The following is a 64,144-nucleotide window of genomic DNA, read 5'->3' on the forward strand; positions in this document are numbered from 1 at the left end:
TAAGCCGCTGCCTTCCGCTCAGGTCGTGATCCCGGGGTCCTGGGATCAAGCCCTGCATCAGGTTCTCTGCTTTGGCGGGGAGCCTGCTTCCCCATCTCTCTCTCTGCCTGCCTCTCTGCCTACTTAGTGCTCTCTGTCTGTCAAATAAATTTAAAAAAAAAAAGTCAAAAAAAAGGAAAATGAAAAAGATATCAGAACATCTAAGAACTGATGAACAGTACCAATGTAGGCATGATTGGAAAGGTGAAAAAGAGGATGCAGCAGAATATTCAAATAGTAATAGAAAACTTCCAAAATGATTTAGAGACAAATCACAGATTAAGGAATGTCAAAGATCATCAACAACCATGTGTCATAGGGAAAAGATAATTAAACAACAAGATACTCCATACATTTTAGAATCAGTAAAAATTAAAAAAATTAAACCCTAAGAATAGCAATTTTGTCAAGGATTTCGAGAAACAGGAAGTAATTTCCATCACTGGAAGGAATGAAAATGGTGCATCCACTCTGGAAGACTCCTTGACATTTTCTTAAAAAGCTAAACAGAGGTTATCTTTGATCCAGCAATCACATTCTTTGTATTTGTTCACCTCTTTTGAAAACTGATGTCCACACATCCATGTGAAAGTTTACAGCAGCACTATTTATAATTGCTCAAAACTGGAAAAACTCGAGATGTCCTTCAAAATGTGTGAGGACAAACAGTGAGCTATACCTACTATTTAGTATTAAGGGATAACAGGTCATCAGCTATTAATATGAGTGAAAGTTAACTGCATATTGCTAACTGAAAGTTGTCAGCCTGAAGAGATTACATATTGAATTATTAAATTTACATGAACTTCAGAAAAAGTAAAAACTATAGGACAGAAAGCAAAAAAGTTATGACCTTGGATTCTAAGGGAGAGGAAAGTTTAATAGGTGAAACAGGATTTGGGGAGGATAAACCAATTCTGTGTGAGAGAGTACTGATGAATACATTAGATCATGAACTTGTCAAAACCATTACAACTTCATAGTACAAAGAGTGAAACTTAATGTAAAAAAAAAGTTTTAAAATCCATTAGAAGGTTAGGGGTTCCAAAGACATAAGGCAAACTGGAAGAAAAGAATCTAATTCTATCAAAATGTAGGACATAACCTCACTAAAAGGGAAAAGCACAAGGTAGCTGTGTAAAGAACTTTGGAAATTAATAAAGAGTCTAAGACTATAAAGAAGAGAAACGGTGTAAAAACTCTGCATAATTTGGTAAAGCTGTATCTTATACGTGTACTGATTAACAATTAGGAAACCTGTATACTTATATACTAGAATTGAACTCTTATGTAAGTGGATAAAAAATGGTGGCACTCAGGTTCTCACTGTTGAAATGGGAGATAAACAAAGGGGGAAAGGGCCAGAATGAAATGGGTGCATTAGAGTTGGAGGCGTGAGGGTGAACTTGTGCTTTGCTTAGAAAAGACACCAATGGATAATTAATTATGGAGTGATATCATCATAATGGTGAGGTAAGTGGTTTTTGCTCTTTCGCCTATAGCACACTGATTGAGACAACCACCTATGGATAAGGAAGACTTTCCTGGAAATCCACGGATTCATTGGGGAAGTTTCAGCACATTGGTCAAATGAAAAAAATACAAGATGGAGGCATGGAAACTGGTAATGGTTCATTTTACCCACATCATCCATCCCCTAAACCAGCACAGCTCCGTATTAAGAGAAACTTTTCAGTCCATGATTTCTTCCAGGGAGAAAAGTAAGTGTGTAAATAGTACACAGCTTCTCCATCAGGGCAAAACATTGCCTAAGAGTCTCATTTCTCTTTTGTCCTATCCAGAATACTGAGTACTGAACTTCATGACTTGGAAGCAGTGAATGATTAAGAAAAGGACAGCTATGGCATGGTGGATGTACTAGATGGAAACAGATTTTACTAAACATGTCACAGACACCATTAGGAAGCCCCCAGTGAGTCACAGGGGACACCTAGAATGCAGATCCCAAAGGCTCACTGGCATTCCCAGCAGCAGCAAGAGTTTCACAGAGGGCTAGTGAGTGTGTTCACAAAGCTAAACCAAATCTATGGACCTAGAAGAGTACCACAATCTTGAGCATTGCCACCATTCTAGGGCAAGCAAAACAAAGACTGTCAACAACAGGTATGGCTTTGTGGTATTAAGAAATATCTTTATTAGAGGAATGAGGGAAGACACATGAGCTTTAAGAATTCTGTCACATGAGGTAGCAAAAAGTATTCAGCAGGTGTATCTTTAAGAAATGTCTGGGAAAGCCTCAGAATCTCTAGCAGGGCTGGCAAGGTATTTCTCTCAGCTAGTTAGTGAATAATACAGGGAGTGACTGCTTCCTTAACTGTGAAATCAGCAATGTAAGACTTCAAGGAACATGCAAAAAATCGACAAAAATATGACAACACCAGAAGAACACAATGATTTTTCAGGAATCAACCACAAAGAAATGAGGATCAATTATTTACCTGATAAAGAATTCAAAATAGCTGTTTTAAGGAATCTCAATGAGCTACAAGAATTTTTCTTAGTTTTTGTAACTAATTTACATAACTACCAATAATTAAAAACTACATATTGATTTATGGTAGAAAAATGTGTAAAATCATCATCAGTATAAATTTTTATACTTTCTCAGCTTCACAAATGAGGTTTTGCTTTTCTTAGAGATGTAAATGTAGATCATTCATGTGCAGTGTGATCATGCTTTTTTGTTTTTTGGTTTTTTCTTTTGGTCTTTGATTACTGAATATTAGGCAAGCATTCCTTCTGTTTTAAGAAAATTTTCATTTGAAGTTAAATGTTTGGCAAATCTTTGTAGGGACACTGGGTGGCTCAGTGTGTTAAGCCTCTGCCTTCATCTCAGGTCATGGTCTCAGGGTCCTGGGATCAAGCCCCGCATTGGGCGGGGGGGGGGGTGTCTGCTCAGCAGGGAGCCTGCTCCCCCTGCCCCCACTTGCCTTTCTGCCTACTTGTGATCTCTGTCAAATAAATAAGTAAAATATTTTTTAAAATTGCAAATCTTTGTAAAACTCCTCTACAATTGAGTCAAGGAGCATTAGCAAAGAACACAGGATCATTAAATTCATTGTCTTCTAAACTTAGTGAAGAGTCATAGAATTTGCACATATATACTACAAGATATTAACAACTGTATCCATGATATTTTTAGCACATTCAGCTTCAAAAAAATTTGTACAGATATTTTCCACATGTATTGTACAGTGGAATAAAGGAACAAAGAAGAGTCTCTTGTTTGAAAATATTGAAAAATTTGAATTTTTGACCCCCCAAAATAATAAGGATAACACAGTGAAATCAAGAAAAAAATACACCAACAAAATGCAAAGTTGAACAGAAATAATTTTAGAAGAACCAAATAAATTCTGGAGCTAAAGAATACAGAGAATGAAATGAAATATGCAATCAAAAGCATCAAAAACATACAGGTCAAGCAGAAAAAAGATTCTGTGAAGTAGCAGATAAGACCTTTGTAATTCTTCAAAGGAGAACAAAGAAAAAAGAGTGAAGAAAGCCAACATGAACCATGGAATATCATGAAAAGTAAGTTAGAATCTCAGAAGGAAAAGAGAGGAAGAACGGAATAGAAACCTTAAAAGATTTAATGGCTGAGGACTTCTCAAACATGGGGAGGGATCTGGACATCCAAACTTATTGAAATAATATGTTATCCCCAAATTTCAAACTAAAATGATTGTCTCCAGAAAACATTATTGTATGTTTTGTCTGAAATCAAAGACAAAGAGAATTATTTTAAGCAGCAAGAGCAGTAAGAGGAAATTCTCTCACAAAAGGGAATTCCCATAAAGCTACCACTGGATTTCTTGGAAGAAAGTTTGCAGATTAAGAGTGGGAGGATATAGTCAACTGGGGCTGAGGGCAGGAGGAAGGGGGAACAGGACCCTGCCACCCAAAACACTTTACCCTGCAAAGTTGTCCTTCAGAAGTGGAGGTAAGGTAAAGACATTCCCAAACAAAAGCTGAGGGAGATAATCACCATGTCACCTGCCTTACAAAAAAGGCTCAAAGGAATTTGCCAAGCTAAAATGAAAGGACATTAATTAGAAATATGAAAATATATGAAAGTATAAAAACACACTGGTAAAGTTAAATAATACAATCAATTCAGAATACTCTAATAATGCAATGTGTTAACTTGTGGGGTGTCAGTTAACCCTAGTGTAAGAGTTAAAGGAAAAAGTATTACAAACGTCTAAACTACAATGATTTTAATGGTTATGCAATAAAAACATATAAGATGCAAAGTTGCACATTAAAAACATAAAGGAAGAATAAATTATTAGAGTTTTAAAATGTAATTGAAGTTGTTAGCCTAACAGAGGCCATTAGAAGTGTGATTTGTGTTTGCCACAAACCACAAAACTTTGAGTAGATTAAAAAAAAAAAAAATGATTAAGAGAAGTGACTCAAAGCATACCACTATGGAAAACCCTAAATTCACACAGGAGGACAAGAAGAGAAGAAAAGAACAAAAGAATCACACATTACCTACAAGTCCTTTATCATTAACTCTTTAAATATAAAAGGATTAGATTCTCCAATCAGAAGCCGAGCAAACTATATGCTGCCTAAAAGAAACTCATTTCAGCTTTAGGAGACATACAGGCTCAAAATGAAGTTATGGAGAAAGATATTTCATGCACATGGAAAACTAAAGAGAGAAGGAATAGCTGTACTTATTTAAGGGGGAAAAAAGACTTTAAGTCAAAACCTGTAACAAGGAAAAAAAACTAATGAGATAAGGAAGGCCATATTATAGATAAATGGATAATTCATCAAGGATATATGCCAATCATAAATATACATGAAAGCAGCATCAGAGTACCTTATATATTAAGAAAAAAATAGACAATAATAAAAACATGACAGAGGACTTGATTACCCACATTCAACAATGGACAGATTATCCTAAAAAATTAATAAGGTAATTTATCAGCACTTTGATTTAGAATAAATGGCCCTACAGATATATAGAGGACATTTGTACCAACAGAAGCAGAATACAGAATCTCAAGTGAACAGGGAACATTATTCAAATTAATGGATACAAATTATGTTTTCTGACCACAATGACATGATACAAGAAATCAATAGCTGGAGGAAAGCTGAAAAATTCACAAGTGTGTAGAAATTAAACACACTCCCGAACAACCGGTGAGTCAAAGAAAAAAATGAAAAGACTAGCTAAAAACTATCTTGAGACAAAAGAAAATAGAAACATAGCAAACCATAACTTATTGGAGGTAGAAAAAGCAATTCTATGAGGGAAGTTTATAAAGATCTCAAATAAACAACCTAACTATACCTCTCAAGGACCTAGAAAAAGAACAAGGTAAGCCCAAAGTTAGTAAAAGGAAAATAACAAGATCAGAGCCGAAACAAATAAAAACCAGAACAACAACATAGAGCTGGTTTTATGAAAGATGAAATTGACAAACATTTAGGTAGACTTAAGGAAAAATCAAACTCAGAATTAAAAGTGGTGATATTACAATTGATAGACTACAAATACAAATACAGTTAATAGACTACAAAGACTACAAATACAAACAATTCTAAGAGATTACCATAAGCAATTATAGGCTGACAATATAGAACCTATTAAAGTCAATCATTAAGAAGTCAAAAATCTGAATAGACCAGTAAGGATGAAGAAGACTAAAGCAGTAATTAAAAACCTCTCAACAAATAAAAGCCCAGGACCAGATGGATTCCTTGGCGATTTCTTGTAACAGTCTCAGAATTACCACAACCATAAAATGAGTTTGAAAATGTTCCCTACCCTTTGATTTTTGGGGGCCAGCAATACCCTGATACCAAAGCCAAATAAGCTAAAAGAAACTATAGACCAATATCCCTGCTAAATATAAATGCAAAAATATTAACAAAACGCTATCAAATAAAGTTTAAAAGCATATTAAAAGCATTATACTCCACAATAGAGTGGGATTAATCCCTGGGATAAAAAAATGATTCAGCATATGCAAATCAATAAATGTAATAAACCATTTGACAAAAATTCAACATCCTTTCATAATAAAAATGCTAAACAAATTGGATATAGAAGGAACATATCATAATAAACACTGTAACAGACAAGTCTACAGCTAACATATACTCAACATAAAAATACAAAGCCACTCTTCTAAAATCATAAATGAGACAAAGAGACCCATTCTTATCACTCCTATTCCAACATAGTACTGAATGTCCTAGCAAGAACATTCAGGCAAGAAAAAGAAATTGGAAAGGGAGAAGTAAAATTGCTTATTTGCAGATGACATGATCTTATATATGGAAAATTCTAAACACACCACTGAAAATTGTTAGAATTAATTAATATATTCTTAGTGAAGTCCAAGAATACAAAACATAAAGAAATCAGTTGCATTTCTATACACTTACAACAAAATATCTGAAAAAGAAAACACTCCCATTCACAATGGCATCCAAAACAGAAAAAAAAATTACATAGTGATATATTTCACTAAAGGGATGAAAGATCTGTGCACTCAGAAAAGAAAAAAAAATTGATAAAAGACACAATGTGTCTTTTGACAAAGACACAAATGAATGGAAATACAGCCTGTGTTCTGGGATGGAAAGAACTAATGCTAAACTATCCAAACTCCTCAAAGCCATTTATAGATCTCATAGAATTCCTAACTGATTTCTAATGGCATTGTTTTTCACAGAAATATCTTTTAAAGTTCCAAAATTTGTATGGAACCATAAATGACCTTGAATAACCAAAGAAATTCTAAGAAAAAACAAAGCTGGAGGCATCACACTTCCTATTTTCAAACTCTATTACAAATACAGTTATCTAAATAAACACACAGACCAAGGGAACAGAATTCTCTCAGTAAATAAAAAATAAACCCTTGTATATACAGTCAGCTCATATTTGAAAAGGGACCCAAGAATACTCACTGGGGCAAGAATAGTATCTTCCATAATGATGCTTGAAAAATTAAATAATCATATGTAAAAGAATGAAATTGGACCCCTACTTATACCACTTACAAAAATAAACTCAAAATGGAGTCAAGATTTAAGACCTGAAGCTGTTAAACTGCTAGAAGAAAGCAAAAGAAAAACTTGAGCTCGATCTTGGTAATGGTTTTTTTTTTTTAAGAGATGATACCAAAAGCAGAAGCAACAAAAACAAAAACAAGTGGATTATGTCAAACTAAAAAGTTTCTGCACAGAAAAAAAACAAAACAAACAAACAAAAAAAAAACAAAAAACCAATGGATGGAATGGGAGAAGACATTTTCAATCATCTACTGGATAAAAGGCTAAAGTCATCCAAAATATATAGAACTCTTTCAAATGAATAGCCAAAAAAAAAAAAAAAAAAAAAAAAAAGGTCCATTTTTAAAATGAGAAGACCTGAACAGACATTTTCCAGAGAATTCATAGATGGCCAACAGGTACATGAAAATTTGCCCAACATCACTAATCATCAGGAAAAAGTGAATCAAAACCACCATAAAAAGTTATATCACACCTGTTATGAGGAGCAAGATGGCAGAGGAGTAGGAGACCTAAATATCATTAGGTCCCAGGAGTTGAAACTTTCTGAACACCTACAAACTCAACAGGCTATCAAAGAAAAGAATAGCAGCAATTCTACAAACAGAAAAGTGACCACTTTCAGGAAGGTTGGAGGTGCAGAGAAGTGAATCTGAGGCATGCAGAAAAGTGAATCCAAGGCGCTATTTGGGAAGATAGACCACAGGGATAGGGAGCCTCTGTCAGCCAGCTCCTGGCAAGTGAGAGAGCATTGGAACACCAAATCAGAACTATCAGAAGTCTGCTCCAATGAGGGATGTCACTTGAGTGGCTAAGCAGGGGATGGAACACTCACTGAGACAGTGTAGTCTCAGGACCCTTGGCGTCAAACAAAGACCAGGGTCTGAGTGTGGCAGAGCTCCCAAGTATTAGAGCTGGGGGTGGAGGAGTGGGCTCTCAACTCAGGGTTGCCATAAACCATGATCCGCAGCCCAGTTGGGCCACTGCTCTTCAAGCAGGGACCCCACAAGCAGCAGATCTAGGGAGAATACATTTCTTCCCCCAGAAGAGTGGCACAGGAGCCTGCCACAGCAATTTGCTGTGGGTTTTGAGACTCCAAATGGGGTTGTGTGCCAGAGAAAGGAACTTTTAGTCACAGGATGGTTAAGCATGGAGTGCCACTGGAGACCAAGGAGACAAGAGTGATAGACTACTTTTCTCTGAGGGCACACTGAAGAGTGGGGCCCCAAGTTCTCAGCTCCTCTGGGTGGGAGATTGGTAAGCCACCATCTTCATTCTCATCCTCCAAAGCTATACAGAAAGCTTTCAGGGAACAAAAGTTACTGAGTGTAAACCAGAGCAGATTACTTAGCCTGGCCCCTGACAAGGGAGGTGCAACTCAGCCTTGGGCAAAGACATTTGAGAATCACTGCAACAAACCTCTCCCCCAGAAGATCATCAAGAACATCCAGCCAAGACCATGTTTACCAGTCACTGAGAACTGCAAATCTCCAGTGCTAGGGGAATACAGCATATAGAATTCCATTTTTTCCCCTTTTTCCATGATTCTTTAGTCTTTTGGAGTTTTTTTTTTTTCTAATTTTCTTTTTTTAATTTTTTCTTCCTTCCTTTTTCAACCAATGTCTTATCAATTCCTTCATTTTTAACATTGTTCTATCCCTTCATTGTATTTAACCTTATTGTTGGTATGTATGTGTGTGTGTGTGTGTGTGTGTGTTTATGTTTTTCTTTCTTTAAAATGTTGCGATTCAGTTTCTTCTAACAGACCAAAATATACCCTAAATCTAGTGTATGGCAGTTCTAGTCTCCTGCTTAATCACATATTTTTACAAACTTTTCCCCTCTTTTGTCAACAAACTTATCAACTCATTCTTTAAGATCTTTAATTTTCATCTTTACAGTCATATCCCATCCTTTCATAGAATGACTATAAAGATAAGTTTCCTCCTTAAAATTTTGGGAGGCAATTTCTTCTAACAGACCATACACCCAAAATCTAGGGTGTGGCTCTGTTATATTCACCAGCCTGACCCTATTCTTTATTTTCCTTTTTTTTTTCTTCCTTTCTTTTTCCCCCAGTTTCAGGTCTCTTCTGACTTGTTTAGTGTGTATTTTTCTGTGGTAGTTGTTACCCTTTTAGCATTTTGTTCTCTCATTCATCTATTCTTCTCTGGAAAAAACTCACCTAAAAAAAAAAAAAAAACAAACAAAAAAAAAAAAAAAAAAAAAAACAAGAGGCAGTACCAACTGCCAGGGACCTAATCAATACAGACATTAATAAGATGTCAGAATGAAAGTTCATGACAATAGAGTATATGATGATTATAAAGGTACTAGCTGGGCTTGAAGAAAGCATAGAAGATACAAGAGAATCCCTTTCTGGAGAAATAAAAGAACTAAAATTTAACTAAGTTGAAGTCAAAAAGGCTATTTATAAGGTGCAATAAAAAATGGAGGCACTACCTGCTAGGATAAAAGAGGCAGAAGAGAGAATTAGTGATATAGAAGAGAACGTGATGGAGCTTAAAGAAGCTGAGAAAAAAGATAAACAACTACTGGATCACAAGGGGAGAATTTGAGAGAAAAGTGATACCATAAGATGAAATAATATTAGAATAATTAGGATCCCAGAAGAAGAAGAAAAAGAGGGGCAGAAGGTATACTGGAGCAAATAATAGCAGAAAACACCCCCAAATTGGGGAAGGAAACTGGCATCAAAATCCAAGAAGTGTGGAGAACTCCCTTCAAAATCAATAAAAATGGTCAACGTCCCATCATCTAGCAGTAAAACTACAAATCTCAGAAACAAAGAAAATCCTGAAAGTAGCTCTGGACAAGATATGTGTAACCTAGAGAAATAAAAATACTAGGTTGGCAGCAGACCTATCCACAGTGACCTGGCAGGCCAGAAAGGACTCACATGATATATTCAGAACACTAAATGAGAAAAATATGGAGCCAAGAATACTATATCCAGCTAGGCTGTCATTGAAAATAGAGATAAAAAGCTTCCAAGACAAACACCAAACCAGCCCTACAGGAAATACTGAAAGGGGTCCTCTAAGCAAAGAGAGAGCCTAAAATTAACATAGACCAGAAAGGAACAGATGCAATATACAGTTACAGTCACCTTACAGGCAATACAATGGCACTAAATTCATATCTTTCAATAGTTACCCTGAATGTAAATGGAGTAAATGATGCAATCAAAAGACGCAGGGTATCAGAATGGATAAAAAGTCAAGATGCATCAATAAGTTGCTTGCAAGAGATTCATTTTAGACTCAAAGACACCTTTGGGTCTATTATTTTGACAGAGTGAGGACAAGTAGGCAGAGAGGCAGGCAGACAGAGAGGGGAAGCAGGCTCTGCTGAGCAGAGAGCTGGATGTAGGACTTGATCCCAGGACCCTGAGATCATGACCTGAGCCAAAGGCAGAGGCTTAACCCACTGAGCCACCCAGGTGCCCCCACGAGTATCATTCTTAATGGGGAAAAACTGAGAGCTTTACCCTTAAGCTCAGGAACACAGCAAGGATATCCACTATCACCACTGCTATTCAACACAGTACTAGAAGTCCTAGCCTCAGCACTCAGATAATAAAAAAGAAATAAAAGGCATCTGAATCAGCAAAGAAGAACTCAAACTCTCACTATTTGCAGATGATATGATTCTTTACATGGAAAACTCAGAAGACCCCACTCCAAAACTGCTAGAACTCATACGTAAATTCAGTAAGATGTCAGGATATAAAGTCAATGCACAGAAAATGGTTGAATTTCTATATACCCAACAAGACAGGAGAAAGAGAAATTAGAGTCGATTCCATTTACAATTGCACTCAAAACCATAAGGTACCTAGGAATAAATCTAAACAAAGAGGCAAAGAATCTATACTCAGAAAACTATAGAATACTCATGAAAGTAATTGAGGAAGACACAAAGAAATAGAACATTCTATGCTCAGGGATTGGAATAAATATTGTGAAGATGCCTATACTATCTAGAGCAATCTACATGTTTAATTCAAGACTGTATGGTGTTCATGCTGTAGTTCATTAGGTGTATCAAGTGTGCTTAGCAGGGGAAACTAGGTATGGAGTACATAAAAATAATTATTTTGCAACCTTTCTGTTCCTTTGAAACTTTTTGAAACATTTATTGTTATGCAATGAAAAAACAAGTACTATGAATAAAAGTCTAAACTAATATTATCAAACTCCTCTTTGGATTTTTACTTTCAAAAATATACTCTGTGTAGTGTGAACATTATTTTCTGTCATAAAAGCATCTGTATCTAAGTATATATGCTTATCATTCAATAAATGTATATGTTTATCATTCATTCTTATAGGTCTAGTGATAATGAGTAACACATAATCACATACTGATAATCATTTTATGGAAATTGTAATGATAAAAGTATGCACGGTATACTATGGATATCTACATGAGAGTCAATAAAACTACAAAGTTAACCTATGAATTATATTTGTACTGATAAATCAGAATTGACCACATGTAGATAGAGGAGGTTATGCATTTTATTATTATTTTTTTAAGATTTTTTCATTAGAGAGAGAGCACAATCAGAGGCAGAGGCAGAAGGAGAGAGAGAAGCAGACTCCCTGCTGATCTGGAAGCAGAAAGCCAGAGCCAGACACTTAACCTCACTCATGCCTTCAACTCAGCCCCCCTGGACAGCTCATCAGGGGTCTTCAGATCAGTCCTGCCATGCCCCTAGTCTCTCATGATAACCCTTGGATGGGTTCTGAGAGGACCTTGCCCAAGGGCCTTGCTTCAAATCCCCAGAGATTGCGAACACCAGAGCAATACCAGATGATACTGCCTGTCAGACAGAAAGACCCCAGGCCATTTGGATCTTCAGAAAGATTTCAGAGTAGGAGAAATGTGCATGCCCACCTCAGGCCATGCCCATATTTAGTGACCTCTGGATACAAACCCAGAGACAACACTCACCCTGACCCATGCTCTCAACTCAGCCCTGAGAACACTCCCCAAAGCACCTTTAGATATGTTCTTCCATGCCTCTAGGTCCTAACCCTAACCCTTGGTTGGGTTTTGAGGGGTCTATCCCTAGTGGCTGTGCTCCAAAGGGTAGGAGTTCAGGACACTTGGGCAATAGCAGAGGACTCAGCTGGCCTCAGTGAAGGAAATTTTGCCCCTTGGAACTCTGGAAAAGATTCAGGGCTGGAGAAATCTGCATGCCCATCTAAGGCCACCCACACATTTAGTGGCCCCTGGACACAAAGCTGGAGTCTGCAACATCCCCCAGTAGAGATTGAAACACCCTGGGCAGTCCATGCCTGACATGCTCCTAGGCCCTAACCTTAACCCTAGGCTGGGTTTTCAGGGTTCTGTCCCCAGAGTCCTGGTATGTATGCCCTACCTGTTGGGGATATCTGAAGAATACCAGAGGACTCCACCTGCCATACAGAAGGAACACGTGTCAATTGGAAATCTGATAAGGATTCAGAGTAGGAGAAATCTGCATGTCCACCTGAGGCCACGCCCACATTTAGTGGCCACTGACACACGCCCTCATCTCAGTCCCACTGGAAGCTAGCTGATGCACCTTCACTTTGGTTTTTCCATGCCCTAGGCACCAAATATTTATACTAGGTTGTGTTCTGAGAGGTCTGTCCCCAAGGGTCTGCCTCTAATGCCCCAGGGAGTGTGGACAGCTGAGCAATACCTGAGGACTAAGCCTGCAACACAGAATAACACTGCCATTGGACCACCAGAAAGGTTTCAGGGCAGAAGAAATCTGAAAGCAAAGTTGGGACCATCCCAGCAATCCCCCACTGTCATCAGTCCCCTAAACACAAACTCTGAGCCTGAGCCCCACCTTAGCCCTAAACTAACCCTAATCCTTATCCATAACCTTACCCATAACCTTATCTCCTAATCTCTAATGTCTAACCCTCACTCTAAGCAGAAGAAGAAACCTGGAGAATGATAAAAGACATTTCAGACAGATGGGCAGGTGGACACAGTTGAAGTGAGCCTGTAGTCTTTTTTATAACATGGAACCTGTAATGATCTCCTTATTTCAGGCTACATGGTAGTTCTGCAGCACACTGTCCCTGTTTGGGGTCAAACACATGGAAGCATCCTGTCTGAAGTGGCAAATGTGGTAAAGAAATGACAGCAAGGGAATCTGAATATGGAGACAAAATGCATTTGTGTTGCTGTAACAAGTTGACTGCACATTGAAATCATTGCAGAGGAAATGACTCTTCCAAACATCCATGTTAACACATCACAGAAGCAGAGAGGACATCAGACTTCAGGATGGAGGCCAAGCCCTGACAGATCCAGTTCACCCACCATGGAGAGGTAATTTGCCCTTCGAGGAGACCACATGTTAACAAGAGACTTGTGGGAGGATTAAATCAGGGGCCCCCATGTCTTAGGTCCAGTAGAAGCAATGGGATTTGGAATTCCAATTCTCTGCAACACTCCACCACAACCTGGTTAGAACTGTGAAAAAGAATGAAGGGAAGCCTCAGTAAAGTGGACTGGGGATGCCAGAAGGAGAGGTTGGAGGGGCACACCGGGTGCTCGGTGTCCATGTGGCACAGAACATGACCCTGATGCAGACCCACACTCTGACCTCAACTAGCTCTCAAGCCTGGCCCTGACTCCAATCCAAGACCCTAACCCTAGCCGTCAATCCAAACAATGTTCACAAGAAACAAAAGGTAGAAACTGCAAATATTCACCCATGGTGAATGCATAAACAAAGTGTGGTGAAGCGTTTGAATTTGAGTTCAGGTTCAGGTTTCAGTAAGAATTCTAGATCAGGGTATAGGTTTAGGGTCAGGGTGAGAATTTACAGTGAGGGTCAAGTAAACAGAGTAAGAGTTAGAGTTTAGGACTTTAGGTTTATGATTTAGGGTTTAAGACTCAGGGCTTATGGAATAAAGTTCAAGGTCCAATTCACGGTTCAAGGGTTTGAATTAATGTTGGGATTTGGGTTCAGCATTCATGACTCAGAGTTCTGGTTTAGGGTTTGGGTTCCTGGTTCAAGGCTTGGATCCAGGGCTCAGATTCTGAGTCTGGGCTTCCAGTTGAATTTTAGGTTTAGGATTCAGGGTTCCCATTTGGACTTTAAGGTCAGGTTAGGTTTCAGTGTTAAAGTTAGGGGTTAAGGTTAAGTTTATGAATGACATTTTCTTCAGTTGTCAACATGGACACAAAATTTCTATCCGAAGTTTCAAAATCTGAAATGTATTTCATCTGGATGTCAGGAGCTGGTGTGGAATTTAGGATTCCAGTAACTCCCTACTGACAGCATTCTAGTCCTAGAGTCTCCCAGTTACCCAGAAGCAGTTTTTGTCTTGGCCCAAACATACCCTTGGCAGAGAAGGGTAAGCTGGTGCCAAAGTTGGGATGATTTCACAGTGGTAGAAATTCGAAACTAAATATTGGAGAAATATTCATGGAAAATGGAACAGGAGACAAATAATTGGTCAACTCCTTATTCTTCCACAGCAACAAAGACCAAGTTTCCAAATGAATCTGATAATGTTCCCTAGGAAAGCCTATGGTACTCATTACCAGTACTGAAAGAGGTCCCCCTCCCCTGCTTTAAACTAAGAATCACAGCAGGATACTTCCTACTTGGTGTCAAAAATAAATTTTATTATTTGGATGTCCCAGTGTACAATTTGTGGAATCCCTGACAACATTTTCCTTCTCAAATTCTCATCAACACACTAGTAAAATGCTGGGAACATTGTAATGCACTGCTCATTGGAATACCAAGTACAAGGAGGACTTAGAAGCTATACAAAGGTATCAAATATGAAACTCAGAGAAAGCACCATTGATGGACACTTAATGAGGATTTCTAGCCATAAGATCTAATATCTCATCCTATGGAATTCACCCATAAAAATTATCAATAACAATGGTCTGCTGACCACCTCACCATTGACCTCTAGGCTTGTAATACACACTCCAACCACTAGAGACACACTTCTCAGCAGAAGGGGACCAGCCCTCTCCCAGGGGACCAACTCTTACAGTGAAGCCCCAAAATCCTACTCCTTGGAAATCCCAGCCATTAGGACAAAGTCACAGAAACCACACCCAGAACTCAATAAAGGACAGACATTTTGTGAAGCAGATGCTGTAGATCACTACCACTCCCATGAAGTAAATCTACAGCAGACTCTAGGTCTGTCTGTTGCCTGGGATTACATGGGGCACCACATTCTTCCAATACTCAATCCTCAGAACAAAACCATGAATGGTCCTCATCAGTCCTGTATGCAGGCTCATGGTGAGCCCTGCGAAAGCCAGACATCTTCTTGAGAACACTCAGCCTCTCACACCTATCTTAGCAGATGGAGGGATGGAGGGTGCTGCTCTCTCTGACTTCCGCACGAGCTAGAGAATACTTGGAACAAGTCTTGCCATATTCCATGCAAAAGACATATTCTGCCTCTGCAAAATGATGGATGGTGAAACACCATGGGTTCCCTGCACCTTCGTGAAACTAGATAATCTGGAGATAGAACTTGGCCAGAACTATTATCCTAACCCCCCCCCCACCACACTCACACCCTTCCCTACCACACTCCAGACCAGTTTCCATCCACCTTGTTCATTCTCAGCCATTGTCTTTGCAGAGTAGTACAGTAGTACCGAGGTGCTGGGACTGAGGTGCTAGGTGGTAAACCAACATATTGGACCCACTTGCTCTCAAAAAGTAATATTTGTTTTATTAACAGATGCATCCCAGAAGATCATGCCACCATGACCATTAGAAAAGTCATTACAAGGGGTCCTAACAACCTGTGCCAATCTCCATGTCTCCACATGGCTCATCCATGGGCATGTGACCTGGTCCCAGCCAATGAGGTGGGAGGAATCTTGGATCTCAGCCTGCAGAGCCAAGGATGGGGTGGATCACCCAGGCCATGGGCTTTTCCATTGTGACTGCAGAAGTGGCCTAGGCCAGGCCCATGCCAGTACCACAGAGGGCCCAGGAAGCCAGGTGATCCATAACATTGCTGAGGGCTGTTGGACTTATCCTGAAGCCTGTATATACTAGATTTTCTGCTAACTCAGGAGAACCCTAAATGTGCTCATGGTGTTGGCCTAAACAAGATGACCATTTGTGTGGTATATTACCTGCAAGGTATACCTGCCAGGCAGTGGGGAAGAACTCAGCCAAACAATACCAACATGGAATTCAACCACAGACAAATGTGTTGTGGGAAGCTCGAATCCTGCAGGGAAATGTGAGGGAATTCCTAAAGCCTTAATTCTTGGCCAATTTCACGATCATCTTTTTTTTTTCCTTTCAAGTGGAGGGGCCATGGTCAGGTAGGATAGATCCCAATGTACTCCCACTCTGCCGCTGGAAAAGAAGAGCCCTCTCCCCCATCATCCATCATGTTGCAAATCTGGGGTGTGGGAAATTATCACTCTTGAGCCAAATGGGACCTCCCCCCATATTCTACAATCAAGTGCAGATGGAACATTTGTTATGGCCAGTCTATGGCTGCTTTCAAGCCACAGTGCAAGAGTGGAGTCATTGCTGGAGACACCACTTGGACTGCAGCACCTAACAGAAAATCTTAAAAGAAGACTTTCCAGAAAATTCTGTGCCAGTCCCTGGTCTCAAAGATCCTAGGGTCCCTTCTTTGAGTAAAATGTAGCCCCTTCTGGGTAAAATCTAATATCTTCACCCCCAGAGACAAGGACTTCCATCCTTTTAGCCATAACTCCATCTTCATCTTCCTCTACTTACACGTTGAATGGTACATCTTCATGTCTGCAGCCCAAAGGGAATTCTCTGTAGTGTACACAGTAGTGATGCTCAGAAACAGAGGTGTAAGTGTGAACTTGTGAGTGTGAGCATGTGTTTCCTCTTTGGTAGCCACAGTGTGCAAGGAGAATACATTGCATGAACAGCCTGTCCCACAGGAACAGCCACACAAGGTGTTCCATAATGATCTCAGAAGGAAGCCACCTTCATAGAAAAAACTTCATCTGGGAGGACTCCCAAGTCCCTTGTCCAGGACACTGTGTTCTACTGAGGCTCTACTGACAGAGACTCCCCCTGCCCATCAGGGTTTTGAAAGATGCCTGCTATTACAGGACAAAAGATCCTGAAACCATTCACCCACTTGCCATCTAGCCACCTATCTGTGAGACAGATCTACTTCAAGCAGAAAGGACAGACCAAGAGATAACAAATGACAGCCTTGTGTGACAAGTGCCATGACAACGGACACTCAGGAGGACTGGGGTTGTGCAGGGTTGGCCAGACCCAGGGCCGGGGCTGGGAATGCTCCAGGAGGATGACACAATCATGCCCTTTTGTGGCTACATGTGTCAGTGAGCGGAAATGTCAGGGCGGGTGAGGGGCGGTGTCCCTAAACTGTCTTCTGCAAGGCAAAAGTTCAGTAACAAGATTTCTTTCAGTACAATTCCATTTCACATGCATCTGTGAATCCCTAAAGCTGATTGTATAGAACTTGGAGTATGTAGTTGGCCATTGTTTTCAAGTCTGAGGTTCTGGGGGCAGAGCGCACTTGATATTTCTCTTTGTTGCTTTCAGACTATGATAATTTTTCCTGCCTTCATCTCTGACCCAAGGACAGGGAACAAAGGCAGCACAGATCTACACTTCGAAATTTCAACAGAAATCTGCAAACCCAAGTTCTCCAAGGATCTAAAGGCTCAGGACCAGGGTGATAGAAAGGGGAGGCAGATAGCAAGGAATGAAAAGAATACATCAGGTGTATATGAGCTGGCCCGCTTCTCTACCAGTTGGAAGCAATCCATGCCTGACAGGAGGGAGTCCCACCTGCACCCGGTCTGTCCATTTGCTGCCCTTGAGCACAGCAGAGGATGTGCTGAGCTGGGTGTGGGTGTCAGGGGTTGGGGAGGTGGCCAGCAGGCCACAGCCCTGAATCCACACAAAATACTGCAGCTCAGAGGAAAATTCCCTAGGGATTTGGAGTCAGGCCTCTGGGCGTGGTCCTTGAGAACACCAACCTAGGGTTAGGATCTGGGATCATGGCAGGTTCAATCTGAAATCACTCTGCTTCTTACACCATACAGACACATAAACTCAAAACAATTTCAAGACCTCAGTGGAAGACCTGAAACCATAATAATCAGTAACTTCTGGACATGGACCAAAGCAACATTTTTCTAGACTGTCTCCTGAGGCAAAGGAAATAAAAGCAAAAATAAACTACTGGGACTATAACAAAATAAAAAATTTCCACACAGCAGAAGAACAAGAAAGAAGTAATAATAATAAAACAGCCTCCTGAAAGGGAGAAGATACTTGCAAATATTCTATGCAGTAAAGGGATAGTGTCCAAAACATATGGAGTGGATACAATTCAACACCAAAAGAACAAATAATCCAATTAAAAAATAGTCAGAAGACATGAACAGACATTTCTCCAAAGAAGAAATACAGATGGCCAATGGTCCCATGAAAACATATTCACCATCACCCAAGCCCAGGAAAATGCAAATCAAAAGTATAATGAGATATAACCACATACTGTCAGGATGACTCCCATCAACAGCACAAGGAACAACAGGTGCTGGGAGGGTGTGGAAAAGGGGGAACCCTCATGTGCTATTGGTGGAAAAGCATCCTGCGGAAGCCACTCTGGACAACAGTATGGAGGGTCCTCAAAACGTTACAAATAGAGCTACCCTAGGATACCACACTACTGGGTATTTACCCAAAGCACACAAAAACAATAACGATAAAAGGATACATGCACCCCTATGTTTCTTCCAGCATTATTTACAAGATCACAATATGGAAGCAACTCAAGTGTCCACTGATAAAATGCAAAATTGTTAAATGAGATGAGAGATGTGTACACACACACACACACACACACACAGTGGAATATTACTCAGCCATAAAAAGAATGAAATCTTGCCATTTGCAGCCACACAGATGGATCTAGAGAGGATTATCCTAACTGAAATTAGTCAGTCAGAGAAAGACAATACCATAAGATGTCACTCTTGTGTAGAATTAAAGAAACAAACATACATAAGTAAGAAAAATGAGACAAACCAAAATACAAATTCTTAACAAAAGAGAACAAACTGATGATTACCAAAGGGGAAGTGGATGGAGGGATGAATGAAATAGATGAAGGGGACTAAGAGTACACTTATATACATAATATATAGAATTACTGACTCACGCTATTGTACCCCTGAAACTAATATAACACTGTATGTTAACGCAACTAGAATTAAAATAAGCAATAAAAAAGATTTTTCTTTTGGTAACCTATTTGAAAAAACTTTGGTACACAATGTTCATATGCTCTACTTGGGAGAATTCCCTCAAAATATTTATTCACTCTATGCCTGGAATTCAAATTTCACTGAATTCTTATATTTTACTTGTTAAACCTAGCCCATAGGAGCATGGTCCCTCTTCATCCAGGATCAGCACCTTTGCATTCAAGAGAATATAAGTAGAGAAAGATGCCATGTCATAATCCAGAAAGCTATTACTATTTCTGTTTTAGTACGAGATGGTCACATAGTGTGGGATAGGTTTCAGAGCTGGTTTGTTCTCTATCCTGGATCACTAATTCAGTGGTCATTACTTGGATCCATTTGGCTACTGGATTTCCTGTGGAAGAGATTTCTTCCAAGCATATCCATGGAAGACACAAAGGTGGGATAGGAAGTGGGTCAAGTACAGACAAGAGTATGATCCCTCTCCTGATCCAGGAACTTCCATGGGTGCAGGTATGGGAGACAGAAGCAACGAGAAACCACCAAGATCACTAGCTGAATGCTGGAGGCACAGGTCAAGGGATCATGATGTGGGGCATGGAGGCTGCTTTGACCTACCTCTGGGAGGGAAAGAAGGGAATGAATGAGAAAGAGAAACTGCCAGCACCTGGCCCATGCCACCTGCCCATCACTCCTGGCACATATCAGTCTACATTGCTGATACAGTCTGGGCTCAGAATGGGCTGGTTCAGGACCCTCAGCACTCCATGGGGCAGCTGGCTCCTGGGCAGGGACATGCTGAGGGAGTGAGCAGGAGAAGCTACCCCTCTAAGGTAATCCCCTCTTTGAGCAGACAGCCCTAAGGACTGCTGAAAACCCACTAAGAGGTTTGAAAGACATGCCACGGATGAACTAAGACATGGAGAAACAGAAAACAATATTGGTTTTTAGGGTCAGAGCTGTCAGCTGAGAAAGTGAGAGACAGCTTCCCTGAGGAGGACTGAGGGGAGGGCAGGCCAGGCTGAAAAGGGAGACGTGACTTTCTTGATTGGGGACCTGCAACCCCCTTCCAGGGCAGGATTTCATCCTCACCTCACAGGGGATCAGTGGAAGTGTTCCATCAGGGGGCTGACAGAGCTGCCTCTTGAGAAGGCTACCCTGGCATTGGCTTGCACAAGGCAGAGGATGAAGGCAGATGGAGGGAGGGCAATACTCAGAGGGGCCATGGGGCAAGAGCAGAGGCTCAAGATCATGAAGATGATGAAAAGTAGGAGGCATCAGCATGGGAGCCCCAGCATGAAAGTGCCACAAGCACAGTGCCCATAGCTACAGTGACTGGGTGCCCAGGCACAGTTCACTTAATTGGACTCCAGACTAGTGCTGACCACAACCCTAGGAAGTGTGCACCACCAGTACCCTCCTCTCCCCATGCTGCTGCTAGGAATCAGTCACCAGATCCCGATCAGTTTTCATGAGAACTGAGCACTGGCTCCCACCACATACTGCCCCCCCGATGGTGGTCTAGTGTGACTCTCATGCCTGATGTCTACCTGTCTCTACAAACACAACAGACAGGAGGGTATCCCTGAATTCCATAGGTTCTGAGGAGACAGATCCATGGGCCCTACTACTCCACCCACCATCAATACCCAGTGGATCACTCAGGACCTTGGCTATTGTCATGCAACTTGTCAAGCCCTGTTTCTGTCACTTCCAACAGAATGTCAGGTTCTGATCCCCTAATTTACCATACATCCTGGTTGCTGACTTGGGGCCATGTCATGAACCCACATGGCACCTTTCTATTAGAGAAAGCCACCCTGCACCTCCTGGAAAATGTTTCTAAGGAAGTACAAGTCCATCAGGACTACAGCGTGAACAGTGGTACAGAGCCCACATGGGAGTAATCAGTAATTCTAACAAGGGTTGGCCACCTGCCCCCAGTCTCACAAAACCTTCCCCTGTCCCCATGGAAGTCATGGTCTGCCCTCAGAAAACTAACCTTTACACTGAATGCTCCATTCACACTCTGGTTCAAATCTTATCCAACCACCATAGTATGAGAGTAAAAATCAGTCACAAGAAGAAAATGGGACAGTCACAAATATGTGGAAATTTAATAACATGCTAGTAAACAACAAATAGTCAAATAAGAAATCAAAAGAAAATTTAATGTACCTTGCGACATATCACTTGTCATCAGGGAATTCAAAACTACAATGAGATACCACCTTCCAGCAGTTAGGATGGTTAAAATTAACAGGATAGGAAACAGCTGTTGGTGAGGTTGTGGAAAAAGGGAAATGCTCGTACACTGTTGGTAGGAAGCAAGCTGGTGCAGTCAGTCTGTAAAATCGCATGGAGTTCCCTCAAAAAGTTAAAAAAGTTAAAAATAGAGCTGCCCTATGACCTAGCAATTGCACTCCTGGGTATTTACCCCACAGATACAGATGCAGTGAAAAGAAGGGGCACATGCTCCTCAATGTTCATAGCAGCAATACCCACAAGAGCCAAACTATGGAAGGACCTGAGATGTCCTTCAACAGAGGAATGGATAAAGAAGATGTGGTACATACATAACATAGAATAGTATTCAGCCATCAGAAGGGATGAATACCCACCATTTGCATTGACATGGATGGAGCTGGAGGGGGTTATGCTAAATGAAATCAGTCAAGCAGAGAACGACAATAATCATATGGTGTCACTCCTATGTGGAACACAAGGAATAGTGTGGAAGACCACAGGGAAAGGGAGGGAAACTGAATGGGAAGAAATCAGAGAGGGAGACAAAGCACGAGAGACTCTTACTCATAGGAAACAAACTGAAGGAGATGTAGGCTTGGGGGTGGGATAATTGGGTGATGAGTATTAAGGAGGGAACATGTGATGATGAGCCCTGGGTGTTACATGCAACTAATGAAGCATTGACCCTTACATCAAAAACTATACCTTGGTTAACTGAATTTAAGTTAAAAATGTGAAAAACTTTAAACAAGAAAAAAGAAAGAAACATGAGCTTTTATGATGACTATCTCAAAAATATAAAGGATCATTAGAGAGTACTATGAGCAAGTAGAGGCCAATACCTTGGACAACCTAGAAGAAATGGGTAAGTTCCTAACAGCAACCTAGGATGAACATGAAGGAGAAAAAAAAAATCTGAGTGGACTGATTACTAGTAAAAAGGTTAATTCCATAATCAAATCCTCCCAACAAACAAATGCACAAGACCAGAGTTGCACTGAGTTCAGCCAGACAGTAGAAGAATTAATACCACCCTTTCCCAAACTGTTTTTAAAAAAGGAGAGAAGGGCATACTTCCAAACTCATTTCATGAAGGCAGCATTACTCTGCTACCAAAACAAGACAAGGAAGCTACAAGAAAAGGAAAGGCCAATATCCCTCATGAACAGAGATGCAAAAATCCACAAAAAATTATCAGCAACATTAATTCAATAATACATCAGAAGAATCACACAACATGATCCAGTGGGATTTATTCCAGGGAGACAAGGATGATTCCACATCTGCATATCCACTAATACCATACACCCACCACCTTAACAAAATAAAAGATAGAAATCCTAGGATTCTTTTTTATTTTTTTAAATCCTAGGATTCTTACAATAGATGCAGAAGGAACACTTGACAAGATTCAATATGCATTTATGATAGACTCTAAACTATCTGGGTAGGGAGGGAACATACCTCAACCAAAAAAAAGGCCCTATATGAAAAGCCCACAGCTGACATTATACTCGAGGGTGAAATGCTGAAAACTTTTCCACTACCAGTAACAACAAGATAAAAATGCCCACTCTTACCATATTCATTCACCATTGTATTGAAAGCCCTAGTCAAGCCATTTAGACAAAACAAAATAAAACAAAACAAAACAAATATGAAATCTAAATAGGAAAAGAAAATGATCACTATTTGCAGATGACATGATACTATATGTAGAAATCCCTGAGGAGTACACAAAAATAAATAAATAAATAGAATTTTTATTGGCAAGTAAACAAATTTGAATAAATTAGAACAACAAATTCAGTAAAACTGCAGGATACAAAGTCCATATACAGAGACATGTTGCATTTCTTTTTTTTAAAAGAATGTATTTATTTGACAGAGAGAGAGGGAGAGAGCATAAGCAGGGGGAGCAGCAGAGAGTCAGAGAATACCAGACTCCTGGCTGAGCAAGGAGCCCAATGCCAGATTCATTCCCAGAACCCCAAGATCATGACCTGATCTGAAGGCAAACACTTAACTGACTGAGCCACACAGGTGCCCCAACTTGTATTTCTATGTACTGATGACCAACTTTCACAAAGATAAAATAAGAAAGCAATGCCATTGACAATTGCATCAAGTAAATAAATAAATAAATAAATCTAGGAATAAAAGTAACCAAGAATGAGAAAGACCTTGTATACTGAACACATGGTGGAAAAGGAAAGAAAAATGTGTGTGTTGGAGGGTAAATGTATGGGCCAAAGATTTGGAAGATAACACAAATAAATGGAAACATATATCGTGCTCATTAACTGCAAGAGTTAATAATGTTAACATGTTCACCGTACCCAAAGCAATCTATAGGTGGAATGAAATCCCTATCTGAATTCCAATAGCATTATTCCAAGAAATAAAGGACAGTCCTAAAATTCGTATGGAATCACACAAGACCCCAAATACCCAAAGCAATCTGGAGAAAGAAGAGACAGAGTCCAAGATGGCGGAGGAATAGGAGACCTTCATTTTATCTGCCATAAGGAATTTAGATAGCTATCAAATCATTCTGAACACCTGCAGATTCAAGAATAGGTCCAAGAAAAGAATAGTTGCAAATCTACAAACAGAGAAATGACCACTTTTCACAAGGTAAGAGGTATGGAAAAGTGAGTCTAAGCTGATAGGTGGGAAGATAAATCCTGTGGAGAAGGAGCTTCAGTCAGCTGGATACTGCCAAGTTTTAGGGGCAGCAAAGCACAAAATCGGAACTTTTACAAGTCTGCTCTGATGAGGGATGTCACTCTGGCAGCTGGACAGGGGGTGGATCCCTTGATGGGACAGGATCCTCAGGGTCTCAGGAAGATTAGGGGTGCTTGAGGGCAGCAGAGCTCCCAGGTATCAGTGCTGGGAAGCCAGCTGCAAAGAGTGAAACCAGAAGTGGGCTCTAAAATGGAGGTTGCCATAAACTGTAATTCATGGCACAGTATGACCACTGATCTTTGAGAAGGGGCCCAAGAAGCAGCACAACTGGGGGAGCTCCCTTCCTCCCCCAGGATGAGTGGTGCCTGAGCATGCTACAGGAGTCTGCTGGGTTTGAAGACTCTAAACAGGGTCATGTGCCAGAGACAGAAATGCTTATTCACAGGTCTGGTGAGCACAGAGTATGGATAGAGACCAGGGAAACATGAAGGATTGACTGTTCTGTGATGGCACACTAAAGAGTGGGGACCCGTGCTCTCATTTCCAGGGCTAGAGATAAGGAGGCCGCCATGTTCATTCTTATCTCAAAAGATTGGGATCATTCGGGACACTGGGTGGCTCAGTGGGTTAAAGCCTCTGCCTTCGGCTCAGATCATGGTCTTGGGGTCCTGGGATCGAGCCCTGCATTGGGCTCTCTCTGCTCAGCAGGGAGCCTGATTCCTCCTCCCTCTCTCTCTCTCTGCCTGCCTCTCTGCCTACTTGTGATCTCTGTCTGTCAAATAAGTGAATAAAATCTTTTAAAAAAAAAAAGTACTTAAAAAAATTGGGATCATTCCCTGCATATTTTCAGACCAAAAATGCTTTGAAAATGAAACTCAGTCACAAGAGGAAAGGTGGAAAGAACTCAAATACATGAAGGCTAGAGAGCATCCTACTAAGGAATGAATGGGTCAACCAGTCAATTCAAGATGAATATTTAAAATTCATGGAAACACAAGAGAATGAAAACACAACTGTTCAATATCCTTGGGATGCAGCAAGGCAATCCTAAGAGGGCAAAATATAGCAGTACAAGCCTCTCTCAAAAACTAAGAAAGTTCTCAAATATGCAACCTAACCCTACACCTAAATGAGTTGGAGAAAGAGTAGCAGAGAAAGCCTAAACCCAAAAGGAGAGGAGAAATTAGAAAAATTAGAGCAAAAGTCAATAAAGTAGAAACCAAAAGAATAGAACAAATAAAAAATTAAAAAAGAATTAATAAGATTGATACATCCCTGACCAGACTTCTCAAAAAGGAAACAGAAAGGACCCAAATTAATAAAATCATGAATCAAGGAGGAGAGATCACACTCAACACCAAGGAAATACAATTACAAGAACATAGGATGTCAACTCTGTGTCAACAAATCAGATAGCCTCAAAGAAATGGATGCACCCCCAGAAACATAAAAACAAACAAGACTGAATCAGGAAGAAAAGGAAAAATGAAGAGACACATAATCAAAAAGGAAAGTAAAGCAGTCATCAAAAATCCCCCAGGAAACAAGAGCCCAGCTCCGGATGGCTTCCCAGGGGAACTCTACCAAACATTTAAAAAAGATTTAATAACTTTTCTGAAACTTCAAAAAACTAGAACTGGGAGGAAATATTCCAAACCCTTTTGATGAGGCCAGCATTACCTTGATCCCAAAACCAGACAAAGACCCTACCCAAAAGGAGAATTACAGACCACTATCCCTTGTGAATATCGGTGCAAAAATTCTCACTAATATACTAGCCAATAGGATCCAGAAGCCCATTAAAATGATGATTCACTACGACCAAATCAAATTTATTCCTGGGTCTCAAGGGTGGTTCAACAACTGTAAATCAATCAATGGAATCCACTACCTTAATAGAAGAAAGAAAAAGAACCATTGGATCCTCTCAATAGATGTAGAAAAAGCATTTGACAAACTAATGCACCCCTTCTTGATCAAAACTCTTCACCATGGAGGGATAGAGGGTACATATCTCCACATCATAAAGGTCATCTATGGGAAACCCACAGAGAATATCATTCCCAATGGGGAAAAACTGAGAGCTTTTCTCCTTAAGGTCAGGAACACCGTAGGGATGCCCATTCTCATCACTAACATAGTACTAGAATTCCTAGTCTCAGCCATCAAACAACAAAAAGAAATAAAAGGCATCTGAATTCGCAAAGAAGAAGTCAAACTCTCACTCTTTGCAGACAATGGGATACTTTCTGTGGAAAACCCAAAAGACTCCACCCCTAAATTGCTGGAACTCATCCAGAAATTCTGCAAAGTAGCAGGGTATGAAATCAATACACAGAAATCACTTGCATTTGTCTACAGTAACAGAAGAAAGAGAAATTAAGGAGTCCATCCCATGTATAATTGCACCAAAAAGCATAAGATACTTAGAAATCCATCTAACTGAAGAGGCAAAGGATCTGTACTCAGAAAACTATACTATAGTCATTAAAGAAATGGAGGAACACACAAAGTAATGGAAAGACATTCCATGCTCTTGGGTTGGAAGAACAAATATTGTGAAAATGTCTATGCTACCCAGAACAATCCACAGATTCAATGAGATCTCTATCAAAATCTACATTTTTCACAGAACTGGAATAAATAACCCCCAAATTTTGTGTGGAAGCAGATAAGACCCCAAATAGCCAAAGGGAAGTTGAAAAAGAAAACCAACATTGATGGCAACACAACTGCAGACTTCAAGCTCTATTACAAAGCTGTAATATCAAGACAGTATGGTCCTGGCACAAAAACAGACACACAGATCAATGGAACAGAATAGAAAAACCAGAAATGGACCCACAACTCTAGGGTCAACCAATCTCCTCAAAGCAGGAAAGAATATCCAATGGGGAAAAAAAATCTGTCTTCAATAAATGGTGCTGGGAACATGGGACAGCCATATGCAGAAGAATGAAACTGGACCATTTCCTTATACCATACACAAAAAATAGATTCTAAATAGATGAAAGACCTCAATATGAAACAGGAATTCATCCAAATCCTTGAAAAGAACAGAGGCAGCAACCACTTTGACCTCAGTCAGAGCAAATTCTTGCTAGACACATCTCCAAAGGTGAGGGAAACAAAAGCAAAAATGAACTGTTGGGATTTCATCAAGATAGCAAGCTTTTACACAGCAAAGGAAAGAGTCAACAAAACCAAAAGGCAACAAACAAAATGAGAGAAGATATTTTCAAATGACATATCAGATAAAGGACTTGTATCCAAAATCAGAAAGAACTTACTAAACTCAACACCCACTGAACAAATAATCCAATCAAGAAATGGGCAGAGGACATGAACAGACATTTCTGCAAAGAAGACATCCAGATGGCCAACAGACACGTGAAAAAGTGCTCCATATCACTCAGCATCAGGGAAATACAAATCAAAACCACAATGAGATATCACCTCACACCAGTCAGAATGGCTAAAATCAACAAGTCGGGAAATGACAGATGCTGGCGAGGATGTGGAGAAAGGGGAACCCTCCTACACTGTTGGTGGGAATGCAAGCTGGTGCAACCACTCTGGAAAACAGCATGGAGGTTCCTCAAAATGTTGAAAATAGAACTGCCCTATGACCCAGAAATTGCACTACTGTGTATTTACCATAAATATACAAACGTAGTGATCCAAAGGGGAACGTGCACCCAAATGTTTATAGCAGCAATGTCCACAATAGCCAAACTATGGAAAGAACCTAGATGTCCATCAACAGATGAATGGATCAAGAAGAGGTGGTATATATACACAATGGAATACTATGCAGCCATCAAAAGAAATGAAATCTTGCCATTTGCGACAACATGGATGGAACTAGAGCGTATCATGCTTAGCAAAATAAGTCAAGCAGAGAAAGACAATTATCATATGATCTCCCTGATTTGAGGAAGTGGTGATGCAACATGGGGGCTTAAGTGGGTAGGAGAAGAATCAATGAAACAAGATGGGATTGGGAGGAAGACAAACCATAAGTGACTCTTAATCTCACAGAACAAACTGAGGGTTGCTGGGGGGAGGGGGGCTGGGAGAAGGGGGGTGGGGTTATGGACTTTGGGGAGGGTATGTGCTATGGTGAGTGCTGTGAAGTGTGTAAACCTGGCGATTCACAGACCTGTACCCCTGGGGATAAAAATATCTTATATGTTTATAAAAAATAAAAAATTTAAAATTAAAAAAAAAAAGAAATAGTCCAAAGACATGAACAGACATTTCTCTAAAGAAGACATCAAATGGCCAATAGACACATTAAAAAGTGCTCAACATCCCTCAACATCAGGAAAATACAAATCAAATCCATAATGAGAAACCACCTTACACCAGTCAGAATGGCTAAAATGAACAAGTCAGGAAATGACAGCTGTTGGCGAGGATGTGGAGAAAGGGGAACCCTCCTACACTGTTGGTGGGGATGCAAGCTGGTGAAGCCATCCTGGAAAGCAGTGTGGATGTTCCTCAAGAATTTGAAAACAGAGCTACCCTACAACCCTGCAACCACACTACTGGCTCTGGGCCTCATGGTGTTACCTTTTTGTACTTCCAGCCAAATAACCAGAGATGTCAGGGAGCCCTGATATGAGATCCCCAGTAAGGCAAAGTGTTTGCAGGGTGTGGTTTCCTCTGACTTCAGCCTCCAGACTTTGGGACGCAACACTCAAACATGTTCTTCTTTTGAGGATCTCCAACAAAATGAGCTGGGTAGGGGACTGTCTCTGGAATGTGGGTGCCTGGTTACCTGGGTTCCAAATTCTGTTAGGCTCTGTTGTCAGGGAAGTGAGGTCACCTCTTCTTGAGGACCCCTTACTGGAATTCCTCCACATATCAGAGCCCCCTGAGGGCTCTCCTCCCCCAGCTGCTCAATGCTCACCATCTACCCCATGCTCTGTTTGTACAGAGACACCCACACAGCCTACCTACAGTCCCTGCAAGGCGTGGGTGTGGATGGTGTCCTCGTTGTGAGAACACAGAGATGAGTTCAGACCAGGCTCCTGCTCAAGCCCAGGACTGTGACCCTGGACAGACCCTGTGTCTCTCAGGGCCTCTCCATGCTCCCCATATGCACAGTGGGGTCTTCTAGCTCCTACTTCTAGGGACACCATCAGGGGTAGGACCTCTACATATGTTCTTGCTATCACAAGGGGCTGGGACATGCACGTGGCAATGCAAGGATGAGTTGGGGGCTGGGCAGAGCATAGAACCCAGCTCAGAGGGGCCTGGGTCTGCTCTGGGGTCCAGGAAAAGCCACCCTCCTCCTGCCTGTCTCCCAGCCCCTGTGGGAAGGTTGCAGTGAACTGATTCTGACCTTGTTCAATTGTGACACAGACTTCCAGGGGCTCCCATCAGGTTTAGGCCCAGTCCCAGGGCATCATCTGTGCTCATGTGCTGGGAAGTCCCCACAGTGGCTCCTGGCATTCCTGAATCCTGGTCACATATACCTGTGGAATTCTCTCCCCTCCAGCATGGATGGCCTGTGTGATTGTGCTCTAAGGAATAGAATGGAGCAAAATGATAGGGTGTTGTTTCCAACCCGATTGAAGAAAGTCTGTGACTTCTCCTGGTTTCCTCTCTTGTGTTCATTCTCTGTCTCTGTCTTCTCTGTGTGTCCCCTAGGAGCAGGACCTGGGGGTTCTGGGGGCAATGTGAGATACCTCAGAAACCCACCTTCTCCCCATTTCCCTCTCCTGTCCTGGTGCTTGGTTCCTTCCTAAGGCCTCCTCACCCTGACCAGAACACTGACTCTGGAACCTCTTCCAAATGGAGACCTTGAGGCTGCAACTGGAGGGCCCTGGCCTTATTTCCTAGACCAGTGGTCCAATGCTCTGCCACATTCTGCAAACCCAGGTCATCAGGCCCCCAAACCCACAGGCTGTTCTCTGCTCAGAAGGACCTCAAGGGAGTATAAAGCATTTCCCAGGACTGGGAGCACAGTGGGTCAGGGATGAAGATCTAAGGCCAACAGAATTTTCTACAAGCCTGTAGGACACTAGGGACACCCCATCTCTACAGCCCAATTGACAAAATAGTAAGCTGAGGACTTTTGTGCTGTAACTCCGTCTGGACTTGGTGGTGGTCGTTTGGGGGGGGGGGGGTATTTCTTCCTACTTCCAGTAGCCCAGGATGGACACCAGACCCAGGCCCTGTCCTCTCCCAGTGCCCTGGCAACCCCCCTTGGCCCCTTGGGGATGCTTGGCTGTCAGCCTAGCCTGTCTCCTCACCTCCGCTCTGGGTATGGGTTCTTGTCAAGGGTCCTGATGCCCCTGCCCCATGTCCCTGCTCCTTCCCCTGCTCCAGCCCCCACTCCTACCCCTGCTCCTGTCCCTGCCCCTGCCAGAGCCACTCCCCCTTCCCCTGCCCCAGTCTTGTGCTCCTGCTCTTGCATCTGTTCTGGCTCCTGTCCCTGTCCCTATCTCAACCCCTGCCCCTACTCCTGCTCCGGGGGGGGGGGGGGGCCTCCTAGAGCCATATCCAGAGCCCACAGCCCTGCTCCTCATACAATTATTCCTTGTTCTAGTCCCCCGACCCTTACGGCCTGCAGTAATGCTTCATCCCCTACCTGTATATTCTTTCCTTCTGGTGCATATTAACTTATTTTATCTTTTCATGGTCTGCATACTGTTTATCATCTGTTTTAAATAAAATTACTTGTTTTCACTTCAACATGTCACAAGCATTAAGTACATTCCCAACGCTGTGCCACCACACCATAGAACATCGCTACAGGATATCTCCTTACCCAAAGGAGACCCTGAACCCAAAGCCCTCCCTGCCCATTTATCCTCCAGCCTGGCCTCTCACAACTGCTAAGCCGCTTTCTCTCTCTGTTCCTCTACCTGTTCTGGATGTTTCTGTATGTGGAATCACACTTTATGTGCCTTTGTGTCTGTCCACCTATTTTCAAAGGGGACTCTTTTTTTTTTCTGTGTTATTTTCTGTGACATAGAATTTTCCATATTCGATATTGAAACCCCCAATGGATTACAGATGAGATATAATTATATAGGCCCCTTTAGGAATTATAAACACAATCTCGGAGTCAAAACCCTTGTTCCTGCTGGGACACCATAGCCTGACCCCAGACAGGACACGGCTGGTTCCTCCTGTGGCCCACACAGAAACCAGGGAAATGCAGAAAGCTGGAAGACACACCACAGAGGGCAAACACATCACTCACAACCCAAGGCCAGAGAAAAGTTTCACCTGACTCTGTTCCAAACCAGGCTGCAAGTCACGGGGTTCCACAGAGACAGAGATCAAATGTATGCCAGCCCAGGGGGAATAGGCATGTGGGGAGTATGTGTCAGAGATGCGGGAGCTCCCAGGGGAGGACTCTGGCCAAGGAAACCCTATGAAGGCAGTGCTGGTCACCCTCAGAGTAGCAGGTGTCTGGTGTGGGGACCGGCAGCCCTGGGGAGAAGGTGAAGAACCAGAGGTCCAATACAGTTCCCCTGTAGAGAAGGGTGACGGGCACCCCTGTCTGGGAGAACAGTGAGCAGCACCCATCCCAGGCCACAGGTGCACCCATCACCTAGCAGTGCTCGACCTCAGACTCAGCCCCAGAAACTCTGGCACCATTTTTCACAGATGTATTGTCAGCAGTGTTCAGCACAGCGATGGTGGAGAGAGCAGGGATGGAACAGCGCTAGCGCTCAAGGAGATGGATGGGATCCACGGTCCCAGTCCTCATGAGAGAATGTCCTGTAGCTACTGTCCCAGGGTCATCCAGGCACAGGATCCAGGAAGCCCCTCCTGAGACCCCTCTCCTGCCACCCTGCTCCTAGGAACGTTCAGAATTGTTTGAGGAGGTGGAGAGGATCCAGGGTGACAGGAGGGCCAGGGAGAAGGAAGGTCAGCACTGGGAGGACAGAGGGATGTGCCCTGAGCCACCACCCAGGGCGCAGGCTGTGATGCCCTCGGATTTCACCCCAGATGATGGCTCCTGATGTATGAGCCAGACTTCTGTTCTTTCACTCACTCCTTCCCTACCTCATTTATTCACTGTCTCCTTCATTACCCCTCTCTCCTTCACCTCCACCCTCCCTTCCCTCCCCCACTCCATCACCCTCTCTGCCCCCCTCCCATCCCTCCTCCCTTCTTCCCCTCACTCCCTCCCTCTCATCCTCCCTCCCTCCTTCTCCACCCTCCCTCCCTCTCTCCCTTCTCGCCCTCCCTCCCACCCTCCTGCCTGACCTCCCATCTCCCCTCCCTCACTCTTATCCTCCCCCCCTGCCTCCCCCATCTCTCCCTCCCTCCTTCCCCTCCCTTCCTCCTTACCCTTCCTCCACTTCCTCCCTCATGCCCTCCCTCATTCAGCAGAAGATCTGGGGTCCCTGCTCTGTACTGAGCACTGAGACTTCATCAGTGAGCACCTCCCCCCCAACCCACATGGTCATGTCCACTGTGGGAGGTGACAGGGGGCAGTCCTCAGGGCTAGCAGTGGTGATGAGCACCAGGAATCTACTCCTGAAAACAGAGGCTGGTTGCACAAAGAAAAGAATGGAGAGACCCATGCTTAGCACTTCCTCTAGAAAAATCTAGTCCTGAAAAGTGATGAAAAGTAAATATATTCTAGACTTCATGCAGTTTGAGTGCTAATGGCCCATAGGCCCTGATTCCTAGAAGCAACAAAGAGTAAATCATCCAGTGTCAACTGAGGGTTTGTGACACAACTTTTCTGACCAAATGACAGTGTTTCAGCCACCATCTCCAGGGCCTCCGAGTTTTCCCAAGGGTCTCTGTGATCCTCTGACTCTTCTATCGACCTCCTTGGGAAGCTCTGTCCTGTCGTCTTCTTTGTCTCCTGCCTTTTCTGTGGTCCTTCTATGGTCTCCACTGCCCCCACTAGGGCCACCCTCACCAGGATTCCCCATGCCCCTTGGCGGTGCTCACACCCCACACTGGGCTCCATGAGCCCTACATTTTGTGTAAGACCTGTGAGCTCCCTCTAGGTCACCTGGCATCTCCCTTGAAGTGACCTGCATCTTCCTGCATTGGGTCTCCTCTGATGAGTCTGTGAGGCCAGCCTGTGCCCATGTCACGGGCATGGAAGTGCGAGTCCAGAAGGTCCAGACAACTCACTCCCAGTCCCAGTGTGTGGAGCCTGGGCTGAGAGTGGTGCCTGAGCAGAGGAGGAGTAGGGCCCAGGGAGCCTGAGGGAGGACATGGTAGTGATTACCCAGGAAAAGAATGAGCACTGTGGGAGCCTGGCACTCAGGCCTGCTGGGAGACCATGTCCCACCCGCACTGGATCTGTCCCCAGGACTGGAGGTGGTCGGGGTATCCACCCTCCCAGGCTGCAGGCTGGCAGTGACTGGCAGGGGAAGGGCATGACTGGTGTAGGAGAGAGCCCTCCAGTAGAGAGGAAGGGGCAGGCCCTCCCCCAGCAGCAGGTGCACTGGGACGGACTGAGGGGGCATCAGTAGACAGCAGTGTCTGCAGCTGGGGTCTCCACACAGGCCCCCTCCTGAGGCTCAGACAAGCTTGTCTGGATGGCCTATGTCCCCAAACACAAAATCTGGCCCAGGACCTCCCCTCAAGCTCTTAGTTCCAATCCTTTGTACTCAGCTCAAGTGCAAGAAATGGCCAGTAGTTTAGGTGGTGTTGGGAACACAGAGACATGTAATTTTCTGGCCCACGCTATAACATTGCTGATATTTTAAAGATCTCAGGGCTTTGATTCAAAATTGGTAGAATGCCAAGGACCCCAGACAGATTTCTGGAAACCTGCCTCTGTGCCTTGCAGCCCTCCCATCCCGCCAGCTCTGCTCAGAACCCCTCCAGATCACAGGCCCATGGTCTTGGGTCCTCAAATGGCCCAGATGATGTGCCTCCAAAAAGTGATCCAGGTGGAGCAGCAGGACACACTGCAGATTCCAGTAAATCCCCCTCCCAGAAAGTGAGGGTACTGCTGGATGAACTGTCCAAAAACTGCCAGGTCAGGGTTCCAGGAAGACACCAGAGGCACAGGAGTAAGTGAGGAACATCTGAAGGTCAGGTAGTGACAGTGGGAATCTCAGGTGGTTTTGCCTAGGGGGAGGTCCCATCTGCCTAAACCCTCAGTGTGATGGCTCCACTGGGGGATGGGGGAGGGACCATGCCTGGAGGACCTGTGGCTCCACTGTCAGAGGTTGCCAATTTGATCTGTGCACAGGTGGGGAAACCCAGCCATACCCCCAGAGAATTTCTGGAAACAGTAGCCATCTCAGTGACAGCCAACCTGGGAGGTCAACCTTCTAGCTGCCTAACGTGGGACCGAGCCACAGACCAGCAAGCTAGCCAGAAATGGAAGAAGGAGAACCAGTTCTTCATTTCAATAGTTTCTGAGTTACCAGTTTGTTCCTATGGTTAGCATACATTGAAAGGCCTTGAAAATGTTCTCATTGTTCTCTGCTGGAGAGGTTCTTGAGGTAAAATCATCCAAAACTGACCTTGGTTGGCATAGCCATGCTGGGAAAAGTATGGAGTTTCCCCCAAATATGAAAAATAGAATTCCTGTAGGATCCCACTACTGGGTAGACATTTGCAGGAAATGAAGTCAGTTTCTTGAAGTAAGATCTGCATTGTCTCACCCAGTCTCCCCGAGGAGGGGCTGCCACCCTTAGCAACAGGGCAACCAAGTGGGAAGTCCTAGGCAACCCTCCCCTGGAGGCAGGCACCTCCCTGGACAAGGGGCTGCCCCAGGGCTGGGAGGTCTCCAGGGCAGCACATTCAATGTCCTGGATACTAGGAGGAGATGAAGTATAGCACCAGGCCAATGAGGGTCAGGATACACTATTCCAAATATGGCACCACCTTGGCAAATTAAATATAGAAACTGAAAGAATTTTCCAAAGAGAAGAAGCAGGAAGGTCCCTCTGGTCCCCAGCCATCAGCCCTTCTTCCCTGAAGTAGGTCGGAATACTCTAATGTGGCACTTTATTTCCCCAGACCACAGGGAGGACATGCTTATCACCAGACTCAAGGAATTTAGGGCCACAAAGGCTAGAGGAACAAAACTGGTTAAACTAACCTTTATCTTCCTAGTTACTTTTTTACCACTTATCAGCCCTAGCTCAAACTTCTGTGTCTCTCAATTCTTTACACATTTATTGCTTCTTTGCCTAAAATGTAGACCTGTCTTCTCCAGTTGCCTCTGCTGGTCTCCACGTTCTTGTGAGGCTCCCACAAAAAAATCAATACACTTTACCAGCTTTTCTCCTGTTCATCTGTCTTTGTCAATTTCCAAACACAGCCAGGAACCTTAAGACGAGTAGAAGAAAACTTTCCTCTCTTACAGCCCTGGGCGGGAGGGTGGGGTGGGGACAGGGCACAGGTGGAGTCAGGAAAAGCCATCCCTTCTTCTGAACTTGGTTAAAACCGCCACCCTCCGCTGGAAAGCAGCAAAGGGCTGAGCATGGCTGGGGGAGTCAGGGAGATTAGTGATTTTTCTAAACTAACTTTGACAAATCTGTGTTCTTTGCTGTGAGTGGCCACTGAATCCCTGTGCTGTTAACTTAGTGGTCAGCCAATGGCTGGGCAGAGAGGTCACCCATGTTTCTGAACTATGGCTACATTGGAGGGCCCCAAAACCTCCTCCTCATGTTTAAATAGTCTGCTCAAGTGGCTCATGGAACTCAGAGAAACACATTACTTACTAGATGACCAGTTCATTAAAAGGACTGAACTCAGGACCAGGCAGCTGGAAGAGATGAGCAGGGCAAGGTATGTAGTAGAGGCTCGGAGCTCCCCTGCTCTTGGAGTGAAAGAGGCCTTTACCCACCTCCACTCTAACGTTCATCTGTACTTCCTAACTGATGACGTCCCTCCTTCGGGCTCATCTGTTAAGTCAAAGCCCCAGCAGGCACCAAAATGACCCCTCAAGCACTAACCACTGCCTGACACCAGCAAGGCCCTGCTTGTGATGGACCCCAAGACAATGATTGACCTGAAATTTACTGACCCCCCGAACCTGCCCATTGGCCTTCTTCCTATATTTTCTGCATATAAAAGCCCAGGAGTGTTTTTTTTTTTTTCAAAGATTTTATTTATTTATTTGGCAGATAGAGATCACAAGTAGGCAGAGAGGCAGGCAGAGAGAGAGGAGGAAGCAGGCTCCCTGCTGAGCAGAGAGCCCGATGCGGGGCTCGATCCCAGAACCCTGAGATCATGACCTGAGCTGAAGGCAGAGGTTTAACCAACCCACTGAGCCACCCAGGTGCCCCCACCAGGAGTGTTTTCAACACCTTGAGACCATGCCAGTCCTTTGCCTTCCAGTGTCAGCTGTACTGAAATATATTCCTTTCCTGTGTCACCACCACTCATTTCTCTGCCTTTGGATCTGGAACACTGTGAATAATGTAATGTAGCAAGTCAAATACCAGTTCTTTCCGTCCCCAGGGTTCACTGCTGCCGTTCTTCTCACTGCAGCTCTGCTGTTGGCTTAGTGACATTTCTGAACTGATTTTGTCAAATCTGTATCCCTTGTCATGTGTGACCACAAAAGTGTCTGGCCTGCGAAAGTAGTGGTCAACTGTTGACTGGGTGAGTTTTCCTTAAACATTTGGAAACCGCGCTCTTTCTGAAACACACACACACACACACACACACACACACACACACAACTTCTAGTCTTTACAGATGGGGAGGAGGCCTCTGGGTTTGTAGATGTCAGGATGCACTTTCAGCACCAGCCAGGCCTCTTAAAACTCTGCCTTGGCTTTCACTTTCTACTTGCCTAGTCTGACAATCACCAGAGGGCAGAGCCTAAGGCCTTCTCAGGTTGGCCCTGAGCAGGCACCCAGCCCATGCATGCAGTGTCCCAGGGGCTTGGGAATAGGTCAGAGCTTCCAGGCCCTTCTTCTCTAAAGCTCCTCATCACTCTGCCTTTCTTCCAGTGATTCTGCTTGGCTTCTATTTGCACCAACTCTTACCCATTGCCCGGCAGCAGAAACTCACATACACCTTTATATGCTTTGGGCATCGAATGTCCTCCAGTAGCCACCTCACTACTGGGAGAGCTGTTGGAAAGCAACAAGTCACAGAGGAATCCAAGGGTCTGGACTTGGTGTTTTCTTCTCCTGAGATGGGGACATCTGTGAAAGGAGCAGGTGGCCAGCTGATGGAGGTGTGCAGGCACCTGACATGGACAGGACACATGGGGTAGGTGAGGCCAAGACTCCCAGGGTATATTCCTGGCATCAGGATGGAACTGGTCTTCAGGCTGAGAAGGAAAATGAGGGGAGTAGAGGAGACTGAGGAGGTTCATAACAGACACATAAAAAAATGTTCAACATGAGAGAAATACAAATCAAAACTATAATGTGATAACACCTTACACCAGTTAGAATGCCTAAAGTTAACAAGACAGGAAACAAGTGTTGGCAAGGTTGTGAAGAAAAGGGAAACTTTTTATACCGTTGGTATATGGTTGGGAATGCAAGCTGGTGCAGTCATTCTAGAAAATAGTATGGAGTTTCCTTAAGAAGTTGAAACTACAGCTACAAGTATTTACCCTGATGATAAAGATGTAGTGAAAGAAGGGTCACCTGCACCCCAATATTCATAGCAGCAATGTCCACAAGAGCCAAATTGTGGAAAGAGCCCAGATGTCCTTCAACGGATGAATGGATAAAGAAGATGTGGTCCATATATACAAGGGAATATTCCTCAGCCATCAGAAAGGATGAATACCCACCATTTGCATCGACATCGATGGAACTGGAGGGGATTACACTGACAAAATAAGTCAAGCAGAGAAAGACAATAATCATATGGTTTCTCTCATACATGGAACATAAGGAATAGAGCGGAAGACCACAGGGGAAGGGAAGGAAAACTGATGGGAAGAAATCAGAGAGGGAGACAAACCATGAGAGACTCTGGACTTGGGGACCCAAAATGCGGGTTACAGAAGGGAGGGGAATGGGGATATGGGGTATCTGGGTGACAGGTATTAAGGAGGTCATATGTTGTAAAGAGCACTGGGTGTTACAGGCAACTAAGGAATCACTGAACACTACATTAAAATCTACTGATGTACTATATGTTGGCTAATGAATTTCAATTTTAAAAATTAAATTAAATTAAATTAAATTAAAAAATAAAAAATAAAAAATAAAACCAAGATTTTAAGATTTTATTTATTTATTTGACAGTCAGAGATTACAAGTAGGCAGAGAGGCAGTCAGAGAGAGGAGGAAGCAGGATCCCTGCTGAGCAGAGAGCCCGATGTGGTTGTTCTTTTTAAGGATGGTTGCTCAGCATTGACACAGAAATCATCCAACATAAAACTGGAGCCATTCACAGCTGCAAATGACCCAGAAGTTATCAAAATGCAGACCACCAAGAGAGAACCTTTTGTCCCCAGGCAGGCCTCCTGTGTGCGGGTGCAGCTGGGGGCCCTGGACATGCCCGTGTGGGCAGGGCTGGGCTCCATGGTCTCTCTCGAAGGGACAGAAGTAGGAACCTGCTCTGACAGCTCTGCTCAGGACAGCACCCCCTGATGGAGATGGGGACAGCTCCTCATGAGTCCCAGATGTCCTAGTGATTCTTGGGCATGGCCTGAATCTCAGCTTCTTCATGAAGGTAGGGGAGGGCAGCCCAGCCACCATGGGTCCCACAGGTCTTCCTGGGACAACTCTTCATGAGTCCCAGATGTCCTGGTGATTCTTGGGCACAGCTCAAATTTCAGCTTCTTCATGAAGGGTAGGGAGGGCAGCCCAGCCACCGCAGGTCCCACAGGTACTCCGGGGATAGCACCTTGGTGGGCTTGTGGTCCAGCAGGTACCTGTTCAAGTGGCTCTCGTCATGCCACACAACCTCAATCCCACTAGCCAGGTCAACCTCCGTCATCTGGTGACAGGCCAAAGTCAGTCAGTGAACCTTTACCACCAATCCCCCAAAAAAGTCTCCCATGTAGTAGACATCATCCTGGTCCCTGAGGATGTGAGCTTGGAACTGTGACCAGTGCTGGTAGCTGAAGTCTTCATGAAACACCCAGTGGAAATTGCAGTGCAGGGCGCCAAAGAGGGGAGAAAGGATCTCCATGCCCACATGGTCACAAAACTTTATGTCCACATCCCCACACACCAGGTCATCCACCTCATGGAGGAAGTGCCACTCACAGAAGAGGCTGAACATGGCCATGCATTTCATGAACACATCTTGCCAGTATGGGGACCAGGGACCTTGAGGACCACCACCCTCCAGACTTCCTAGGGGGGCACATGGGCCCTGCAGCCTGCTGGTCGGTGATGACCTAGTAGGTGACCCTCTGTCCCACCATGATGGGCTTCTCTGCCCTCTGCAGAAACAGTTCCAGGAAGACCACCTGTCTACAAGGACAAGGGACAAGGTGGGAGAAGGATCACTGTCAGAGGCTGGTGGCAGAACCCCAGAGCTGGGGGCCATGGAAGTGTGTACCTTCTTCAAGGGGGTAGGCACAGGGCTGTTTTAAGCTATAACTGCTCTCTCAGCCTGTCCCAAGCAAGTCTCCTTGTGGGGCCTCCCTACCTATGCTATCGGCACCCCATCATACAAAGGGGAGCCTGAGGCTTCAGAAGGGGGAAACCAACCCCACAGTCAGCATGCTAGAGCCAGGAACACTCACCCTGTGCTGAGCTCCCAGGCAAACCCTGTCACTGGCCCCCACAGAGCTGTCTCTACCCCGACAAAGTCCTCCCTTGAAGGCTACTGGGCCTCTTGCTGACAAGGTCCATCAGTCAACCATTGCTATTCCTAGGAGCAGTCACCCCCAAACTCTCCCAGATCAGGAATCAGGTCCAGCCCATGGGCAGGGAAGGGAAAAGAGAACTGCTAGAAGAAGAGGGGGCTTGCTTAGGTCCCAGCCGAGAATCCAAGAGTGTAAGCTTCCAGGTCCAGGTCTACATCGCCCTGGCCCCAAGAAGTTGGAAGTCTTTTCTCTCTGAGGGGACTACCTGTGAGGACAGCAGCTTCCCCAATGTCAGCAAGGGTGGTGAGCCCCTCCGAGACTGATTTTTTTAAGGCTTTATTTATTTGACACAGAGAGAGACATCTAGAGAGGGACAACAAGTAGGGGGAGTGGGAAAGGGTGATGCATGCTCCCCGCTGAGCAGGGAGCCCAACACGCTGGGGTTCGATCCCAGGACCATGGGATCATGACCTGAGCTGAAGGCAGATGCTTAATGAGTGAGCCACCCAGGCACCCTGAGACTGATTTTTTCACACAGGCACTAAGGCTACTTCCCTGTGCCTGCCCCATACCTGGCAGCTTAGTAAATCGCTCACATGGGGAAAGTGGGCACTACATTTAAATAGAAAACAAGGCCACACACACCCAGCAGATATGAGTCAGGTCACTGAGGCTGGGGTGGGGGGCAAGTCCAGGTCCAGCCAACAGGGGAACAAGCCAGACATGAAGCAGTGGGAGAGAAGACTGCTCGTGGCAGAGGGCAGGAGAATATAAAGGCATGGAGTCAGGCCCAAGGCACATGGGGATGACCACACATCTGGGAGGCCCACAGGGGTGGGGAGGATATGGCAAGAGAGGTAAGGCTGGAGACGACAGGCAGCTGGGGAGCAGGTCACAGAGAGGATCAAAGGTTTTGTTCTGAAAAGATCACTCTGTCAGTTACCAGAGAAATATGGGCTCTGTACAGCAGAGGACAGGGAGACCCTAACTCTAAGCCCTAACCCTAACCCTAATCAAATGTCATGCTCAATAAGACTGACAGCTCTACTCTGAAATCACAAACAAGTCGAACATGCTGACTTTCACTCCTTGCTCAGTATTGTACTGAAAGTTCTGCCCAGAACAATAAGGCAAGAAATAAGGAATCCATGTGTGAAAGGAAACAGTAGAACTAGTTCTATTCAGAGACCAGAGATGGCATCATCTTATATAGAGCACTTCCTAAAGAATCAACAAAAAATTATTACAACTAGCTCCACAAAATTATAGGACAAAATATCAATACACAAAAATCTCTCTTATTTGTATACACTAGCAGTGAATCATCCAAAAAGGAATTTAAGAAAATAATTCCATTTTAGGAAATATCAACATTGACAAAATACTTAGGAATAAATGTAATGAAGGTGTATGTCTTATACACTAAAAATTACAACATATTGCTGAAAGAAAGTAAGGGAAACCTAAATAAATCTGAGGACACCCCATGGTGGTGAAAAGACATACTATTGATAAGATGGCAATATTACACAAAGCAATGTGGAAATTCAATGTGTTCCCAAGAAATCTCACAAAGGCCCTTGGGAAGAAATGAAGAAGCTAATCGTAATAGTCATATGGAATTTTAAGGGACCACAAAATAGCCAAAACCATCTTGAAAAAGAAAATCAAAGGTGAAAGGTCATACTTCCAAAGTTCAAATCTTAATACAAAGCAACAGTAAATAAAACATTGTGATACTGTCATAAAGGTATGTATACACCCTAAAACAAATAATACATTATATGTAATTGTTTGAATTTAAATTTACCAAAAAAATTTAAATAAATACTAATTTTTTAAAAGTATGCATACAGATCAATGGGATTTAACTGAGATCCCAGAAATAAACCTATTCATCTATGGTCCACTGAATTTTGACAAGGGTGGACAACATTACACTGGGGGGACAGAATAGTCTTTTCAACAAAGGGTGCTAGACAATCAGCTATCCATGTACAGAGGAATAGAACTGGACCCTTACCTCACAACTCATATAAACATTAACTCAAAATAAGTTAAAGGCCTAAATGTAAAAGCTAAAATTATAAATTGTAGAAGAAACAAATGGGGATCAATCTTCATAACCTTGGATTTAGCGATGCTTTTAGATCTGACACCAAAGCATAAGAAGGGAAAGAAAAAAATAGATTAAGTAATAGCCTCAAAATTAAAAATCTGTCCTGGTACCTGGGTGTCTCAATTGGTTAACTGTCTGACTTAATTTTTGGCTCAGATCATGATCCCAGCGTCATGAGATTGAGCCCCACGTCTGGCTCCACACTGAGTGTGGGGCCTGCTTAAGATTCTCTTTCCTACTCCCTCTGCCCCTGTCCACTTGCACACTCTCTCTCACTAAAAAAGAACGTTAAAAATGTTTAAAATATTTGTACATCAGAAGATACCATCCAGAAAGTGAAAAGACAGTCCCCAGAATGGAAGAAAATATTTGTACATTATTTATCTAGTAAGAGTCTGTTACCCAGAATATGTAAAGAGCCTTTACAACTGAACAAAAAGACAACCCCATTTTTAAAAGGGACAAAGTACTTGGATAGATCCTTTTCCAGAGAAATCATAAAAATGGTGAATAGCACATGAATAGATGTTAAACATCATTAGTCTTTATGGAAATGAAGATTTAAATCATTTTTATATCATTTTAAACAAGTAGAATCACTATGATCAAGAAAACAAAAATTAACGAAAGGATGTTGAGAAATTGAAACCCTTAAACTTCACTTGTGAAAAATGGTGCAGTCTATATATAAAATAGTTCGGCATTTACTCAAATACATCAAAGCAAAATTACCATGTTTCAACAATTGTACTCCTAGATATATAACAACAAAACTGAAAGCACTGGTTCAAGCAAACAAACAAAAATGTACAGGAATATTCATAGCAGCAGTGTTCACAATAGGCAAAAACCGGAAACTATGCAAATGTCCATCCGTGGGGAAAAGGATAAACAAAATGAGGTAGATCCATAAATGCCTATATTGTTCTGCCCTATGAAGGAATGAAGTAAAATAATTCATTTTTGGGGGGAAAATATGGCAGTTCCTTAAAATATTAAACACAGAATTCCACTGCAGCCTATATGCCCCCAAATTTTGGAAGTAGGAGTACCCATATTCAGAGCAACATTTCTCACAACAGCCAAAAGGTGGAAGCCATCGAAGTGTCCACTGACAGATGACTAAATAAACAAAATGTGGTTTATACACCATGGAACATGATTTAGCCTTTGAAAATGAAGGGAGTTCTGACACAGGCTACAACAGGGGTTGAACCTGGAAGTCATTACACTGAGTGAAATCAGCCAGTCAAGGAAGGACAGATACTGTGTGAACCCACTTAGATGAGGTATCTGGGAGACAAAGATGGATGTGGCTACAGGGTCTGAGGGGAAAGGACAATGGTGTTTCATGCATACAGGCTTACTCCGGGAGAATGAGAAAATTCTGGAGAACAATGTACAAATGTGGGAACTCAACGAAGGCCAGAGAATAGTGTACGTGAATTGTTTTAAGGGGTCAATATTCTTATGTTTAGTCACTGTGAAAAAGTGAATGAAGGACTGATGCATGTCACAATGTGGATGAACACTGAAAACGGCCCCAGTGACATAAGCCATATAGAAATACCACTCAGATTGGAGCCATCTGTGCTCCTTAAGTCCATCAAGGTTATCCAAATAAGGGAAAGTCCTGGAAGAAGTTCCAGAAGAAAACTGGATCCGAATGGAGAAGACATTTCAGACTGTCAGGCCAGTGATGACATCTGAAGTGGGCCTGTGGTATGGGTTCAAATATGGGCACCATCATGATTTCCTCACTTGCGGTTACATGGTGGTTCCACTGGACAGTGTCGCTGTTTGGGGTAAAAGCACTGAAGTAACCTGTGTGAAAAGAATGTGATAAAGAAACGACGGCTGGGGAGTCTGAGTGTGCAGATAAAGGACATTTGTGCTGCTGTGACAAGTTACTGCAGATTTGAAATCACCGCAGAGTAAATGACTCTTCCAAACATTCACGTTAGTAGCATGTCACAGAAGCAGAGAGTACATCAGACTTTGGGATGGAGGCCAAGCCCTCCCAGATTCAGTTCACCCACCGTGGAGAGGCCACTCACCCTTGAAGGAGGCGACATGTTAGCAAGAGACTCGTGGGAGGATTAAATCAGGGGGCCCTGTGTCCTGAGTGCAGTAGAAGCAGTGGGATCTGGAATTCCAATTCTCCACAACGCTCCACCACAACCTGGTTAGAACTGTGAAAAAGTGTGAAAGGAAGCCTCGGTAAAGTGGACTGGGGAGGCCAGAAGGGGAGGTTGGAAGGGGGCATCTGGCACCCATTACAGAATTAGAATCCCCCACGGAGAGACTCATCCCTTCCAGGCCCTTCCAGGGGAAGCTGGAGGGTTCATCTCCTACAAGAAATCACCATCCCCGCAGCTCGGTGAGAATCCTCCATCACTGCAAACCCCTGCCTTTCTCCAGTGGACCTTCCTTCCAAGCAACCCTCCCAACTTCTTCCTTCTCCATGAAATAATGTTCCTCTCCTTTGTTTCTTGCACTTGCCTGTGATGTGACCATAGCTTGCTCATCCCAGATTGCCATTCTCTGCTCTTCCCAAATAAACCCATTTTGCTGGTCAAATAACTGGCAGTTTGAGTTTAAGGTGAACAAAACTAATAAATTCAAGAAACTTGTAAGAAACAAAGTCAATATACACAAATTGAACCTGAAGCCTAGACTCTGAAACTGAGCCCTGGGCCCAAGCCCTGAACCATGAACCCAAACCCTATATCAGAACTCTGAGCCATGAACCTTGAACCCAAATCCCAGCATGAACCCAAACCCCAAATTGGACCTTGAACTTTATGCCAGAAGCCCTGAGTCTTAAACCCTAAATCATAAACCTAAAGCCCCAAACTCTAACTGGTCCCTTGAACCTCACTCTAAATCCTCACCCTGACCCTAAACCCAAAGCTAATCTAGAACTCTGACTGAAATCTGAACCTGAACCCAAATTCAAACCCTTCAGCACACTTTGCTTATGCATTCACCAGTGATGGATATTTTCATTTTCTACCTTTTTTTTTTCTTGTGAGCATTGTTTGGGTTGGGGGCTAGGGTTAGGGTCTTGGATTGGGATCAGGGCCAGTCTTGAGAGCTAGTTGAGGTCAGAGTATGGATCTGTGTCAGAGCCAGGGTCCAGTTCAGTGCCACTGTTTGGGTCAGGGACTGTTGTCATTCAATATTGTTTTCAATTCATTGTTCCTTAGCTATTTTGGAGAGGCTGGAGGATATTGAACTTTATGCAGCTTGAATTTCCAGAATGAAATGGCTTCAGCTGGGCTCCAGGAGGGAGCAGGTGCTTCTGGATGAATGCTGAGCTCCCCTAGTCCTGCACTGCCCTCTACCGCCTGAAGAGGGCGCAGGACATCCCCTTGCCACCACGACCATTCGAAAAGTCATTACAACAGAGGTCCTTTCAACCTGTGCCAATTTCCATGGCTCCACTCCCTGGCTCCAGGGATTGGCTCATCCATGGGCATGTGACCTGGTCCCAGCCACTGAGGTGGGAGGAAGCTTGGGTCTCAGCCTGCAGAGCCAAGCATGGGGTGGACTACCCAGGCCACAGGCTTTTCCATCATGACTGCAGAAGTGGCCTAGGCCAGGCCCATACTCCATAACATTGCTGAGGGCTATCGAACTCATCCTGAAGCCCACACATGTTAGATCCTCTGCTACCTCAGGAGAACCCCAAGTGTGCTCATGGTCTTGACCTGAACAAGATGAGCATCTGTGTTGTATATAACCCACATATACCTGCCAGACAATGGAGAAGAACTGAGCCAAACATTACCTACATGGGATTCAACCACAGACATTTTATGGGAAGCTTGAGGCCTACAGAGAAAAGGGGTAGGGGCAAGGGAATTCACCCAAAAAATTATCAATAACGATAGCCCTCTGAGGCCTTAATTGTTGCCCAATCTCACTATCATCTTTTTATCCTTTCATGCTCAGGGGCTGGGGTCAGACAGATAGATCCCAGTGTACTCCTACTCTGCCACTGGAAAAGAAGAGCCCTCTCCTCCATCATCCATCATGTTGCAAATCTGGGGTGTGAAAAACTACCACCCGGGGACCAAATGGGAACTCCCCCCGCATTCTCTCAATCAAGTGTGTTCTGGAACATTAGTTATGGATGATCTGTGGCTGCTTTCAAGCCACAGTGCAAGAGTGGAGTCATTGTCAGAGACATCACATGGCCTGCAACACCTAACAGAAAATCATTACATAAGACTTTCCAGAAAAGTCTGTGCCGATCCCTGGTCTCAAAGATCCTAGCATCATCTCACTTCTTCAAGTAGAATGTAACACCTTCTGGGTAAAATCTAATTTCTTCACCCCCAGAGGCAAGGACTTCCATCCTTTTAGCCAGAAATCCATCTCCATCCTACTCTATGTACACCTTGAATGGCATGTCTACAGGTCTGCAGCCCAATGGGAATTCATGTTGTTTCCATGGTAGTGATGCTCAGAAACGGAGGTGTAAGTGTAAACTTGTGAGTGTGACCACGTGTTTCTTCGTTAGCCACAGTGTGCAAGGAGAATAACACACAGTAGCGTGCTTTCTGTCCCACAGGAATAGCCATGCAATGTGGTTCCATAATGATCTCAGAAGGAATCCACCTTCATAGAACAAACTTCATCTGGGAGGACTCCCAAGTCCCTTGTCCTGGACACTATGTTGCACTGAGCCTGGGGGAACACAGAGGGACAGAGATTCCCCCTGCCCATCAGGGTTTTGAAGGACACTTGCTGTTCCAGGACAAAAGGTTCTGAAACCATTCTTCCACTTGTCATCCAGCCAGGCACCTGTGAGAGAGATCTACTCCAAGCAGAAAGGACAGACTGAGAGACAACAAATGGTAGCCTTGTGTGACATGCACCACAACAGGGAACACTCAGGAGGACTGGGGGTATGCAGGGTTGGCCAGACTGGAGGGCGGGGTACCAGAAAGTGCTCCAGGAGGATGTCACAGTTGTGAGCTTGTGTGGCTACACGTGTCAGTATGACCAGGCATTGGTCAGATTGAAAATGACAGGGCAGGTGAGGGATGGTGTCCCTAAACTGTCTTCTACAAGGCAAAAATTTTGGTAACAAGATTTCTTTCAGTAAATTTCATTTAACATACATCTGTGAGTCCCTAAACCTGATTGTGTAGAACATGAAGTACGTAGCTGGCCATGGCTTTCAAGCCTGAGGTGCCAGGGGCAGAGTACACTTGATATTTCTTTTTGTTGCTTTCAGACTATGATGACTTTTCCTGCTTTCATCTCCAACCCACAGACAGGGAACAAAGGTAACACAGATCTACAGTTTGAAATGTCAACAGAAATCTGAAAACCCAAGTTCTCCCAGGAGCTAAAGGTTCAGGACCAGGGTGACAGAAAGTGGAGGCAGATAGCAAGGAACCAAAAGAACATGTCATGTGTATGTGAGCTAGCCTACTTCTCTACCTGTCATGCCTGACAGGAGGGAGTCCCACCTGTACCTGGTCCGTCCATTTGCTGCAGAGCAGAGGATGTGCTGAACTGCGTGTGGGTGTCGGCGGGAGATGGCCAGCTGGCCACAGATGACACCTGCCTAGTACCTGTAGGACCAGCTCCTGGTCCTCAGCTAAGATGAAACAATAATTATGTTTGTTTTCCTATTTTCAGGGACAGGTAATGTGCTCAGTGCTTTGGTGACTATATCCTCTCCCATTTTATTTTTTTAAAAACACCTTAGGCAGGTAAGACTGACATACAAAAAGCTGTCCATAATTAATGTATGTAACTTGACCCTGATTCTAACCCTAATCTCTAGTTAAGAGATACTCTATGTATAATCCTGCTCATAAATTAAAGGATGGTTTTTAGGAGCTAAGGAATTCAGGGACCAACTTTCTTTTGCCTTTTTCTCCCTTGAATCCAGTAAATGGGAACCCATTTGGCCATGTGCTATCTGGAGAGTGGCCACACAGAGGCAACAGTGAGTACACAGTGCCCCAAGCCGCACTGCAAAGCCCATTCATCCTTTTTCCTGTCAAACCTTGTTCATTCAATGTTCACAGATCATTGTATAGATTGTGAAGTGTGACTTTGTTGAATTTTTTTAAAAACCAAACTAATTTTTTCAACCTGTTCAGAATAGAAGATGTTTTCTGAAAATCTCAGAGTTGGCAAGCAGATGAACGCCCAGGGGCCTGGGAAAGGGCTATTACTATTGAATCTATTCAGGTCTAGTTAGGAAACAATGATGACTTCTATTCCACTTCTTTTCAGGAAGAATTTGTGTCAACTAACAGTCCTGAAACCACACAAAATACTGCAGCTCAGAGGAAAACCAAAGGAGAATCAACAGCCTCCAGAAGCAGAGAAAGAGCCACACCCAGGAAATAAGAAGACATATCACGAAGGCTCTGCTCAGGCCAACTTGCAGTTTGTGAATCCTCTGGAGCCAGAATGCCCCCAATGCCCCTGGGGGCCATGGGTCAGGCAGAGTGCACACCCTGATGCAGCACTGTTGTAACCCGTGACAAGTCTCCTGGTCTCTTCCTCCATGAGACACCCCACTCCCACCCATGATGACTCCAGCCTGCTTCAAAGAACTCCCATTCCCCTTTCTGACCCCACCCTTCACGTTTCCCATCACTGCCATCATACAGAGTACGTTTAATAACTTACTATTCTGTCATTTTTTTTTTTTAAAGATTTTATTTATTTATTTGACAGAGAGAAATCACAAGTACACTGAGAGGCAGGCAGAGAGAGAGAGAGAGAAGGAAGCAGGCTCCCCGCTGAGCAGAGAGCCCGATGCGGGACTCGATCCCAGGACCCTGAGATCACGACCTGAGCCGAAGGCAGCGGCTTAACCCACTGAGCCACCCAGGCGCCCCATATTCTGTCATTTAAATGGGTTTTTTTTTTGTCATGTTTGCTGTGAAACGGTGCCTTGCATCATCTACCCTGATGTAGAATCCCTTGTCGCATTGCCTAACTTCACTCTGCCCTCATAGTGTCATGGGGCTAGTGTCTTGGGCAAGGCCCTCACTAAGCCGGCTCAGCTGTTGCAGTGAAGGCCTGATTCAGGCACTGCTGTTTGTGTGCAAGTAGGTAGCACTGCCAAAACCTTGGTTTGGGTTCAGAATTGCTCATGGCTTCTCAGATGACCTGGGGGCACAGATAACCTGGGTGCACACTCTGAAGATACTTGCTAGCCCAGTGTTGCCCTAGGGAATTTCCATGGAATAGCCATTGTGTCCAATGAGGGAAATCAACAGGAGCAGGGACGATGGGAGTCAGAACTCCTGAGATAGAATGTATCTTGGAGATTGCCCAGCGCTTCCTAGGATCTCACTCCATAGTCTTTAGTGAATCAATTAATCTAAAAACATTTTCTCATTTTAGAAATGAGGAGCCTGAAGCTCCAACGAAGGGACTCTCCTAGGTCATATTGGAAATCAGCAAAAGAGCCAGACTGAGATGGGAGGTGGCCTCCAGCATGACCCCGCAGAGTGGCTTTAGCTAGAGCCACAATCACCCATTTATCTTTCCTGGACTCCCTGACTCTCAGGGACTCTTCATGGGGCATATTTCGGGAACAAAAGTTATGTCAGTGCCACAGAAACCTCTGATACTGGTTATAATGAGACTTTGATGTCAATGGAGTCCCAAGCCATAGGCCATCTCAGACTTTGTCTGCAAAGATATGGCTGGTAGGAAACCCACATGCTGACAGAGGGTAGAGAGAGATGGAAAAAGCTAGGGAAAGGGAGGGTGCTCACGTCACATCTGGCCCCAGATGACATGGTGCTGTCCAACAGGGCAAGCCCCCCAAATACCCACCAGCGCCATCACAGAACTCATCCACAAGGTTTGAGGCTGAGCTTCATACATGGGCCATGAGCGCTCCGACTAGTTCAGGGAAGCATGACAGGACATAATAAAGCCACAGCCTTGACAGATGTATATTCATGGAGCAATAGCTTTCTCCAAATATATTCTGATATGGTTAAAAAAATTCACTGATAAAACATGAATATTTTTTATTAAAAAGAAAGTCATTCTTGTTGAATTAATAAATATTTATGGAGTGTCTTCTTAGGGCAAATATAATACCACCTGGGAACTTGCAAAGACTGTGGGATATAATCAATAAAACAAAGATAGGAAGTAATGCAGGCTAAGGGCTGTGAGAGCCATTCTATTCAGAGAGGCCCATTAAGGAAGTCTACTGAGAAAATGCTTTTCAGTCAAGACCAGAAAGACAGGGCCAGCGAATTCTTCTGGGAGAAGAGTCACAGAGGAATTCAATTTTTAATTATATTGACCATAAAACATAACTGTCAAGAAATAATTGTCTTAAGTGCTGCTTTGGAACATTTGGTTCTTCTCTGTAACTATTTGGGTTACATGCTAACCTTTGCTCACCATAATATACCCTCTAAAAAAATATCTTATTTAAGTGTGGACATCTTGTATTAAAGGCAAATAAGTTAATCCTAGCAAATCCCTAAGCCCTAACTCTAACCCGTGACCCTAAACCATGATCCTAAATCCTGACCCTAAACCTGACCTTAACCCTAACCCAACACGCACCTAGCAAGAAGCTAGAAGGGCTAGAAGCCCTCCCAACACAGGGTGCACACATGGCCCCAGTCGCCACCAACACCGGCCAATTCTCAAGAGCATTCTGCCCAAATCAGTACCAATTTGGGCAGAATGCTCATTAGAATTGGGCAGAAACCCCCATTAAACTCGCTTCCAATGGCAGGAGCCTTCAGGGGAGTCACCTGGGCCCCGACCGAGGTCCCCAGGGGTGCCCGCGGGAACCCTGTGAGAATGCCCTCTAATCACCAGGTGCAGTCCCAGCCCAGATCACCTCAGAATGCTGGCCAGCCCCGCCCTCTACTCTGCCCTCTGGGGATGCCACCTCAGCTCTGGCAGATCGGGACTGTCATGCCCCCAGGCCCTAATTCTAACGGTATGGTTGCGTTGTCAGGTTTCTGTGCCCAGAGATCGGCCCCCCCAAGCCCTCCAAAATGGGGACCCCTGAACCCCACCCTTGGAGTCCACCTGCCACCAGGAGCAAACCAGCCGTTTGGAGCTCTGTGGAACCCTCAGAGCAGGAGAAACCTGCACTCCTCCCTGAGGCCACCCCCACCTTCCCCAACACCACTTGGCTCCAAACTCTGAGCCTGATGCCCCCTTTGACCCCAGCCATCCACTCAGTCCCTGGGCAATCCCGCTCAGCCTCAGTGCCAGCAGATCAGGCCTGCCACGCCCCTAGGCCCTAACCCTAACCCTAGGTTGCGTTTTCAGGTTTCTGTCCTCAGAGGCCTGTCCCCCAAGCCCTCCAGATTGGGGAATCCAGAGCCACACCCCAGGATTCCACCTGGCACCCAGGAGGAAACTGTGCTGTTTAGAGCTGGCCGCGTTGTGTAGCGATTCTGGCCGTGCACCAAACCCGGTATCTGGAGGGCCTTCTTGCTAGGTGCGTCTTTCACCAGTCTGGGACCACAGCCCGACCCACGCTGAGGGGAGCTCCCTGGGGCAGAGTCCAGGAATGAGATCAGGCTGGACATCAGGCTCTGGGTTAATGGGCAGCCGTGGGCACCGAAGGTGGGGGGTGGCCTTGGGGGTCCATGCAGGTTTCTCCAGCTCTGAGGGATTTGCACAACTCCAAAAGGCAGGTTTGCTCCTGACTGGCAGGTAGAGTCCTGGGATGTGGCTCAGGGGTCCCCAAACTGGAGGGCCTGGGAGCCAGGCCTCCGGAGGGAAGCCTTTTAACGTGAAGAATATAAATAGAGGATGTGCTCCAAAAGAAATCTATTTCCATGGATAATTACAGCATAATATGAACTAGGTGTGATAGGGAGGAATTCAGCCAAGTCTGTTGTTAAAATTCTCTCCCTGTCCTATAGTTTCTGTGCGGCCCAGTAAACATTTATACCTTTTCATCTTCTGTGCATTACTTTCCTTCCGTTTGAAGTCCCAAACTCCCTTCTCCTTAGTTCAGGGTGACATGTAAACCTTTTACTTTTCTATTTTTGCATCTCTCCTACACCTGGCCTTCCCAAAGGGACAAGATCCAATTTGGTTTTCTTCCGCTGATGTGTTTCATGTCAATTTAATTCTAAGAGCAGCTGGAAGAAGCTTTGAAGGATGGAGGAAAGGAAGAGAAACTTTTTTCCTTTCCAACAAGTGACTGGCAAAAGCAAACGCTCCACAGTTTGGATCTCGCAGAAATCAGTTTGATGGTCCCATGCTTCCAGAGCGAGGTCGGGGCTCCGCCTCTTCTGAAGGCCCTGCCGCTTTAAGAAAAGTAGGAGAAGGCCGAGGGAGGCTGCTGGGAAGGAGGGCGGGGCGCGCGGCCCACGCACGGCACCCGGAGTCGCGCGCAGCCTGCGGGTTGGGGGAACCCGGCGCACCAGGTGCGATACTGAAGAATGCCAGGAAGACGCACAAAGGCAAGCGCTTTGCTGGGCGGCTGTTAGGCCAGCCTGGTAAGGACAAAAGGACGACTGTGCCTGCCCCTTTAAGACCGAGTCCCGTTCTCCTCGGAGGGAAATAACGTGGTCAGGAACACTTTGGAAACTTACCCCTTTTAACCCCTCTTCTTTCCTTAACAATTAATAACAGGTACATAGTGTCCCCCGCAAAATCACGTTCACAAAGGATGCTCCATTGGTACTGGGGTGGAAGGGGGAGGCGCCGGTGTAGACGACCTAAGGTTCCAAACCAAAATCACCTCCTGTTTGCCGTGCTGTGTTTACAAGCCTCGGCTCCTGCGATTCAAGGGCTGACCCAACGCTCCTAACAATTAATCCAGAGAGAAGAGGCGAGACCCTGGGATTCCGAGAGCACGAAGGGGAGATGACACCCAGTGCAGGTCTACCCTGAGCTCGTACACAAGTGGCCTGGCAGGCGTTTTAGTCTGCCCTGTGTTCTGATATTTTAATTGCTCGCTTTTGTTTACAAGTGGGGGGTTATGTGTGAAGCCTTGGATTATCTTGAGAAACTGGAAGATCTGGCAGCGTGTCTTTTTACCTGGAAGCAGTTTGCTGGCCCCTTTGCACTGCTCAGAAACAGTCTCCAGGTCGCCACAGCATCTCTGCTATAACCAGCGGCACCACTCAGGGTCACCAGTCCGGCCCCCTGGTAGGCGTTTGAGTTTGGGGCGCCTACTGTAAATATTTGGGCGGATGGGTACAGGACTGTTTAATACATTTATAAAGAACAGTTCAGAGGTCCCAAATAACTGGGCATGTAGTTTGTGTTTAAGCTGTTTCTTATTCTTTCTTATTGTTACCAAGGCCTTTTTCTATTGGAGCAAGCCTTTTCGGCCTAGGCTTGGTAAAGATGAGTCATCGGAGGTAGTTACAGGAGGATATTTGCGAGTTGATACTCTTTTATGACAAGTCCATGAAGTTTTAAGAAAAAAATCTGACTTTTGATTACATTGATGTTTTATGCTACAACCACCATTACATAAATAGAGTTTACTCAGTATAATTTGTATATCTTTGTCCACAATTATAGTTTGGTAACCTCCACAACTCTTGGCAAGACTTCATAAAGGTAAGAACCGTGTTTGCCCTGGTGACAGCTCTACCTCACCGCTAGAATCTAAGCGTCCCAAAGATGGAGACTTATTTTGCTCACAGTGCCTGCTTAAGGGTAAGTGATTTATTGAATGTGTTAAAGAACTTTATTTTGTGTGTGTGTGTGAAAGAACTTTAAACCTTATTTTATGTAACCTAATTTTATGTAACTGGATGTTCCGGAGGTTTTCTCTCAAAATCAAATGCTTGTATGTTTATTGTTCTAAATTATTAAAAGGCCTTTGTTGTGAAAATACTTCCTTTTAAATTTTTTAAAAAGATTTATTTATTTGACAGAGATTACAAGTAGACATAGAGGCAGGCAGAGAGAGAGAGAGAGAGGAAGGGAAGCAGGCTCCCTGCTGAGCAGAGAGCCCAGAGGCGGGGCTCAATCCCAGGACCCTGGTATCATGACCTGAGCTGAAGGCAGAGGCTTTAACCCACTGAGCCACCCAGGCACCCCAAAATACTTCCTTTTAAAAGGTTGGATTTTCCTAAGTTGATGCACCAATATTTCCATCTGAAATGGGCTTGCACTTGTGAATCATCTGCTACAGAGCTTATACTGTAATATGTTCTTCCTGTGTAATGGGATTTGGAAGTGTCAGTGAACCTTGGAATTTTCAGTATTATTTCTGTTTTTAGAGACCCACAGATTCCAGTTGAGATTATTGTATCAGCCAGACCCTTCCTTCCTCTGGAGGAGCAGCAGCTCTTATCAACAGCCACGTTGACAGAACCTGGGTTTTGGAAAAGGACGATGGCTTCAAGCCTAGGTTGGAGATCATTTGCACTATTTCACGTGAACCACTGTGGTGTCTTTCTGAAAGCTGTGAGAAGCAATGGTCTTTCCTTGTTTCCCTGGGACCATTCCCCTTGGAGAGGAACTGGAAGCTTTTTGGACCCCGAGATGAAAGCTTTCCTGGAAGAGAACACTGAAGTCACCAGCAGTGGCAGCCTCACCCCTGAAATCCAGTTGCGGCTTTTGACGCCCAGATGCAAGTTCTGGTGGCAAAAAGCTGACCTGTGGCCCTACAGCGAGCCTTACTGGGCAATCTACTGGCCAGGAGGCCAGGCCCTGTCTAGGTATTTCCCTATCTGAAATGGGAAGCTTTAAGGCCCAAACAGATCCTGTTTTCTTCAGATTCTTTTTTCAGCCCCTTCCAACTCTGCATTCTCTTTGCTCCTCACAAAAACAAAACAAAACAAAACAAACAAACAAAAAACAGTGAAACCCCCAAATTCTTGTTTTCTTAATTTGGAGCAATTTAAGCATACTCCAGGCTGATCAGTGTATTTCCCCAAATATAGCTCTCTCTCTAAGAGAAACCCTAGGATCAGCTGTCAAGACCCTAGATACTATGAATGACCTGGAAATTTCACACTGTTCTCTGGTTCATGGTTCATAAGGTATGGCCAGTGCAGTTTCTTAAAGCCCCAGTCCTTCAGCTCTCCTAATTTAATCTCATCAATGTTGCTCCTTGAGCCTCACACTCCATCCCTCCCTGGAGGCTCACTTCTTTCAGTTACCCAAAAAACAAGAGATCTGAGTTGAGTGGGCCCCACAAGGATTCCCTTTTCTCTAGTGACATAGTGACATCTCAGCTCAACTCTGGACTTGAATCTGCATTTTCTTTTTTTTTTTTTCAAGTAAGCTCTATGCCAATTGTGGGGCTTGAACTCACAACCCTGAGACCAAGAGTTGTATGCTGTACAAACTGAGCCAGCCAGGTGTGCCCTGAATCTACATTGTTAAGGTCTCCTCTTCCCCCACCCCCCAGCCCCCACACTGCAGAAATATTCTTTCGGACATTCTCTCATACATCACACTATGCTTTTTATTAAAACACAACTGCTGAGACAAAGGCAAGAGCTTTTAGCATTTCAGTCTGGTTTTTGCTTTTAGATTATTTAATGATTAAACTTGCTTATACCTTCAGCCTATTGACCTCTAAAATTAAATGGATAAGCACTTCTCATTTGCGGGAGTGGGATGACCTAACAGAATTAATGTTGTATATAGTTTAAATGCAAAATAAATAAATGCATATGTAGAGCTGTTTAGAGAATCCTGAAGATTGGAAAGCTTTCTAGGTGTTATCAAAAAATTCTGATTTTCTGGTTGTTGCCAAATTTTCAAGCTATGTTCACTTACATCATACCTTGAAAATATTGACATTTTCAGTGACGTCTATTAAAGTGATTGTTTGTCAACTTCAAATAAAAATACAATCAAATTCCTTAAGACTGGATCAGAGGTCACAAGTTGGTACACCAACAGATGTGTTTTGTTTGGCTTTTACATGTAAACTTAAAATGAAAAATCAGTTGCAAACATTTAAAACTTGGGAAGTTTAAAAAAATAAGAAATAAAAATAAACTTGGCAAATTTCATGTAAAAATGTCTGATCTTGAAAAAACAGAAGTATCTGATTAACACAGGATTTCTACATGGCAGCAGTGAGCTAAAGATGAGTAGCAGCTTTCCATTTAGACAGCCATGTATACCCCTACTTTGCCATAATCCCTGATATTCTTTATTTTTCAGTAGTAAGGTCAAGTGTTGGTTGATATATATTATTTCAGGATTTCTCATCCATCTTCAGTGTTTGATAACTGTTTAGCCTTGGTCCAAATTGATTGAACTGGACTTTGTACCTACCAGAGAGGTCATTATAACTCAACATAAGCTATAGGTAATACCACTCTCTGATGGACAATTAATTTTGAATTTTGAATCTAGTTTACTGAATCCTTATTATAACAGTATTTTGTTGGTCTATATTGTAGGTGCTTGACTGTTTCAGGATCATAATAAGTGCTCAGTATTTTAAAAAGACATTTTTGGGGGGATTGCCTGGTTGGCTGTCATTAGAGCTTGTGACTTTTGATCTCAGGGTCATGAGTTCAACCCCTATGTTGGGCATAGAGCTTAAAAAAAAAAAAAAAAGATTTTCTATCTCAGATAGTGTTCTTTGTTTTCTTTCCAAATTAGGTATCTTTTGGATAATCCTGATGTTGTTAAAGGAAAGTCTGTGTTAGATCTTGGGAGTGGATGTGGAGCTACAGCTATTGCTGCCAAGATGAGTGGGGCATCAAGGATCTTGGCCAATGACATAGACCCTAGTAAGGATCTCATATTTTAAAATATTTAAAGCTCATCTTTATTTTCTTCCAGGATAAATAGGTATGGATGCCTCAACATGATAGCTTATTTCCATGCATATTTTGTCATCAGATATTGTGAACTTATGTTCAGTGAGACATAATCTGTGAAGATCCTGTGGGTCCTGAATTGAAGTGCATATTTCTTAAGAGGATTTGTATTTATGTCTGTCGGATAGCCCAAAGTGTCTCAAGCCAGGACTACTTACTGTTAATTTCTGGGCAAGGGATTTCCTGAAATATGTAGGTTGTATATATTTGACCCAAAACCCAAGTGAAGATAGGCCTTGTGTTTTGAGGGTAATTTTAGTCCATTAAAACCCAAGTTGAGACAAGTCAGTTTTAATTTTATCTGATTTTCTTTTATTTTTCAATTTTACTGAGGATCTAGCTTTTATTCTTATTTTATTTTATTTATGTATTGGGGGGGGGGGGGGAGAGGGGTAGAAGAAGAGGGAGAGAGAGAATCTTAAGCAGGCTCCACACCCAGCATGTGATCCTAGTGTAGGGCTTGATCTCACAACTCTGAGATCAAGACATGAGCTGAAATCAAGAGTCAGACACTTAATGGACTGAGCCACCCTGGTGCCCCAAGATCCTTATTTTATACAGGGGACTCAGGTTGCTGAAGTCCAAGACCTGTTTCCCTAGACAGCTATAATAAACCAAACCTCTTGGTTATTAGATCAGCAAGTATTCCTTGAAACCTCCACATTTCTACGTGTTTTGTACTGTTTGTTTTGTTTTTAGGATATCCCACTCATATATTTGAAAATTGCAGTAAATAGTTTATGTTGGTAGATATTCTTTACCTAAAAAACAACTTTCAATAAAAGGGAAAAAATATTGTTAGATTTTCTAAATTACTTAAATTAATCAATAAGGGATTAAAACTGCCTAGCATAAAACAATTCATTATGTGCTTTTTTTAAAGTTGCAGGAATGGCTATCATACTGAATTGTGAATTGAACCAACTGAACCCTTTCCCCATTTTAACCAAAAACATTTTGGATTTGGAACAAGAAAAGTGGGACCTTGTTGTGCTTGGAGATATGTTTTATGATGAAGACCTTGCAGACAGTCTTCATCAATGGCTGAAGAATTGCTTTTGGACCCACAGAACTCAAGTACTGATTGGTGACCCTGGACGACCCCAGTTTAGTGGACATAGCATTCAACATCAACTGCACAAAGTGGTAGAATATTCACTTCCAGAGCCTACCAGGAGGGAAAACAATGGGTTGACAACAAGCACAGTATGGGATTTTCAGCCTTGAGTTGTCCAAGTGCTTCCAAGTGTGAATATAACTATGTTTGGGTTTAACGCTGAAAGACCCTCCAGTTTAAAGCATGTATATCTTGTTTCCAAAATAGTAAGTCGTAAGTTCTGTCAGCCTTTGTCATGTAACTCTTTCTGCATTATGCCAAATATGCAAATCTCTACCTGACAGTTTTCTACTTTTACTGCTATAGGAATAGAATTCTAGAAGGCAGTACCAAAATGGTAGCAACATGTAACTTAAATAGTAGAGAAGAATGAGAAAGAAAATGAAAAAGCGAAGTCTGTTTCTGTAGTTGAGAATAACTATATGATGGAACTTCAAATTAGACACAATACAAAATAGAGAAAAGTACTGTATTTCAAAAACAATGACCTGTAAAGATCAGAGCTGCATTTAGTGTGCTACAGAGTATGTTGGCTTTGGAGTCAGGCAACTCTTGTCACTTTCTCGTTGGGACTTTAGGCCAGTTAAGCTCTCTGAACTTTAATTTCTTCATCTATAAAACTGTAACAAACTTAATAAACCTCACCTCAAGTGTATTTTATTAAATGAAAGAATAAAGTGCCTCATACAGTACTTGGTACACAATAGGACCTCAACTGACAATCGTGGATAAAAATAAAGATCTTAAAATAAATTAATTAATTAATTAATTAATTAAAGATTTTAGAATTTCCTAGCAATACCATGACACTTTCTGATGCTTCTTTATGGTTCACTAAGGTTAGCTAGAAATTGGTTATGCTACCACTTCGTGGTCCAGGTTGTCAGGATCTTATATATCAATAAAAAAATCTATGACATAAATGAGAATGTGAAGAAGAATATGTATAGCATACCACTATTTATAGAGAAACATATGAAAAGATGTCTGTAGGTACCCATATATGTGTATGTGTGTGTGTGTGTGTGTGTGTATATATATATATATATATATACACACAAATACAATACATATTTGTTCGCAACATACATAGCATATCCCTGAAAAGATAAATAAGTAATTGCTAACTGTGGTTGTCTTCTGGGAGGGTACCAGATACCTGGGAGACTGGGGTGGGAGGTCTCCGAGTTTTACTTTTGGGTCTTATGATTCTGTACTATAGATTTTCTATTCTCTAATTTAAAACTAAACACCAGCGTTACATGTGTTACAAGTGAAATATAAAATGCACCCTTTCTAATTCTCTAATGTTTTCAAGTACTGCTTTGGAGTTGTTCATAACGTGTGCATTATATACAAACTTTCTAATAACGCATGCGTGCCATTGGGATTACCATAATCCCAATGTGATCAGAGTTATAGTCATACAGTGGAAATGTGGAGAAAGCAATTAAGGGCAAGCTGTTGCTTAGATAGGAAAATAGGATAATTCGATGGGAGTTTGGGAGCCCAGCTCTGGAGGATTTGGATATTGTTGAACTTGGAAGTCAGAGTTTATTTCCGCCCAGTGAAACAACTTTTGTGCATCTAATTTCCATTGGTATGTTGGGTCTTAAATGTGGTCAACCTAAATTTTGATTCAGACTTGGTTAAAATTAATAGAAATTAAAGGTTAAAATGGCATTGGATGATATTTGAGAAGAAAAAGTTTTGTTGACAATATCCTTTGAAAATTCCAATTGAAAATTGCACTTCCCAGCAAGATAAGAGTAAATTATACTCTGGAGCACTGCGGAAGTCAACTTGATGAGACAAAGAGAAGATTTACGTTTATGTCTAAATATCTACAAACCCTGTTTTTGTTATCCTCTTTTGGTGACTTATTAGAAGGGTACAAGGTCTTTGAGATATCCAAATGTTACTTAAGATATTTTATTTTATTTATTTATTTGAGAGAGAGAGACAGAGAGAGAGGGGGGACACAAGCAAGGGGAGTGGGAGAGGGAGAAGCAGGTTTCCCACTGAGCAGGGAGCCCGATGCAGGCCTTGATCCCAGGATCCCGGGGATCTTGACCTGAGCTGAAGGCAGCTGATTAACGACTGAGCCACCCAGGTGCCCGTTACTTGAGATATTTTAAAATCTCCCCTTTATATAATGGTGAGCCTTGAATGACTTCATAGTGATGCAGATAGAGACTCCCGGGCCCCAGTCCCTAACCCCTCAGCTACTCCCCATTGCTCCTGCTAGGGCAGAAGAAAAGACCAAATGGCCATTCCATTTGGTTAAGATAACAACTCATTGCTCTGCGGAGGCAGAAGAAGAAGACCAGAGGCGGGTCCTGTTTGATTAAGAAAAGAAAAAGAAACAAGTCCCCAGGGGTGATTTAGCACTCTCCTGAGATGCCTCCACATAGATTATACTTCCACTTGAAGGGGCCATTTGGCCTTGAGAGACTGTGAAAATGTCCTGTTGCCATCCCCCATCACCCTTAACGGTTAAAAACTCACTCCTAACCCTGTTGGGTGCTCAGCCTTTGGGAAATGATCCCGCTGGGCCTGCCCGCTATAATAAAGCTAAGTCTTCCTGCTTTGTCCCATGCCACTTGAGTTTCCTCGGCTGCTTCAGATTTTCCACAACAATAGTTTAACAAACAGGTTTGTATTAAGACCATTCACATTTAAAGGGGTTATTGATATAGCTGGATTAATTTCTACCATATTTATAACTGTTTTCTATTTGTTGCCCTAGTTCCTTGTTTCTTTTTTGGTGTTCCACTCTTTTCCTGCCTTCTCTGGCTTTAATTGAGAATTTTATATGATTCCATTTTCTCTCCTCTCGGATAGAAATTATACATATTTAAAAATTTGTGTTTAGTGGTTGCCCTAGTATGCACTTATAACTAGTCTTAAGTCCACATTCATGTAATACTGTACCACTTCATGATTTTCAGTTTGTTCAGCTTTTATCTTAGAAGGACAGGAGTGAGGACTTCTAATCATTTAATAACATCAAGCTGGAAACTGGAAGTATGGGTATTATTTCTAGTTATTCATTTTTCTCCATTATTTATTCATTCATTTTTTGTGTGTTTATTCATTTAACAAATATTGGGTGCTTATTATGTACAGATACTGTTCTAGGCATTGGGAAGAAAAGACAAAAGTTCCTGTCTTTATGAAGCTTGTATTCTAGGGAGCAGATCATAAAAACAGATAAGATGCCAGAGGGTGATAGATGGTAAGAAGAAAAGTAAAGAGGTCGAAGTATGAAGTGAGGATGATAGAAATAGGTAGGAATGGGGTACTGAAATTTTAAACAGAAATAGTTAATACAACCAGCAATATAGAAAGGCAAGAATATTAAACTGCAAAGTGCTTCTAGGAAGATAATTCCTTATAGACCCTAAAAAGCTGACACTTTAGATCTTGAAAAACTTGTTTCCCCAAAAGGGGGAAAAGCTACCAACTTTGCTTGATGTTTACTATAACATTTTATTGAATTTGTCTTTAGAAAAATTTCATAGGTGGAACAAGCTTACCCATTGTACACATATATACATATGTCCTATCTATGAGGGGCAATATATATCCGATATATATATATATATATATATATATATATACACACATACATTATTTCTTGACCTCACTATATATATCTATATATATATACTAATTGATATATATATATATATATATATATATATACCGCATTTATAAAGTAATTAGTAGTGAGGTCAAGAAATAGAGTTGACTGTACAAACCCTCTTCTAAACATTTAGAAGAAATCTACCATCCCATACGTCCCTTCTTTTGTACTACATCAGAGTTAAAGTAGGAAATCTTTTTTTAAAAAGTTCTACTGAGACAGTCTCATGGCACAGGGAATATACTAAATTTGGGATGGTTTAAACACACTATATATACTTCAGAGAATTTCATGATTATAAAAAGAGTACTGCAACTCATTTGAAAACTAAGATCTGTGTTGTTTAGTTCAGGATATGAAACTGATAGATCTTTAGGAAACAGCCTCTATATTGATACTATTTACTCATTCTTCCGCTTTCCTGAATGCAGTTGTTAAGGAGGAAGTTTCATAGATCAATAGCATGTATTTGGGAAAAGTAGCCATGACAATTAATTAAGTGGCTGGGCAAGGGTCTCAGTAACATTCATATTCTGAATGGCTGAGTTGGATGATGTCATGGGTTTATGACAGTAAACTATTCTATTTCTTTGTTTTATTGAAATATTAAATTTTGTGAGGATACATAGGCCTGATGTTCAACTTTGCTTTTTGGCCAATGAGCATTTAAATACTTAAGGAAAGTAGGGGCCAGAAAATAACTAGGAAGGAAATTACGCTTTTAGGGATACTAAGAATTCTCCTAATGGTTATTCATACTGGTAAATTTCTCTCAACTAGGCAGGTAGGAGAAGGAAATCTCCAGGAAAAACTGGTAATTTTTAAAACTTTGTTATTTAAGAAACAAACACAATACTCCCCTCCCGCAGCCCCCCCACTCCAATACATCAGAGGGCATGCTAGGCTTACCATGTCAAAAACAATGACTCCGCAAACAAACAGGATAATAGCACTATTAAATGTTTAAGGGTCTGTTAACTTCAAAGCAAAAAGCACATTATCTGAAAGCCAATCTCTAAGACCATTGTTTCCTGGGAATGTAGTATAAAGATCCTTGCTTTGAAAAGCTTCAATAGGCATCAGTAAACAGTCCATGTCACTTGCTTTAGTTTGTTTGGGCCTACTAATTGCTCCAGGACTTCTCGTGAATGATCTACAAAAGAAAACAATGACAATATATTAATTCACAATAATCAAAGATATTTAATTTGTCCTCATGTATAAACTAGGGATGATAACTATGATACCTCATAGGGTTATTGAAAAGATTGAAGGGGATAATATATAAATAACAATAACTTAAAACATTTAATTAGTGGTAACCCTCATTATCAGCTGCAGTGCACATATCATAATAATACTTGAAATTAGGCATTCATCATTTTCTCTGCAATTTTGTCTTAATTACACCAGCCAGAGATTAAAGCTATAATGTTACCATTAACCTCAGGGTCCTGGCAGGCAACAGACACAATAACATGGTGTGCTTGAGCAGGGATTAACAAAGCAACTGGGTGCAAAGCAGTGAGCCAGATTAAAGAAAGCCAATAGATGTGATAAGACAATTTGGGAAACAGCAACATACCCAAAATGGTTAGGGGAGAGAGCAATTACTAGAATAGGACAACTTGACCTAGAGGTAAACATTTTCCATGTCACACAATACTATTATAAAACATGATTTTTAATAGATAAGTAAAACATGAATTCATTATAATTTAACCAATCCATATTATTGGACTTTTAGATGGTTCTCAATTATTCTGAATTCTCAATGTATAGTATTGATTTTAATATGGTTTACATTTCTTTTGCAAAGTCAATTTTATAATGTCTTTTAAAAAATATGAGTTAAAGGGGGGCCTGGGTGGCTCAGTGGGTTAAAGCCTCTGCCTTCAGCTCAGGTCATGATCCCAGGGTCCTGAGATCAAACCCCACATCGGGCTCTCTGCTCGGTGGGGAGCCTCCTCCCCTCCCCGCCCCCCCTCCCACCTTCTCTGCCTGCCTCTCTGCCTACTTGTGAACTCTGTCAAATAAACAAATAAAAGTTTTAAAAAGTTTTAAAAAATATGAGTTAAAGCAAAAATACTGATAAAATGTTACTACTTTAAAAATTATTCTTAAGTTTACTAAACTTGTTTAATAGAAACAGCCTATGTTGTGTATACAACAGCACTCTAAACTAGTCTTGGAAATTTTCTAGTTTAGTGGTTGTTAGAGTTATAGATTTCACAAACCAACAGAAAAAAAAAAAAAGTGGGTCTAACATACGGTTTCTAAATTTTATTTTTTAATTTTTTAAATATTTATTGATTTGAGAGGGAGAGTGAAGACAAGCAGGGGAGGAGCAGAGGGAGAAGCAGACTCCCCACTGAGCAGGGAGCCTGATGGGCAGGACCCTAGAATCATGACCTGAGCTGAGGGCAGATGCTTAAATGACTGG

At 43.0% G+C, this 64,144-nt stretch overlaps 2 protein-coding genes and 1 pseudogene across 10 annotated transcripts in view; 1 reads left to right on the plus strand and 2 right to left on the minus strand.

Annotated features, from left to right (window-relative positions):
- Positions 1-38,984: 38,984 nt before the first annotated feature.
- LOC132020308 (histo-blood group ABO system transferase-like) lies at positions 38,985-39,628 on the minus strand (annotated as a pseudogene).
- Positions 39,629-52,472: 12,844 nt separating this feature from the next.
- ETFBKMT (electron transfer flavoprotein subunit beta lysine methyltransferase) lies at positions 52,473-59,743 on the plus strand. Of its 7 annotated transcripts, none has more exons than XM_059402846.1 (6): positions 52,473-52,621; positions 53,098-53,276; positions 53,658-53,795; positions 54,365-54,805; positions 56,715-56,845; positions 57,819-59,743. In XM_059402846.1, the coding sequence occupies exons 4-6, from the start codon at positions 54,480-54,482 to the stop codon at positions 58,160-58,162; spliced, it is 801 nt and encodes a 266-aa protein (XP_059258829.1). In that variant the 5' UTR covers positions 52,473-52,621; positions 53,098-53,276; positions 53,658-53,795; positions 54,365-54,479; the 3' UTR covers positions 58,163-59,743. The 7 variants fall into 7 exon arrangements, with proteins under 7 accessions (XP_059258829.1, XP_059258835.1, XP_059258828.1 ...); XM_059402852.1 differs by having other exon boundaries at positions 53,658-53,696; XM_059402845.1 differs by lacking the exon at positions 53,098-53,276.
- A 2,902-nt stretch (positions 59,744-62,645) lies between these two features.
- AMN1 (antagonist of mitotic exit network 1 homolog) overlaps positions 62,646-64,144 on the minus strand; it is a 63,228-nt gene continuing 61,729 nt past the window's right edge. For all 3 annotated transcript variants that reach the window (XM_059404797.1, XM_059404799.1, XM_059404796.1), the window contains one exon: positions 62,646-62,854. In XM_059404797.1, coding sequence (XP_059260780.1) covers positions 62,781-62,854 — 74 coding nt within the window. In that variant the 3' untranslated portion in view covers positions 62,646-62,780. The remainder of the gene's footprint in view (positions 62,855-64,144) is intronic.

The sequence above is a fragment of the Mustela nigripes genome, chromosome 6, assembly GCF_022355385.1.
Source record: "Mustela nigripes isolate SB6536 chromosome 6, MUSNIG.SB6536, whole genome shotgun sequence".
Classification (NCBI taxonomy): Eukaryota; Metazoa; Chordata; class Mammalia; order Carnivora; family Mustelidae; genus Mustela; species Mustela nigripes.

What these genes read in the sequence shown, in the direction of transcription:
- ETFBKMT (XM_059402846.1), top strand. Translation starts at nt 54,480, where the DNA reads ATGGCTTCAAGCCTAGGTTGGAGATCATTTGCACTATTTCACGTGAAC. An exon ending in GGAGGCCAGGCCCTGTCTAG is followed by an intron (nt 54,806 to 56,714) that starts GTATTTCCCTAT and finishes TTTCCAAATTAG; the next exon opens with GTATCTTTTGGATAATCCTG. An exon ending in GGCCAATGACATAGACCCTA is followed by an intron (nt 56,846 to 57,818) that starts GTAAGGATCTCA and finishes CTTTTTTTAAAG; the next exon opens with TTGCAGGAATGGCTATCATA.